We start from the raw sequence: 72,089 nt of genomic DNA, 5'->3' as shown, positions 1-72,089 counted from the left end.
TGCAGATTAGCAAATCAAGTTGGCTCACAAACTTCCAAGCACTGGATTGCACAAGTTTTCTGCTTTGCTTTTTATTTCCATATTTTATGATTCTTTTATTGGATTCCACGTGAGTGGACATGCCATCCAATGCAAGAGCAAGAACGGGGCCCTTGAAAGGCTCAGAAACAGGAAAGTTCTGGAAAAGTCAGACTAAATTGTCCTGCTGGCAGAAGAGAACATCTTCCTTCCTTCCTTCCTTCCTTCCTTCCTTCCTTCCTTCCTTCCTTCCTTCCTTCCTTCCTTCCTTCCTTCCTTCCTTCCTTCCTTCCTTCCTTCCTTCTTCCCTTTCTTCCTTTCTTCCTCCTCTCGTCCCCTTCCTTCCTCATTCCCTTCTTTCTTTCCTATCTTTCTTCCCTTCATCTTTTCTGCCCCCTCCTTTCCTGCTTGAATGGGTTTTAGATGCGGCACGCATGTGTGTGAGGAGTCCTCTCCTGTATGTGGGTTCTGGGAATCACACTCAGGTGGTTTGGCTTGCTCAGCAAGTGCCTACACCCTCTGAACCACCCTGGAAGTCCAAGGGAGCTCTTGGAGACCAGACTGTAGCGCGCCATGCCAGGTTCCTGTTTCTCTTTCATGTCCCTGAATCAGACACCACTATGGGCCTAAGCTCGAGCCAAGGCAAAGTGGATGCGGACGACAGCACACGGTACACCCCAACCTGAGCCACAAACACTGCCAGAACGCCCCCCTTCCAACTGCCGCCGCTGGCTGGGAACATTTGGGGATAACTTTGACACCCAGCAGCTGAAGATGCCAAAACCTCCATCATCCTGCCCCCCGAATGGCCCCGTGGAATTCCTGCCCCCTCCCCCTTCTCTCTGAAATTAAAGCGAAGAGTAAACTTTGTGATTATCTACTGAGATTTCAGGTTTTATTTTTGAAAACCTCTGGTGTCATGTACTTAATACAGTGGCATTTTCAAAAACGATTTATTTAAATTTATGTGTAGGTAAGTGTGAGTCTCTGTGTGGGTGTGTGCGGGCACATCCAAGTGTGTGTGTGTGGAGGCAGGCACAGGATTCCCTGAAACCGGAGGTCCAGGAAGTTGTGAGCCGCCTGTCATGTGTGCTAGAGACGGAGCAGGGGTCCTCTGAAAGGGTAGACTGTGCTCCTAACTGCTGAGACATCTTTCTAGCCCCTTCAGTGATATTTTTATTATATAGATTTCATGTTCAGAAACTCGATAGCTATTACTGAAAGTTTTATTTGACATGAGGACTGGACCCGTGCTTCCCCTCCGCTGCCTCTTCCTTGGCTGCCGTCCTGTGTGGAGCTCCACTTCACCTCCCTTCTATGAGTCACGTGCCGTAGGGAGCGTTATATAACTAAATAAACCCCGTTCTTCAATCTCTCATAGCAAATTAAGCATTCGGGAAAATGTTTTGGAGCATGTTGAAGCCACTAGTACTAGTGACCATTAACGTCTACCATTTTGTTAACTAGAAAACCAGAAAAGTCAACTTTGCTTAGCACACAACACATCTTAGAAGCCGAACACTGCGAATGTGAATAATTCCTACAGCTTATGTGGCTCTTTTGGCTTTTCTAGTTACTCTTGCCTGCACGAAAATGTGCGGCCTCATGGATGTCTTCTCAGTGCTTTGAAAGCTTTTGACAGATTTTTTTTTTTTTAAGATGAAGCTCACAGCTTAAAAGGGAAAAAAAAGCTGTATTGTATCACAGGAAAAAAAAAATCACTGTTAGCACATTGAAAAATTCATCTTCTCCTAACCTTAGAAGGCAGCTAAGGAAAGTCCCCCAAGGTGACCATCTCTTTAATGCTATACCGTTTTGATTTATATATTACATTCCTATGTACTTAAAAAAATGATGCTACCAAGCTTTGTGTTGGGGCCTGATGGGGGATGATGAGGCACACTGAAAAACTGTAATTGGGAATACAAATAGACACTATGTAAAAGTTGGTGTAGAAGCACAGAGGAAAGCTAAGTCTGGGACTTTCTAGCTTATTTGGAAGACTTGCCACAGGTGAGTGAGGATGAAGTTTAAATATTGTAAAGTTCCCTATCACCACTTCCCTCCAGTCAAGAAAGACCTCATTATATTTAGAGTTTAGAGCTATTCTAAGCAGGCCAGTCAAGTATGAGGTAGCTCATGTTTTTATACATTTGAATTATAAATGCTTCATTTAATTGTTCCATGGGAAGATTGGCATAGACACGCATTGTTCACATGATATAATGCAACGTAGCTGATTTGATTAGAGCTGATTTTCTTGGCTACCTATCTCTGTACACTGGAAGAAGATGGAAGAACACCCTCAGAAGCTTTTCACAATGTCATCGACAGCTGCAGAGTACACTCCCTTTGCTTTCTTTCGGGCCTCAGTCGATTGCTCGGTTTTAGTATGGAAATGCTGCTTGTCCAAGACTCCTTGACACATGAATTCTGTAACAAAATATCAGCACACCCACTGCTTGGATTCCCAGTTCCTTTCTTGTCCAATATGCAGCTAATCCAAACAGCATCTTCCAGGTTTGTTCAGTTCTGCTGGGCATCCACACAGTGGTTTTCTTTAAACCAGAGGGTCTGTTAAGGTTTTAATTCTCCTTTCTTGGGCAGAAAAAAGTAGATGAGTCCTATATTACTTGATAAAAATAATGTTATTGAAACCATGGCGCGGAAGAGTGGGGTTCACAGAGTCACAGCTACTGCTGTCTTTGAGATCAGCAAGGCAGCGACCTCAGAACACTCAAGGAATAATGTGGAGGGGTGTGATGTGAGAACTCAGGGTGTTTCATTAGTAAACATTCACATCCTCTTGGAGAAAGTTGCCTTAAAGGGGAAGGAATTCTTTTTGTTGACTGTTCCATCAGCAGTGAGCTGAATTAAAATGGAGAGGAAAGACATGTTTAGTTTTCATTTTTAAAATAGCATGGGAAATTATGGAAATATGATAAAAATAAAGGAGTCAATTTCTTCTTTTGCTTTTATCATTTTTTTATTTTGAGATTATCTGATGTTAATTATGAGTGATTTCATGTTACAATCACTGTAAAATGTTAGTATACCACCTAATAGACCCCTTTCTTGCATATTTAACACGTATTAAAAAATAAATATCTTGGATGTACTATTACTTATTGTAAATAACTACACTGTTCCAGACCTCCAAGCCATGAGTGTGTATAATGAGTAGGCACTGTAATAAGCCTCCAAGTTTTGGGAACTTTTGCTATACAGCATCAGAGCCCTAACACTGACTGAGATTCCAGTCTCTGAGAACGTAAGAGATATTTTCATGACAATGTGTCACTACAGGTGCCAATTTTCCTACCTTCAGATTCCTCATCTATATTAGCTTCAGGGAGACAAAAGTTTATGGTGGTATTTTATTTGTACTGAAATGTGATTTTAATTGCATGTTAATAAATAAAGTTGCCCAGGGGTCAGAGCTATTAGCAAGCCATAGGAAAGCAGGGCAGTGGTGGCGTACACTTATAATCCCAGCACTTGGTAGGCAGAGCTAGGTAAGTCTCTGTGTGTTCAGGGATACAGTCATCATTGGAGACACACGCCTTTAATCTCAGTACCATAGAAGACCTGGAGGTCTGTACAGACAGGCTGTGACAAGGCAGTCATGTGGTTGGGTTTACAACCAATGAGAAGGCAGAACAGAAAGACTATATAAAGACAAATACACAGGAAGTAGGTCTCTTTTGGAGAGGTAGGACCACCGCAGCTCTGAGCTCTGACCTCTTGGCTTTCTTCTTTGCATTGGTTCTGTGTTTCTTATTTAATAAGATGGTTGGTTACATCTACAAAAGTCCAAACAAATGAATTTCAAAATTGTAGACATATAATGTATTTCATTGTTTAAGTATACTTGCTGAGCACTGTCCTCTGTCACTCACTGTTCTCACAATGAAGGATATACCTGTGAACACAGAAAACAAAATTATAGGTGGTCAACTTCTTTAAAGGGGGGACAAGAGAATTATTAAGCATAATAATAATAAACAGAAGCACATAGTCACAAGTGTTACAAAGAATTTTCTGCATATACTCTAAAATTTTAATTAATACATTGATTTCACATATTAATGAAATTTAGAGTATATTTACATGCATGCACAGAGTTCTTATTCTGTTTCTCATTGAAACTAACTTTTGCTATGAGACATATATTTCTGTTGTTCTCTCTCTGTCTTTTAAAATGAGTATGCTGGGCAGTGGTGGCTCATGCCTTTAATCCCAGCAGTCAGGAGGCAGAGGAAGGTCTACAGAGTGAGTTCTAGGACAGCCAGGGCTACACAGAGAAGCCCTGTCTCTAAAAACCAAAACAACAAAAAAAAACAAACCAAAACAAAAAACTATACAAGCTCACACTTCTGCTCTGGAGATTAAGGATCCCACAAGCTCACAGAGATGCTATTGCAAAAGCTAGGAGTTTTTGCTTTTGTATCATGACCTCCAGCCCTAGAGAGCCAAGATTCAAATCCTGGGTGCATGACTCCAGGGCCCATATTCATAGTCACTGAGCTAGCTTATCCCCAAGTCAAGCTGAGAGCGATATGCACTAATACTACCTGTGTGGTCTTTTAGTGCTTATGTATACTTTGAATATTTTTTCTTTTCTTTTCTTTCTTTCTTTTCTTTCTTTCTTTTTTTTTTTTTTTGAGTCAGAATCTCACTGTGTATGTAGCCCTGATTGGCCAGGAACTTGCTTTGTGGACCGGGCTGGCCTTTAACTCATATAGATCTGTTTGCCTCTGTCTCCAACATTCTGAGATTAAAGATGTATGCTATTATGTCCTGCAAACATTTTTTAAAGTTAATTTAAAAAGTTTTTATGTGCTTGCATGTATGTATGTCTGGTACCTGCAGGTCTGAAGGGATAAAGATCTTCTCAAACTGATTTGCTGACTGACATGTGGTGCTGGGAACAGAACCAGGATCCTCTGTAAGAGCAGCCAGTATTCTTAACTGCAAAGCCATCTCTCCACCCCAGTACTTTTAATACCCATTTATTAGCATTTTTCTTCCTTCCCTCCCTCTTCTCTTTGCTTTCTGATGACCTAAAGGATTTCATTAGACCTGTCGACAATGTGTAAAATGTGTTTAGTCCAACTTCAAAAGTGCCCACGATCTTTCAAGGTCTCTTCCGAGACTCAAGGCCATCTCTTAATTGTAGTCCTCTGTAAAATGAAAAAAAGCAAATTACAGCCTCCCAACATATTACCATTCCGAATGGGAGGAATTGGTGCATAGTGAGGAAATACTGGACCAAAGCAAACCAAACCCAGTAGGGCAACCTAAACCTTGTAGCTCTACGTCCAGTGTCAAGGGGCTTAGATTGTTATAGCTTTGTTGACTGCGACACACTTCTTCTCTGGGGTTGTTCTCACTCCCTTGGCAGCCCACCACTCTGGGATCTCAACAACACAATCCAGGCTTCACTTTCACAGCTTCACACCATGGTTTCTCTGGGCCTCTACACACTGGGCTCTCCTTAACAGTAGAAGCATACTCCACAGCCCCTTGATGCCAATGTCCTTCAGGACTCTAAAACAGAAGCACATGGCCGAGGTGGCCAAGTCCTGCTTCCTGCTGCACTGGCACTTGTCCCCTCCTTGAATTACATTTGCATACGAATTGATTTGTTGTTGCTTTTTAGGAACAGATGATTCCTTAGGCCCTAGTTTTCACAGTTGGCAGGGTTAGCTGGGTGGGGTCTTGCCCTGAAGGCGTCGCTCCCTTTATTCCATTTCTCTTAGCTCTTTCTGCACAAACCACGGCTCCAACATTAAATGTCCTGTCTTCTCTTTCTTGCCAAATTGAACATTTTGTACTTCTTTGGCCCCACTTGCCCTTTTCCATTGTAGATTTGCATAAGAGTGATTACTAACAACCACGCAACAGTCAACATTTGGCTGTCTGGAAATCGTCTCTGCCAGGAAAATTAGTGCAAAGCTCTTCAATTTCACCTTCAGTTCTCAGGGTAAGGGCAAAAAGCAGCCATATTCTTTGCCACAATATCACAGGAATGGTCTCCAGCCCAGTTGCTAATATTGCTCCCCCTTGAAGCCCCTTGAGCTGGGCTTCCATAATCCTCATGCTTTTCAGCACTGCTGTCTTGCAGACTCCTACTAGCATGGCCCACTATGCCCCACTTACAGCATTCAACTGCTCTTCTAGACCCAAGTCCCAAAGTCTTCCATATTCTTCCAAAGCAGCAGCAAGGTCAGGCCTGTCAGCGCAATAACCCTGAGGATCAACCTCTCAGCTACTTTTCCTGTTGTGTGAAAAGACATCATGACCAAGGCAATTTATATAAGAAAACATTTAACTTGAGACTTGCTGACAGTTTAAGTCCATAATCATCATCATGGAGAACACAGCAGTAGGCAGGCAGGTATGGCTCTGGAGCAGCAGCTGAGCTTATGTCTTTATCCAAAGGTAGGAGGCAGAGAGTTAACTGGTAACATCTTGAGCTTTTGAAACCTCAAAGCCCACCCCCAGTGACACACCTCCTCCAACAAGGCCACACCTTCCTAATCCTTCCCAAATAGTTCTATCAACTACAGAACAAGTATTCAGATATATGAACCTATGGTAACCACTCTCATCCAGACTACCACAGAGCCAGTCCTCTGTACATCTTGTGCTGGTGACCACAGTTGCAGTGAGATCAGGAGGGCAAGAGTAATGTCCTGCTCTGGGGACAATACTCTACCTCACTCCACTCCTTGTTCCAGCTCTTACATCCTTTCTGACCTCTCTTCCGTGACATTCCCTGAATCTTTGGGTATGGTGGTGATGGTGCAGAAGTTCCAACAGTGGCTGATCAGTCAATCTTCCTGTTGTCTCAACACTTTGGCCAGTGATGAGTCTCTGCAGTTACCTTTACCTCACTGCCAAGACTGAGCTTCTCCAGGTAAGTCTGACAGTGACTTAGCATGTTAGGCAACACAACTCTCCTCTCCACAATTCTGCTCTCCTAACAGCTGACTTTGAATGGTTACTGGTGATTGGGTCTGTCTCTTACAAAGATTATATATCTTGAAGAGAGAAGCATTTCTCTCATATCTAGTAGTGTTCTAGACATAGCCTGGTATGTCTTCAATATGTTAAATCAATTTATCTCAACATGTATTAAAATTGAACAGAGAGAGGGAAATAGAGGGAAGGAGAGAGAGACAGAGAGAGACAGCGACAGAGAGACAGAGAGAAAGAGAGAGAGAGGAAGAGAGAGACAAAGAGGAAGGAGAGTGAGAGGGAGAGGTTTTTCTCCTTAGTCGGCTTATTCTTTGAAAGCAAGGATTTCCACATTAGCTGTCTTCTTTCTGTTGCTGTATAAAAAAACTCTTTCCAATTTCAATTGGTGCTCTGGTGTCCTAGGGTTTGATTAATGAGTCCACTCAAGCTGTCTATTCCATTTAAAATGATAATAAGTTTGATTGTGCTCTCTCCAACCTTTGTCACTAAAACTAAACAATCTCACCTAAAAAAGTTAACCACACGGCTACACTGGTAACTGCCTCTTCACTGTTTGTGAAATGGTCTTTCTTTAGGGGTGTGTGCGTGTGTGCGTGCGTGCATGCGTGCGTACTTGTGTGTGTGTGTGTGTGTGTGTGTATTGGGGGTATAATTTATGGAGTGATACATAGGTCACATAATCCTTCCTTATTTTATTTACCATGACCTTTGGGTTGACGTTTAATACTCTTATACTCTTGACTATTCGGGGCCCTGAGAAAGGTTTGCAATGATTTGATCTGTTTCCTGAGCAGTGACACTTTGCTTTTCTGATAGACTAACCATTTTAAAATTAAATGACTGCCCATATCCCTTTCAATACTTTTTTGGTTATTTATTAATCTTTTTTTTTTTTTTTTTTTTTTTTTTTTTTTTTTTTTTTTTTTTTTTTGGTTTTTCGAGACAGGGTTTCTCTGTGTAGCTTTGCGCCTTTCCTGGGACTCACTTGGTAGTCCAGGCTGGCCTCGAACTCACAGAGATCCACCTGGCTCTGCCTCCCAAGTGCTGGGATTAAAGGCGTGCGCCACCACCGCCCGGCTTATTAATCTTTAATGCAAGGTCTTGCATGTATCCCAGGATAACCAGGAATTCACAGTCCTCCCGACTCAGACCCTAGGAATGGCTGGGGTTACAAGCCTGTAACACAGCACTCAGCTTTATCGATTTTCAAAGTCTATCTAGTTTGTATTAACACTGCCCTCTAATCTTCTTATGCTTACTCCTTGTGGGGTAAATATCTTTCCATCTCTTTGCTTTCGATTTACATTATTATATTTAGCTTAAGACTTCCAGACAGCATATAATTTGGCCTTGTTTTTTTAAAATTCCATCCTGCCAAGATTTACTTTTAATTAGAATGTTTGGTGTATTCATTTCTAATGGCATCACTGCCATGACGGACTCTTGCCCACCGTGTATTATTTGATTCTCATTTATCATCTCGCTCACACTCTTCTCTCCTGTCCTTGTTCCATTCTTTTGAACTCATTACATATATATGTAATATACATAGTTGTATTTAAAATTGCCCATTGGGCTGGGCGGTGGCAGTGCATGCCTTTAATCCCAGCACTCGGGAGGCAAAGGCAGGCGGATCTCTGTGAGTTTGAGGCCAGCCTGGGCTACCAAGTGAGTTCCAGGAAAAGGCGCAAAGCTACACAGAGAAACCCTGTCTCGAAAAACCAAAAAAAAAAATTGCCCATTGGTTTTTCATATAGCTTTTTGATTAATTTTAGCATCTTCCTAGGAATTACATACCATACCCTTTACCTTTCAATACACTTGGAGTTAATGCACTACTTTTCTTAAAATATAGAAACTCTTTTGGCAGTAGACACACTACTTTTTCATCTTTATACTATGATTATAAAGTATCTTATATGTTATATCATAGAATCCAAGATATAATTCTTAATTTTTCCTTTGGACAGTCACATATAATACCATGGATCAGAGGGAAGGTGCAGCTCAGTGAGTATTTGTTAATGCTACTTAAGCTTCAGGGAACCTGTTCAGGCATCACTTGCTCAGTGATTTTTTTTTCTGTTCCCTCTTCTTTTTCTTCCTTTGCGGGATTCCAAACTCATATTTGGTAGACTTTTTGAGTACTGCAGACTCTGAGACACTGCTAATGTCTTCCATTGTTCCTCTTTCTGTTGTTCGGATTGTCTGATTTTCCTTCAAGTACTGATTATTCATCTTCATTTCGCTATACACACACCATGGGTTCCTTCTTACTTTAGATGTCCTCTCTTCTTCAGTTACAGAGTGTTCATTTTTTTTGTAGTTTCTGTTTCTGTGGTGGGATGGTCTACTTTTTAATTCATTGTAAGCATAGTTTTATGACTTAGTGTATAGTTACATAACTGCTTGAAACCTTAACCTGTTAATTTCAGTAGAAATAATAAATTGCCGGGACATTTTATGATTGTTTTAACTACTCTTTTTTTTCTCTTTCTCTGATTGTTCTAATTATTCTCTCTCTCTCTCTCTCTCTCTCTCTCTCTCTCTCTCTCTCTCTCTCTTTGGTTTTTCAATACAGGGTTTCTCTGTGTAGCCCTGGCTATCCTGGAACTCACTTTGTAGACTGGTGATAACAGAGTTTCTCTGTGTCCTAGAAGCCAATTCATAATAACCATACTGAGCCTTAACATTAATTATAAATGCTCGGCCAATAGCTCAGGCTTGTTACTAACTAGCTCGTACAACTTTACCCATTTCTATTAATCTATATGCTTTCCTGAGACTTCTGGCTTTTACCTTTATACCATTTTGTGTGTCCAGCTCATTTTCCATCTGGCTGGCAACTCTTCTGACTCTGCCCTTCCTCACCCCATCATTTTCAGTTTGGCTTTCCTGCCTAACTTTATCCTATTCAGCTATTGGCCATTCAGCTTGCTTATTATACAAGTCATAGTGACATATAATCACATAGTGTACAGGAGAATTATCTCACAACACAGGGGATTAAACCATAGCCTAAAACTCACAGAGATCCTTCTGTCTCTTCCTTCCAAGTGCTGGGATTAAAGGTGAGCACTACCACTGGTTGGCCTCTATTCTTTCTCTTGATGAGACATCACATCTTTTAAACATTTTTGTGAGTTGAGTAATTTTGTACTATATTCCAAATATTATAAATTACACATTGTAGGAACTCTAGATTCTGTTACATTTTTTTCTGGCGAACATTTAAATTTTTATTAAAGTCAGGCTTCAATTTCCATTTTTCCTGTCATAAGTAGCAACTTAGATTTATATTTCATGTTCTTAGCCTTACTTGGGTTACTGACACATACATTGTGTAGGTATCTGCCGGGAAGTTGTTGATATATTCATTAGAACTGGAGTCTTAGGAATCTTACCGACGCTCACTTGTGTGGGAATTTCCGTCATCAGTTGTATTGTTCTTTTGGTTCTCAATGGCTCAACTTTCCCACAATAGTTTTCCAAGGTAGATACTAGGTTTATTTTAAAGTTAATATAATAACAACAACAACAACAATAATAGTAATACTGACATCCTTTCTCTTTGTGCCTGTTAATGTCTCAATGCCTCCAGGTAGTTCTTAAAAAAATATTTTTGTCTATAACTTATAGACATTGTCTATAGCTGGTGTCCTTTTAGTAATTGTCTCATCAGGAGTAGAAAACATTGATAATTGAAGTTAAAAATAGTAAATATGTTTTGTAGAGCTTGTAACATTTCATTAAAATGTTAGCTATGGAATAATGATGGAATAGGGGAAATGAAAAGATTTAGTATGTTTGATGAATAACATTGTTTGGAAAGAGGCTTTGATACATTGAAGAGGCACAGCTTAAGTTATAAAGCAACAACAGGCATGGAAGCCATGAGGCTGACCTAGCAGGACAACAGGGAAGAAGAGATGAAATCCTAAATGTACTCCTCCCAAAGTGGAAGCAAAGTAATGATGGAGCAAAGAAGTGAGGATGAGCAGGATAAAAACACAAGAGGGTCCCTTTAAATTCAACTGTATTGATGATCTCCTTAAAAATAAATGTTCATATATTCCAATCAAAATGCCAGAGATTGTTAGATTGGAGGATAAAATAAGACCAACTTACAGGCTAGCTATATGAACTGCACCATATAAAACAAACAAACAGGGGCTGGAGAGATGGCTCAGCGGTTAAGAACACTGGCTGTTCTTGCAGAGGTTCTGAGTTCAATTCCCAGCAACCACATGGTGGCTCCCAACCATCTGTAATGAGATCTGGCGCCCTCTTCTGGCCTGCAGGGATATGTGCAGACAGAACACTGTATACATAATAAATAAACAGATCTTTAAACAAACAAACAAATAAACAAACAAATGAAAAGTCATGGTAAGAGTCGAAGGATGCAGTGCCAACCCCAGCCGCAAAGAAGATGAGGATGCTTCATTCTTATTTTTAATGAAGACACCAGAGCAAGGAGTGTTATCAGAGATAAAGGATGCTTCACAATGATAAGAAGTCGGTTTATAAAGAAGTCATAACAAATATGCACTAGAAGTGGAAACAGGCCATCAATAATCATAGCCGATAGAAGAAAGAGAATTTCCATAAATCACATAGAAAAGAACAAATTTGTTTGCTGAGGGCAGAGCACATGTGGACCAGGATGGCACATTTTGGAATCATGGATGTGTTAGATTATGGTAAGATGTGAGAATATGTGTTTGTGAAGTTGCATCAAAGGGGATACATAAATTGAGGGTATACATAAGTTGGGGGTATACATAAATTGGGAATATACATAAATTGGGGGTATACATAAATTGGGGGTGTACATAAATTGGGGGTGTACATAAATTGGGGGTGTACATAAACTGGGGGTGTACATAAATTGGGGGTATACATAAATTGGGTACATTTTGTAAATTGTTCAGTAAGTTCAGTGAAGATGATCCAAAACATTTTATATTTGGATGGGGATATGGCACAGTGGCAGTGTATTTATCTAGCATGAATCAAGAATTCAAGCAACAAACCATTGTAAGGACTAGAGTGAGTGAAGTCCCTAAGTGAGTGAAGTCCTGACTGAATGTGTGCTGTTGACGTGCGTGGCCATGCCAAGGACAGCCAGTGCCTCACCCCTACGGGAGTGGCTGAATAGAGAATTCTGAGAGTTATAGTTGATAAAACAGTGACCTCTTTTTTAGATTTCACTGGGTTTGTTAAATGTAGAAATTGATTGTTCAGAACAATCAAAGACCATTTCTAGATTATGAAGACTATTATTAAAATTACTTTATTTGTATAAGTTCAGATTCATGGATGCCAGTGGAGGTGCCCATGGAGGCCAGAGGTGATGGATCCCTTGGGAGCTGGAACGAGAGGCAGCTGTGGGACCTGTGACATGGGTGCTGGGAACCGAACCCAGGTCCTTTCCAAGAGCAGTATGGGCTCTGAACCACTGGGTCATTGCTTCAGCCCTGCAGACTGTTCTCACAGAGACTGTTAGAGGCTTGCTTGCCACAGAGACTGTAGATCAGAAGGTTTGCAATGAGTTCATTGTTGCCATGTCTTCGGCAAAAAGGGGACCAAATGACGTGGAGTCCAAGAAGGCTGACAGCCAGCCTTAAATTATTTTGCAATGTGCGATCTTTGCATCTATAGACTGGCGACAATTGCTCATTACTCATATTGATTTATACCAGGCTGTGCAGTGAACATACAATTAATAGTTGACTTCATTGGCAGCCAGCTGTTACCTCCATAATTTACTACGAGAATGGTTTGGTCTAGGATGAACAAGAATTATACTGGGAACTGTATTTTTTAGCATTTTAAAGGTCAAACTCAACTCTTATTAATTTAGTCAGAGGTTTAGTTTCATTTAAAAAAGGGGTTTTTTGCTGATGCAGAGTCTCTCATATGCTAATGTGAGGCTAAGCTTGGCAAAAATCTCTTTTATCTTTGACTTTAAAGATGCTTTTGATTTTAATGGCTAATGAAAGCCAGATTTGGAATGGGTGCACAATATGTCAGCATACTCTTGGAGAACTTTCGGAGTCTCAGAGAGTAAGAAAGGCAGTTGTCACTTTTGTTGGCATATTTTTAAAAAATTTAAGTATTTTTTTAAGCAATAAGTATTTTAAGAAAAATACCTAAAGCTACACCAAAGAGAGGATCATGTGATCACAGCATAGATGTAGGTAAATTAAACATTGTAAGGTTTTCTGCTTGCCACACCAGCACTCAGAAGTCTGAGGCAGGAGGATTAGAAGTCCAAGGCCAGCCTGGGTTACATAGGGAGATCTTACCTCAAGATAACAAAACAGAAAGCAGGAGTAAAAAGAAGGGGAAATGATGTAATTATAATTTCAAAACATTAATTTAAAAAGGAAAAAACAATGAAAAACAAACAAAATAAAACATCACCACCAACAAAATGTCTGAGATAAACAATTGGACACACACACACCACACACACATACACATACATCACACATACACTATACATAAAAACACACAGACGTGCATACACACATACACACACACACACCACACATACACTACACACACAAACACACACACACATACACACACCACACATACACCACACACACACACATACACCACACACACTATACACACAAACACACATACATGCATACACACACACACCACATACATTATACACACATACATACACCACATACACTACACACATACACACACATATACCACACATACACTACACACACACACACAAACACACACACATGCACACACACACCACACACATATGTGCACACACACACACACACACACACACACACACACACACGCGCGCGCACGCACACACATGCACACACTCATAAACAGAATGAATAGGTTTTCCCTGGGTGTACTGGCATTAACAAGAAAACATGGAGGGACTGGAGAGATGACTTAGTGGATGAAGCCTCTGCTTTGCTGACCTGAGTTTGAATCCCTGCACCCACACATAAAGCCAAGCATGGCTCAGAGGACAGCTTTGGGGAGTCTGCTCTTTTCTTTTGTGAGGGATTGATCCCAGGTCATCAAGCTTGGGGGCAAGCACCTTTACCTACTGAGCTCTCTCTGCATGCCACTGCCCCAGATTAAATTTACAATGGAGAAGCAAAATGTTTCAAGTTAGGATCACACGAAAAGGTGCAAACTGCAGGCTTTTGAGTCCTCTGTGCTTGAACAGACACAGCCTTCCTTCATGTCAATACTGTCAAAAGGCACAACCTGCTTCTAACTGTGAGCGAGCACCAGCAAAACCAAGATGAGGCGGCTTCAGGGTGATTAGTCAGTTCTCGCAAGGATGGCCGGAGTAATGAAAGGAATATAGACAGGTGAACTATTTTAGATCAATTGAGATTAAGAAGCCATTACAACTAACTGCAATGCATGATAGATAACGATTTATTTCCTGGAAGGGTTGTTTTTGAGATACTTGGTAAAATATGAATGGGTTCTACAGACCCGGTTTGCAGTGCATCTGTGTTGCTTTCTGGATTTTGGTCATTGATTATAACAGAGAATGCCTTTGATTGGGGAAATACACACCTAGGTATTTAGAAGTGGCAAGGCATCAGGTCTGCAAGTTGTTCTTGAAAGGCTCAGGAAAATCTCTCTCTTACACACTCGTGCACACCTGCATGCTCACACTCATGCACGGATGCCCCCATAGGCAGGGGAAAAGTAAATCAAGTATTGGAACATGTCCTAACTGGAGAATCTGGGTGAACTATGTATAGCAGTTATCTGTATTGTTATTTCTAAGCATTTTTCTGTAAGCTGGACGCTATTTCAAAATAAAAAAGTTAAAATCATTCACAGACAGTTTTAAGTTCACAGAGTCAATAAATTCTCTAGTATGGATTTGTCTGTATTTTTGCTACATTTTTATTTTTATGATTTTCTTCATTTGCTAGCTAAGCTTTCACAACTACTCACAAATTCAGTGTCTCCCAGTGTAATCAATTTGTCCTGAACATGTTTTCATGGAGGATGCTAGTATTTTTAACTCAGGCAAATCCACTTTGTGAAAGTCCGAGGCAGTTTCAGCGGTGTTAGAGATCACAGGAACTGTAGAGTGTGCTGGACAGCTCTGCTGTTCTATTCCCTCTCTTCTCTGTGATCACACCCATTTCCGCAGGGCTCCAGAGCTCCTCCAGTACAGGATAAGGTCTGACTTTCTCTCTACTTTAGTCTTGATCATGTGACTTGCTTTTGGCCAATGGGATGTTAGCAGATGGGCTGCGGTAGTCTGAAGACCGGGTATATCCAGAGGTCAAGGGATCCCAGAGCATTTGCCTAGTAGAAGTACATGCCTTCCCCATAAAGACACCGTTCCTTTAGAGAGGACTTGGATTCTGAAATAAAATGTCTTCTAAAGTGTCTCTTCTGCAATCATCTCAAGAAACTTTCAAGGAAGAGACATGAAGTTCCTAAGGCACAAAAGTTAATTTTCAAAATGAGCAGTATCAGTTTTGAAATTCTGAACACACATTTCCCTCTGGAAGAGCAGCTGCCTGCTGTGGATATTGTTCTATATAAATAAAACACTGATGGCCAGTGACCAGGCAGGAAGTAGGTTGCCAGGCAGGAAGTAGGTGGGACAAGGAGAGAGGAGAATTCTGGGAAGCGGAAGGCTGAGGAGAGAGACACTGCAGCCACTGCCAGGACAAGCAGCATGTGAAGACTCTGGTAAGCCACTAGCCATGTGGCAAGGTATAGATTTATAAAAATGGGTTAATTTAAGATAAAAGAACAGTTAGCAAGAAGCCTGCCACGGCCATACAGTTTATAAGTGATATAAGCGTCTGAGTGATTATTTTATAAGTGGATTGTGGGACTGCGGGGCTTGGGGAACCTGGAGAGAAGCCCTCCAGCAACAGCTGCCTTACTCCAATGTAAAGAATAAGCTTTTCATCTCACCCACCCCTTCATATATCAAACATTTCAGTGAGAGTCAAGCTCTGTGCTAGGGCAGACATAACAGTGACCACATTAGTGAGCCAGTGACAGGCCAGTGAATGCCTCTAAAGGACTCCAGACACAGGGCAGACACCAGGCAAGATGTACCCACCCACCTCTACTCAGAGATGGGAGAAGGGTCCTGGGTGATGTGTGTGTGTGGGGGGTGACCAGGCTTGAATAAAGCTGGAGCCATGGGTTGGCCCAGATTAGGAGTTCCCATCCCTCATTACCTCTGTTGCCTCCAGAGGACGCTCTGCTGTCTCTGCCCGCAGAGTTCATCCCTCCGACCTGTCCCTGCTTGGCTAACTGATTACCATACAGACCCCTGTCCAAAGAGCGCCTTTCCAGAGAACGCCCTGATTACTGACGTATTTCATTGATTTACTTTCGATGTATCTGAAACGTATGGGCACGTGTATTCACCACCTCCTTCTTTCTTTCTTCCCCTCCTCCTCCCCAACTTGTTTTTTCTGCATGCTGGAGACCGAACCAAGGCCGTGTGCATTCTACATGTGCACCCTACCACTCAGCTACACTGCTAGCCCCTGTTTTCTTCTCCTTTCATGCTTTTTATTACCACTCTAGAAAGCAAGTATTCAGAGGACAGGGTTAGATCTACCACCTGCCCTGGTATCCCTACACCTGGAAGAGTGCCCAGCAGAGACAAACAGAAGACACATGTCCACTGTGGTGAGGAATTTGGACTGTCCTATGGGCACATGCAACCATTTGGGAACTTTAAACAGGGACATGAGGGCCAAGAAGAATCACTCGGGCTGTCCTCTGGAAAACTGGGCTGGGTGGTTTGCAGAGCTGGTTGGAAGGAGACTGGCACCCAGAGGGCGACAAGGATGGCTTGAATTTGGGCGGTGGCAATGGAGATGAAAGGAAATTGGTGTTGCTGTGCCCAGATCTCGACCCCCCAGAGAGACCACCGAAGATGAGCGCACTGGAATACAAAAGCAAGGTTTAATTCAGGATATCCAAAAGCAATACAAGCCTGGGCAGGGACTTTGTCCAATACATCCAGTGCAGTGGAGGCTGGAGGAAGTGCCCACCTGTCTGCAAGCTCAGTTTTTAAAGGCAAAAACCACAAGGTTACATCAGTTAGGGGTGCTAGTATGGGTACAATTCTGATTGGCTCGCTTCTAGGGACGTTCTACAAATCATGACTTAATCTTGCTTCTAAGGGGATGGTCGCCAGTCACCATTTCTCACTGGCTGCCCTCAGGTGGGGACATTTCTGTGGTCAGTTGCCCTGGAAACCAGGCTTGGAACATTCCTTGGTTTAACAGTCATCACCTAATGAATACCTTGTGACTCTGTACTTTGCACTTTCTAATTTCTGGAATCTGGGTTGACTGGTTCCAGTAACTCCAGGTCTGTTCCAGTAACTCCAGGCCTAAACCTAAAATGGGGAAAGCTTAGGCCTTATTTCTAAGATGGAGGCATTTTGTTCTCATTTTGGTCTCACAGTGTGACCTACAGCTATTTTGGAGTGAATACTTGGTTTGGGTTCTGAGGAAGCTGGCAAGGGGGTCCTGGCAAACGTCCACTAAGTCGCCACTCCAGGAAGAAGAAGAAGCCCCTGTTTGCATCATGTATTAGTTTTCATGGAACAGAGACTCCCATTGGGGCCGAACTCAGGCTGCCAATATGACGCCATATGACGCCATAGAATGTGGAGCTGATGAGTTTTGGGAGAAATCCACCCAATTTCCTTTTTTTTTCTCTTTCTGTTTTTTTTTTTTTTTTTTTGTTGTTTTTGTTTTTTTTGTTTTTTTCGAGACAGGGTTTCTCTGTGTAGCTTTGCGCCTTTCCTGGAACTCACTTGGTAGCCCAGGCTGGTCTCGAACTCACAGAGATCTGCCTGCCTCTGCCTCCCGAGTGCTGGGATTAAAGGCGTGCGCCACCACCGCCCGGCTTTTTTTTTAATTTTTAAAAAAATTTTTGAAGACAAGGTTTCCCTATGTAGCTTTGTGCCTTTCCTGGAACTCACTCTGTAGCCCAGGCTGGTCTCAAACTCACAGAGATCCACCTGGCTCTGCCTCCTGAGTGCTGGGATTAAAGACGTGCACCACCACCTCCCGGTCTCTCTTTCTGTTTTTGAACCAGGGTCTTGCTATGTAGCCCAGGCTAGCCTTGACCTCTTATTGTCTCAGCTTCCCACATCTCCCAGCTGCTGGGATCACAGATGAGCATTACCGTACCCGTCTTTCCTCAAACATGTGTTTGTGTGTGTGTGTGTGTGTGAGCATGTGTGAGGAATACATTCAAAGAGTGGATGATAAGATTTACTTGTGTCATGCTGCACTTAAGCTTCAAGATTTTGTGGAAATTGTTCTTGACTTAAGGACAATGGCAGTAAGGGATCTGGGGCTAGAGATGTAGCTCAGTCATGGCACACTTGCTTGGCTTGGGTGAGGCCCCTGTGGATCTGCAGTATAGCAAAAGCCTTTGTGTTAATCTTCAAAATCTTTAGGGGCAGCAAGAGAAGGGATTGTTGGGAGCAGAAGCTGGAGTTGGCTGGAGACAACAACAGAGGACAGAACTCAGCAGCATGCTGTGCTGAGCTTTGCCAAAGTCCATGGGGGGCCTGCCTCTGAGTGCATACAATAGAGGGGTGGATTGAGGAGCTGGGGGTGCAGAGGGTAAGGTGGAGGGAAGGAGGAGAAGGAGAGGAGAGAGGGGAGGCTGGGGTTGGGATGTAAAATAATAAATTAATTAAAAAGAAAGAAAATGGAATGGAGAGCTGGTGGCCTTTGTGGATTTGAGGTTAGCCTGGGCTACATAGTGATACAGGAGAGAGGGAAAGGATGATTTTGATGAGGGGAATGCTTGGCTAATGGAAGCTGACCTGGGAATCATCGGCTTGAGTTTACCGAGACAAAGGTTGCAGAACATTCCAGGTAGCTCAGTTCTTTCTAGCAGCCTCCATGCCTTGGGATGCTCCTCACCCTACTGTAGCAGCACATTTTGTGTTAGGAAGGGGCCAGGCAAGAAAGATGGAAATGCCCAGTCGTCAGAAGATACAGATTCTAAGTGGGGCGTTTGGTTCTCAGTCGCGTCTTACTGAAGCAACAGTTCCCTCCACCTCTGTGCTTTGATGGTGAGCTCACCACACCCGTTTCTTTCCCTTCCGATGGGAACACAGAGGAACGGTATTTCTCGGGGTTCCGGTGTCACACAGACCCACACTAGGCCCCTGTGGCTGAAGCAGCGTGCTTATGCATCCCCATTGATTGGATCATGACTTGGCATATGTCACACATCTTGCCTGCCGCTCTGTTGGTTTCAGGTTAAATAAATGGCACGGAGACAACTGTCAGCAAACAGATTAGCATTTTCTGGATATGCTCTCAATAAAATATGTACTTTTTGTTTAAAAAAATGGTCATATTTTGGTGTTATATTAGGTGGTGTTAGTCCTACAGTTTTTGTATTTTAGTTTGTTACGTACCATTGTTTTCATTACGTTTTGTAACTATATTGTTAGTATGTGGGCAGTACATACGTGTGTGTCTGTGTGTTTTTATCTAGCTAGTTGACTGTCATACAGATGTATCTTTTTAACCTTTAGTGTGTGTGTATGTGAGTGTGTGTGCATACGCGTGTGCAGGCACACCATAGTGAGCCTGTGTAGGTAAAGGACAACTTTCAGGAGTCGATTCTTTCCGCCCATGTGGTTCCTGGGATATAACTCAGGTCCTCAGACTTGTTGACAAGAGCCTTAACATAGAGTCATCTCACTGGTCCCAAATGTATCTCCTCTCCAGTTAATTTGATTAGGTTTTGTATTTCCATTGTTATTTATAAAGGATATAAATTACTTTGTTTCCCCTCTCTCCACTTTCAAATGGTTATGCCACTTACTTCCAGTTTACAGACTACTCAGTTATTTGTGGCAACAGGGGCAGAATTTTTTTGGTTAAATAAAACAGCCAATTAAGACGTTAAACTCACTTTAGCCTGATTATTTTAAATTCGTCTGTCAGCGTCTTTGTAACATAAGGTTTCTTACTTGTGTGTGAGCTCAGTCTTTTCTTCTGAGCAGGTTGGGACTGGGTTCGGACAGGAGGGAGGGAGGGAGGTGTAAGCAGCTCACTGGAAAGGAGCAGAGCCAGCACGGCCCTCACAGGTTTCCATCACCGTCTTGCGGCTCACGTTTTCTTCATGCTGTTGGGGTTCTTGAGGAGCGTCCTTCCTTCCACAAAGGCTACTCCATACCTCGTGCTCATTTTGTTTTTCCTGCTTTGTCTAGGGAAATGTTGTGCTCCCATAATGCTGTTTTTTCTTCAGCCTCTATTCTATCATGGTTCTCCTCGGCCACTTCATGTCTTGGGTACATCCCATGGCTTACCCCGCCCCTCCTCTCCTTGCTTAAATAGCTTTCTGTGTTAAAAAACAATATCATTTTTGTGGTTAGGATACTTTGGGGATATTAAAAAGTTCCATTTGAAAAAAGCTAAAGTTTCCAGGGCAGCCATTTCTCTTTTTAGTGCATATTAATTAACTGTACAAAGATTTATTTATGACGATCCCACGGGTGCAAACACCGTCCTGAGACCACACCCACCCTCTATTATCATTTCTTATCTCCCTTTTCTTTTTTACTTCCACTTGCTTATCAGCGGCACACTCACTTTTAATCTGCTGTCCACTGGGTCTGGCTCAGCCCTGAACGAGGCGCTGGAGACCGAGTAGGAAGGGGGTTTGCTCAGGGTCCTCCCCCTCCTCCATGTTGGGTCAATGTTGCTTTCCGCTGCTTTCAGGCTTCGCCCTTCCAGTTTCCAGGCACCCACATGCTTGATCTCCCGAGGGTGCTCTGTGGGGTATGAAGAACCTCTCCATGGGGACCTGCCCATTTCTCAGAGGGGAGCCACCCACTTTCAAGCATGTTTCTGGTGACCTTTCTTCAACTTTGTCTCCCCACCAGTTGAAGCCTCTGACTTCCCGGATCCGCTTATCCCAAGGCGTCTGCTGAACTCAGCCACCAGTCAGGGCCTCTACTTGGTTCATGGCCAACTTAGCATCCCGGTCACGTAGAACCCCAAGAGTGTGGTTTGCCCCCAAGAGTGTGGTTTGCCCGTTTGTTGCCTCCCTGCTCTCATCCTTTGATGTGGGTGACAACTGTAGGGAGGTGTCTGCAACTTAAAGTCACCAAGAAAGACGCACGCGTCGATGTCTAGCTTCATAATCTGGACCCTGGGAGACATGTTGATCGATCGGTCTTCAGGCCTTCCACACTGGGCTTTCCCTTTGGTCCTCTGGCCGCACTGAGCTTGGACATTTTGTAGCCTTGTAAACAACTCTCTGGAAGTGGAACCAGTCAGTTAGACTCAACAGGTCAGAGGGTTAGGCGTATTTCACATTTTATTTATCTTTGTTTTTGCAGCTCTGGGATTGCATTTAGGGCCATCTGTGTGGTGAGCAAGTGGTTTACCACTAACAACACCCAAGCCCCACTTCTGTTTGTGTGCTTATTATTTATTCATTTGTTCTTTATTTATTTTACACCCCGACGGCATTTCCTCTCCTTTTTCTCCTCCCTCCCCTCCCCCACCTCCCCATTCACCCCCGAGTCCGCCCCTCCTCTGTTTCTGTTCAGAAAAAGCCCCACATTTAAAATTTAAACAATTTTGTTAAATTTTGGTAGAGAAGAAAAATCTTAGGGATCAAAAAGGTGGTTCAGTGGTTATAGGGGCTGCTACTATTCCAGAAGACCTGAGTTTGGTTTCTAGCACCCACATAAGGTGGTTTACAACAACTCCAGCTCCAGGGGCTCAAACACCTTCTTTTGGCCTCTGTGGGCAGACAAGAGCCAGAGCATCCAGAGCCCTCAAGGCTTGGTTCTATCTGGAAAACAGTGAGAAATCAATTTTAAGGGTAGGGGAGAGGGCAGAGGGATGGGGGTGATGAGATCACTTTGCGTTCTTAAAAGATGACTAGCAAGAACAGCTAAGTACCAAAGAGATCATAATGGGATGAATATGTAATTTGGAAGACAAATGAAGGTTAAGCCAATATCTGGTGAGACATGAGGGTGTTTTGGACTTGAATTATTGCAGTGTATAGAAATAAGTAGATAGGCACATGTATATATTGGCACATGTCTATAAGCCCCTTCTGCCCTCTGTAGGTAAAGGCAGGGAGACTGAAAGTCTTGCCTGAGCTACATAGAAAGAATCCATCTCAAAAAAATTTTTTAAGTAACAAAGAAAAATGCAGATCACTGCCAGAATGTTTTAGAAGTCAGTAACGCAGGCTGTAGAGTTGGCTCAATAGTTAAGAGCACTGACTGATCTTTCAGCAGACCTGAGTTTAATTCCCAGCACCCACATGGAGTACCAGGGGATCTGGCACCCTCTCACACAAATAAATACACACAGACAAAACAATACACATAAAATAAAAGTAAATGAATCTTTTTAAAAAAGAGTCAGTGATGTATGAGATAAGTGTAGGAAAATGGAGAAATGGTGTGGTAGCTCGTAGTTACAGTTGTGGGTACTATTACCTCACTCTGTCAACTCATGGTAAACCCCACATGCACATATTGCTTTGTACTAGAAATGTCTATGACATCTCCAAGAGAACCGAATAAGAGGTTCATCCATCTCTCCATGTCCTAAGCATGATCCCGCATCAATACAGAAAGATGGAGGAACATGACCCTGCATTAATGACAAAGTATTGATCGCCATCAGCTTCCTTTGGTGAATCCACACCCCTTTCTTCCAGAGCTCTCCACAAATCTACAAAAATAGCTAGTGATTTCCTCGCTAAGACCTCTGGGAGCCAGCAGTCTTGTGTGGAAACACCAGAGTGAAAGGGAGAAAGACTTCTGGACAAGTAGTCACCTCTGAGCAGCATCCTCTGATTCCCGGTCCGTTTTTAACACTGAACAAAACATTCACACACTGTCAGCCTTCACTTGTACACCTAAGTCCACCTCGTTTTCTCCTCCACATAATCCAAACATGCCGAGTCTCTGCTCAGTAACCTGTGCTACTTTCAAGAGCCACAGAGGCTTGAGCACGAAAAGCATTCAAGAGCTACTTTGAGGGAAGTTTGGGAAAAATAAAAATTATAGAAACATAAAAACCCTCATCAAATCACAGAAAAGAGGTTTTATTAATTTTTTTTTTAGGTTTTTGGACAGGTATATGTTGCGTGCTGAACACATTCCCACTTACCCCTTTCCCTCTTTCTCTCCTTCCTTTCCCATCAGCCCCTTTATTTCCCGTGACAGGTTTACCTCTACCATCATGTCATATGCACATAAATGATTTTATGTATCTATTTAAATTTGGGGGCCACAAAAGAGAAAAAAACATTTTTATCTTCCTGAAAAATGACATAATTTTGTTCTTTTGGATGAAAAAGATCCATTGTGGGTATAGACCACGTTTTTTTTTTTGTTTTTTTTTTTTCATCCACTCCTCTATTAGTAACGGGTTTTCGTTTTGTTTCATTTTATGACTGGAAAATGAGCAAAGCCAGAGAAAACAGGGGGGCACTCAGAGCTACCCTCTCTCTTCAGGACAGCTTCTGAGTGTGTCGGTGGGCCGCCACATCCTTCTGCAGTTTTGGTGTAGATGGACCAGGAGACAGAATTAGCAGCTACACGTTGACTTCTATGTCTGGGTCATATCCTCAGTCCTAAAATCAGTTTGGATGCCACAATGCCCGTCTCCAACTCTTCCTAGGGAAACTGCTACTCTACCTTGCTCTCTTTGACTCACAAATGTGCCCAGATGGCTGACAGGGAGTTCCAAAGAGGGGCAGAGCCTAATTTCCCCCTTAGAAGTGACCCTTGCCCAGATAAAAGTATCAAAATGGGAGCTATCAACTTCAGTTCTTGGTTACACCAATGACATTCAAGGAAGGAGCAAAGTGCTTGGAAACAGGGATGGCAACCTTGGTCTCAAACCCGTGATGTGTCCTCACCGTTTGCACGGTTCTTAAGAAACTCCCCACAAGGAGGGTTATGTGCTGCAATCAGGAAAGCTGCTGTAAGACATCAGAGCTGTTTGCAACCCCCGATCAGCAAAGCTAAGGTAATGCTTAGGTTAGCCCTCCCAAATGCCAGCAGTGTTCCCGTCTTCCCAACTTCCACATCTGGTCGTTTGGCTATACAACTTTCTTTTTTCTTGAAGAAATAGGAAGGCGTAACTTCCCTAACCCTTTCACATTTCCACAGTCCATTTTCCAAAAGCCAGTTTACTGTTTTTCTAACAAACTGGTTTGTGCATTCCTTAACAGTTAGGAACTAGAGGTACAGAGAGAAATAAAAGAAACCGTCAACAACAGAAATGTGAACATGAAGTCTTAAAAATTACTTGAAGAAAATGGAATCAAACTCTTCTGCTAATATCAAGATGAGCAAAGCTTTGGTTATATAACCGATGATAGCTAGAAATAAAAGACTGACGTCATAATCATAAAGATGACAAGGACCGACGGCTCTGAGAAAGAAGTGAATTCTAAAAATGGATACAAAGTAGCAATGACAGTAACAAAATAAATGAGGTGAAAGGTGAATGACAGATAGGAAAAACTATATTTTGAATTCCTATGCCAGACAATGAGTCTGTGGCATAACACAAGGTGTGAGTACAGGTGGCCAGGGCAATGGCTCTCACATCAGGGGGCCCCCACATGCCTGAAACTGCAGCTCTGGGGGGTCTGACAGCATCTTCTGGCTTCTGCAGGCACTGCACAAACATACGCACATGTATACAGAGACACACACATATACACAATTTAAAGTGATACAAAATAAACCTCTTAAAAAAGAACGAATGCAGAGCAGTAAAATGAAAAGGGGAAATGGGCAAAGGACGTGATCAGGAATCTTGAACTACAAAAAAAAAAAAAAAATCAGCGTTGAAATGATTCAGCCTCTGGACATGGTGGTGCATTCCTGTAACCCTAACACTCAGAGGGGAGGCTGAGACAGAAGTGTCTCAAACTGAGGCTACCTTGAGCTACACAGAGTTTAAGGCCAGCCTACATGGGCTACAGAGTAGAACCCTGTTTCCAGTAAACAAACAAACAACGATAAATAAATAAAATGGCTCCACACGATTTAAAATACAGCTTAGTGCAAAAATTCAATTTTTTTTTGTTAAATATTGGGAAATGAAGGGTTGAGAACGTCTAAGAATCAAACAGCGTCGGGAAGGGTGGACCAGACTGGAAGAGCAGCGGGGAGGAGGGCGAAGAAATGGTGGTGTTCTGCTTCAGGGAGCCATGGTGAATCTTAGAGACAGGAGCTCCACAGAGAGCAGGTGAAGAAGAAGCAAAGGAAGACGAAGTCAGGCTTGAGGTCTGAGGTTTGAGGTTAGAGCGAAAGAGGCTTCACTCGATTGTATCAATCTAGTGCGCGCGCGCGCACACACACACACACACATACACACACACCTGTTAGACCCGGCCGGTGGCCTCTTTGCCAGTTCTTTACTCATTCCAGCAGGTGTGCCTCTTTAGTGAGCAAGCGTGTGTTCGATTGGGTCTAGACTCAACATAATACAGATAGCAAACACTTGCTGAATTACAGGCAACAGCAGAGTCCCCGAGCAGGTCCAAGGCGAAAAGAACTCTTACTGGGTCCTTTGGAGATGGTATGGTAAGATTAGACAAACTTAATCTATGTAAGGAAAACTGCTTCTCAACCGCCAGGATGGCCACATGTGATTTTATGTATGTATCGTGTCTAGCTAGCTACATTCAGGTGTGATCAGGAGAATAAGGGTCAGTGAGGAGGTGGAGAAACTGGATGGGTCGCCAGTGTACTGCTGACGGGAGAGCGGTGCAGGGTCTACGGAAAAAGTACAGCAATTCCTTAAAAAAATAAAAAAGGGGTTTCCATACTTTCCCATGGTTTCCCTCCTGGCACCACCTAAAAGAACCAAGGGAGGGTTTTAAAAAGGTTAAAACCATCTCTTTCCATAGAAACATTAGTCACAGTGACCAAAAGATGGAATCAGCTCCACTGTCCCCTGGCAGGTAAATAATGGCTAAATAATGAAAGAGTGTATAATGAAATATTATTTGGTCTTAAAAACAATGTTCTGGCACCTGCTATGGCATGAATGGGCCACGAAGACATTCTGCTAAGTGAAATCAGCCAGTCACAAAAGGATGGGTGTTCTGATTCCATTCGTCTGAGTACCCTACAGGAGTCGAATCCCACGGACAGAAAATACAACAATGACTGCCAGGGGTTGGACACCAAGAACAGGGACCTTTCAGTGATGCAGTCAGTCTCAGAAGGAGGTCTCTTGGAGGTGCCAAAGACACCACATGACAATGTGGATATATATAATATCTTGGAAAAGGGGATAAAATGGTAATTTAATATTTTACAATATTAATATACTATACCATATTGTTAAAAATACAAAAAAAATGAAGAGAATAAAAATAAATGGCATAAAAGGGATTGCTTACACGTCCCTTGTAGGCTTTATATGTTATGATCTCCAGAGTGGCAAGGGACGGTTTGTTTTCTAGAGGGGTCTTGATAAGGTTCAGGAAGAAGAGCTGTGCTCTGAGAATGGGTATGATTCAGCTTTGTGTCTACAGGGTGGCCTTACTCTAGACATGTAATTGTCACACACAGCATGGCAAAACCCCTCCCTTACAGACTTAAAATTGATCACAGCATCCCAGCCCACGATGACGATGCCCATTAGCTAGGCTCTGACAAAAATCTCCCTTTCCCTCATCACCAGAGACGGTGGGGGTTCTAACACCCTTTGTTTCTTTGTTTCTTCCCCCCTCTTTCATTTGCCAACAAAAGAGTTGTCAAAAGTAATGTTTATAATAATTTAACGGATTATTTGCTTATTAGATATTAATCATTCTACTGTGCCCAGGGCCCATGCTAGTGCTCTGCAGCGAGAACAGCGATTCTGATCTCAATTAGATTATGTCTCTCTCCTTTACCTCCCCATAAATCATTCCGGCAAACTGAAATTAACAGCTACTGGAGCGCATTAATAATCTGCCTCACACATTGGAAAATGCATTAGCCGGAACCTCCCATCGCTCTGACTGCTAAGCACATCATTTTGTTTATGAAATATAAACATTTCATGGAAGAGCTCTCCCACATTTCTCTGGGCCTGTGACAGCTAAAATGATTGCACACAATTGCCAGTCAGTCATGCGCCCAAATAAAGTTTGTTTAAAGTCATGGTTCTGTGACCGCCCCATTTTCTCAGGCATTTAAAAACCTACATTTAAAATAAAAAAAAATCCTCTGTGGTCATGAAAATAATAATAATCCCTTAAAAATGATACCTCGTGTGAGTACACTTCTTTGCATAGTTTACAAAGTGCTCTCCCTTTTGTACCTGCCCCCGAGATGTTGGGATGTTAGGGTTATTCACACTTTATTTTCCCCCGTAGGGAAACTAAGGCTGAGGGATGGAATTGATTGAGGTCACAGAGCAAGTTGTGGAAGGCAGGCTGAGTGCCGGATTCGGCTGTGTGCATTTCATACTTCTCCCAGTGCTCTGCATTCTGTCTCAGAGACCAGACTTTCTCAGTGTCTGTCTGTGTTCCCCATCTTCCTGTGTGTTAAATGCATGCACATCGCAGCCAAGGTGTCCTTCATAGATGGATAAGTTGACCCGCCTTTATGCTAACAGGGTAGAGAACAAAGCTAAGGAAAGTCGGAGGGGAACGGTCATTTTCATTATTCTAATTTACGGTGCCTACTCCCCACACTCATTATGTTGTGCTGTGTAGTTTAGCCGTGATGTGCACCGAGGAAGTCAAGCGACACTTCCTACAGCCGGAGCATCTTCTCATCCCTGTGTGGCCAGGCTTGCTGCACGATGCAAGCACTCCAGCATCCTTTTACCCAACAGCAAACGCCTCAGTCTTGATGGCAGAAAAAGCCAGCTGGCAGCGAAGTGGACTTGTCCTTGGTTCTGGTGGTAATGCCCACACAGCCTTAACCATGGAGCTACGAGCATTGCTGCTCTGTCTGTAGCAAGAGCATCAGAAGTGTGGATGGTAGCATGAACAGCAGCCCCAGCTACGGAATGGAATAATAATAATAATAATAATAATAATAATAATAATAATAAAACCTGCATTTGTCAGAATGTTTTAAAAAAGATTTATTGACAATCACAACTTCAGAAAAATGTTACTAAAGTGCCACTGATACCATTTCTTATTGTTCCTGTGTTCCGTTCTGGCTCTGGAATTGTGCCATCCTCTCCAAATTTCAGCTGATACGGAAATAAGGATAAAACTCATACCATTCCTACTTCAGAATTTCTAGGCAAATCAAGTGGGGAAATGTGAAAAGACATATCAAACAATTCTTCAGACTTACACACAATTTTAATCAGCTGTGGTATGTATGGTCAAACCAATGTGTTCTTTTAAGGGGCGTCTTCCCAAGTCTAGCAACCCCAGGCCTTTCTTGATTGATCATAAATGGATGTTACAAACACATCTCTTATGCTTCCCATCTACAGACTCACCCTCTCATTGAGTTGTCTGTGACAACAACTGACAGGTCTTTTGTTTGGCTCTTGACATCAGTTTCCTGAGCATCTGTTACTAGTGAGAGAGACACCTGATGAAGCCTGAATATCAGCTTAGATGATACAATCTGCCCATCTGAAACTAGTGGTACCTCGGTGCCATGGGCTGGGTGTCCACATGATCACACCTGGTGTGAGCGTCCGGCCTGCCTCGGTGAGTATTCACTTCACACTTCAGGACCTGCCCCTGGACCAGTCAGGTTTCCATTGCCCAAGGCCTCTGTCTAGGCTCCTGTTTTCTTAATGTTGCTCTCAGCTGAGGCTCACAGAAAACAACCACTTCTGACTTTTTTCCAATGGGTCTAGTTAGCTGACAGCAATCTGTGCATTCGGAAGTGCGTTTTAGAGCATGTGGGATGTTCTTGTGGTGTTGGGGGAAACTACAGGGGCAGTTTCTGTGAACGCTTCTTAAACATTATTCTGTTTTTCATTATGTTCTTTTATGTCTCTGGGCCTCGCTAAAAATCGTAATTGTCGTTTTCCAAGGTCTTCGGTGGAGAGGTTCCCGGAGCCTTTCGGCCAATATTCATTTGGAGGTAAATAATTACTTTTTGAATGATGCATGAAATTAAGTAATTTTTGTACAATCTATGCTACTCTTCAAGAAATTTTTAATGAGTGCAATATAATAAAGCAGTAATTGAATTGGTAATATATTTGTCATTTCTGTTAAAAGCTATTTCCTCAGCCCAGCAATAGAAAAGGGTCATTTGGCAAGTGGGCATTAAGTATGCGTGGTACATACCATATTGCACAGTGTAGCCAAGTATCTTTTGGAGCAGCAGCTCCTATGCATGTGTAATAACCAATTTTTAAATGTCAAAGTTGCAGCCGTTTTAAGAAAGAAATCCATATTTTGGACTAAATGTCATTTCAGATAACCTAGCTATTTGAAAGCTTTACGAAGGTTTAAGATAAAATAAGAAAGGAGAGGAGCCAGAGCCCGGTAAGATCTGGCTTGTTTATTTTTGCATTTCCATAACTTGATAACGACAAAACCAAACTTCCCAGAAAACTCAGCGCCAAATTGTGCTTTCAGCCGAGACCCGGTGATCCTTGCTTCACTCTGCAAGAAATCTTCAGTTTAGTTATAAATCCCCGAGAATCAGGTTTTATAATGGAAATGCTGAGGGCCTTTCTGCCAGCCTAACAGGCAGAGCCGGGCTGCTTTGAAGGATGTATGTGCATATAATATGCATATATTAAGAAGCGGTGTTTATCTTCACCGTAATGAAACATGATGGCACTCATAAAAATTAGCCTCGGAGTCCGCACAGACTTTCCTTCCTCTCTGGATTTCTCTTCAGACCTGTGCGTCACTGGAGAGGAGCAAACACCACACTCTTCTTCTGCTCAGGAGTAAACTCAGCACTGTCCTGTTCCTGATGAACTTCTGCCTGTTTTGGGGGGATGCTTCATGTGGCAAGAACCTCATTAGACACCCAGGAATCTGAGACTCAGCCCTGTTTTTCTTTGTTTCAATAGGCAATACTCACTTGGATTTAATGAGTGTGATCTTACATAATTTTTTTGTGTCCATCAGTACAGTCATACACAACACACCTCAAATGCGTGGCAGATTTATGCACATCATGTTGAGAGCAGGACAGTCAATGACAGGGCTTATTGACTCAGTCTCAAAGGAAACTTCACTTGGGGACAGGATTTGACTTTTAAGTGGCTCTTTTCTCCTTGCCTGCCCCTCCCATGACTGCCGCTTGCAATGGCCTTCTCATTTTATTTAATGGGAGATACATTCATTTCATTCTGGAACCAAGGGGAAATGAGAACTATTTAACAAAGACTGTTGCCTTCCTCCTCCTCCTCCTCCTCTTCCTCCTCCTTTTCTTCTCCTAAAGATGGGTAATGGGAAAAAAACTATTAATTTTTATTTCCAGTGCACCCCTGTCCTTCTTAAGAGAGGTACTAAATATTTGCTCCCCAAATCAACAGCAGAGGGGAAAAATAATGTTGGTGCCTACAACGTTATTGGATTGTGTCTGAAGAAAATGGTTTAAAGCATGGTTTTCTTTTCCTTTTCCTCTTTCTTCTACCCTTCTTGTTACAGGGAACGACAGTCATCTTTGTCACGTTGTTCATGAACATGGTGTTTCTCACCTTCCCCTTTTCCAACATAGACAGACATTGCTTAGGGATTAGTTATGACTTCTTGGAGGAATTAGGGACAGACACAGCGACCAGAATGCCATTCTATATTGGCTGTGTCCCATATACCTTTATGACATCTTTAAAACCTATTTGCAGCCAGGATTATATGCTTTCTGGGGGAGAAAACAAAGCTATATTGGCAATAGGTTTTTTTTATAATACAATTTTTAATTAAAATACAGTTGCGTTACTTCCCTCTTCCCCGTTCCTCTTCCCTCCACACTCTTCTGTTTTTTCTTACTCCTTCTCAAATTGATGGCCTCTTCTTCTTTGATTACACACACACACACACACACACACACACACACACACAAACACACACACACACACACATACTTTGAGAGAGAGAAAAGAGAGAGAGGCACAAATATACAATAAACACAGCCTGCTGAGTCCATTTCTGTTGAGTATGTACATATGATTTCAGAGCTGACTACTTTGTATTGGAGAACCAGTTAGGAGCCTTGTCCCTAAGAGAGGTTAATTCTCCCGCTCTCAGCAGTCACCAGCTCCTTGCTGTTCTTTGTGCAGGGTGGAGATCTTGACATTTCCTCTCTTCTGCTCTAGCATGTCTATTGGCATTGCCATCATTCAGGTCTTCTTGAGGCAACCGTTTCTAGAAGGCATAAGCCCGAGAGCAGACTTCCCAGTCCCAACCATCTTCTGGCCCCTCTCCTGCGATGTCCCCTGATCCTGATGTACAGGAGTTGTGTTGTAGAAGGATCCACTGAGGCTGGGCTCCCCACGACTGGTTATCTCCGCATTGTGCCCAGCTGTGCTCTCTGCAATGGTTTCTATTTGCTATAAAGAGAGGCTTCTTTGATGAGGGGTAAGAGTTGGACTTACCTGTGGGTATAAGAATACACTTTAGCACGCAGCCAGGAATTAGGCTTTTCTACTAAAGTGACAGTCGTAGGTCGTCCTCTGTGATCTGTGGCCTCATGAGCCCCAGGTAGTTGGCCTGGGTTCTAGCACCAGGTTTCAGCAGCCTTTCAGTTCAATTCGGCAGCTGCTGGTTCCTGTCCAGACGTGAATGCCACTGTTGAACCTGAGGGGTAGCTTGCCATGCTGGCGGTTGTTGTGGTTCATAGGCATCGTAGCTGGAGAGACCTGCAATTGCTTCCCTTCTTTGGAAGCACTTTCTGGTGCTGTGGAAGCTAGACCAGAGGAAGGAGGATTTCATGTTCAGTCCCGCTCAAATCATCCAATTCCGGCAGCCTGATGTGTGGTGTCTTCAGCAATGGGAGTTTACCTTCAACCTCCAAGGGCAGCAGCAATAGCCTCTGTTGTTTGGGGTGTAATTGATGGTTTTGTCTCTCCCGAATTCCTTCATACGCATCATCTTCATCAGCTAAATAACAGAACTCATTACTTTAAATGGCCAAAGTATGCGGCCTTGTATGCCTTGAAATTCAATCTCCTCATTCTCTTGCTGCGCAGACAGTCCGTTTTACTTTTTGATAAAGAAAGGGATGCCGGCAGGTGAATGATGGATGAATCTGAAATGGTTGGTGTCCAGTTTGAAAAAGCACCTGGAAGTTGGGCTGCTCACTGCAGTCGTCCAGATCTTTGCTATTACTTAACATTCATACAGCATTTGGTATTTGCAAAGGGCTCTGTACTCACTTTTATAAGCCATTTCTCATACCAGTCCTGAGAGGCAGGTTCATTTTCCTCACTAGGAGGCCGAGAAGACCGGGGAGAGGGATATTTAGCATCTTGCCTTCAGGGTCTTGCAGCCCTGAAACACTGCATGGAATTTAGCTAAGTGGAGCCATGTGTTCGAGGGCACGTCTACCAGTGCTTGTTTTCATAGCTGAACTGGCTTCTAAAGACAATTTTAACTGTCCTAAGGGGTATCTTTCGGTGAAGAGAAGCTGATATGGTGGCTATTACTCTATGACAAATGAAGAGGTATTCATGCCTTGGAATATTCAAGGATCTCAAATATTTGATACTGAACAGGCTGTTTAGAGAACAAAAACCAGAAAACAGGCCAGCAAACGGGTTTTGAAGGGTATCATCCCCTCTCTCTGCCACCCCATTTTCCCTTTTTCATTCCCTTCCTCTCACCACCTCCATTTCTTCCGAGGGGCTCCGAGCCAAACCGTCCAGTTTGTATTCCTGCAATGTCCTTAGGACACTCTGCCAGAGGCGTGCCGGCAAATGTCTGGCATGTTTGTCGGCATACAGCAAATTGGCATATCTGCTTACATTGGTGATACTGTAGGTCTTGGAATCAAGGTTTTATTTTTGACAGCTCTGTTTCAAAATAATAAGGTTTTAAGTAACTCCGTGCATTCATGATTTACACAGAATAATAGGTGTGTAATAACTGCTTTCATAGCTTAGGCGTAATGCTTTTATTTTTAATTGTTTGGGTGACAGATAAAATCACTCCTGCAAAGTTTACATTCAATAATAGAGTGTTCAGGCGGGGCCTGATTTGCCAGGCAGAGAAAGGCTGAATTACCGTCGGGATTGTGAACTGGAGAATGAAGCGCAAGTGTGGGTTGAGTATCTTATAATGCAGCTTCAGGTGCGTGCATTGCTTTCCTGTCTATACATTCAGCATAAATTTGATCAAGAGGCCATTGATCAGTACTTACTTCTCCTTCCCCATCCTCACTGTAACAGGAAGCATTTGAGAAATGACCTACAATTTATGATGCTTTATCAATGTTTTTACTCACTATGGAGGAAAGTGTAAGGAACATATTTCATGATGAAGTGGGTTTCTAGTTAACAGGACAAAATGAAAGCAAAGTCATAGATCAGTGTAATATGTCAAGCATGGAAAGGATTCAATTTATTGTAAATAATACCCAAGTTGCAAAGGAAATACAGCAGCAGAAATCAGTTTATTTTATATGTGAGAAAAGAAAATTACAAGTAAGAGGTAATAGGCTCCATTTATCCCTTGACAGAAATTCGTATTGCTTGTCCTTATTCCTGCTCGGTGATCAAGGACTCTGTCTTTGGAATCTTAGGAGTCTGGGCAAACATATCAGACCTCCCATAGCAAAGTTACAATTACTGACATCGTTATAACATTCACAACCATTCACAGCTCTGAAATATGAGAGCATAACAAGGGACATCCTACCGCTTAAGACATGATTCTCAAAGTTGGTCTACACTGCAAAATCCAAGCCACTTACTTAAAAAGTAAAATTGCCTGATGCCCCTGATGGAGTGATGAAATCCAAGTCCTCCTTTCGCAGGCTGAGAGAGTCTGTGTTGTAATGTCAATACCTTTGGTGATTCTTGTTCTTGGGTGGCCACATTTAGCAGACAAGCTAGCAAGGACACACAGATTGGTGAGGGTATGGCGACAATAACCAAAACAGCTAAGTTTACCCAGCAGTAGGGAAGCTGAGCTAGGAGCATTGCTGTCCATTTGAGGCCAGCTGGGCCTACCAAGTGAGACTCTGTTCCAAACGTATAAAAATCCAACCAAAAAGTGAATTTGGATTTCTGATGAATAACATTTGAGCATACCCGTGTGATCTTTGAGCTTTCTCATGCTAGAACAAATTGTTATTTCCATGAAACTTAAATTATTTGGATGTTTTATCTGGCATGCCTATGTGATAGGTGCAGAATTTGAGAAACACTGCCTTGGGCAGCCATTCTGAGCTCAGCCAAAGCTCAGGTCCGGTGAAACCTTTTTGGGCAATGTTTTGCTGATCAGTCTTTGAACAACTGAAAAGAGCTTTGTAAATTACCGAAGAGTGCAAACACAGGTCAGCAAAGTCTTGCTCCACACTGTTTTACAAGGTAAGTGTTTTCCCACAGGAAAAACGACACCTTTAGGAACTGTGTATCGTCAGCATACACACACCATTAGCAGATGCCTGCCTGCCGAGGTGGCGGGGAGGGTGGGGGATGGACAGGCACTTTTTCTATGGATGCTTTCATTGCCTTTTTTGTGGAGTAGGTAATGAGTTTCTGAACATTGGGCCATGCAGTTTGCTGTCTCTGTGTTTGGTTCTGGTTAAGAGTTACTGTGTAAGTCCAGGCTGTGCTTTCGGAAGGAGAGTTTTCAGAAATTCTTTGTGCCAGTACCGATTTTGCTGGCAGGAGGATTACTCATTCAATGACTTTGTATTTATCAAGTCCAAAGAATCATTCAGGCCAAAAGATGAGCAGAGATAGAAGGAGGTCATAGCCTGGGTTGTCTGTGTCAGAGTCATGTACTCCTTTTCGTGGCCCTCTGACATCTGCTCCTGAACAGAGACCATCTTCCCACTGTGCCCATGTACCTGCTTAAAAACACACACTTCATAAAACCATTGAAGAGCCTGGCAAAGTATGCATCATCATTGGTTCAAAAACATTGTTCCACTTCATTTTGCTATAGTTTCTTCCCAGCTGAAGGCAAGAGCTTTCATTGATTTTGACTGGCTGGGAGCAATTTCTCATTTACATCTTCTGAGTTTACAATTCATTGCAAAGACCCCCAGATAAAGTGGAAGCAAACAGAGCCTTCTGGAGAGACCCTCAGCATTAATAATATACTGTTTACCTTAATGAAAGCATTATCTGAATGGAAAGGCCCTGGCTGTTGGTTGTTTCCGGACACAGCCGTCTGGAACCTGGAGGAAGAATTGCTGCACCATTTTCTGTCTGAATTTTTTCTAAAACAAATTCAGTCCTATTGACTTAAAAAAATTATTTTATCTTTTAACCAAGCCATCAACCTTTTAGACAACTTTGCTACCATTTCTAGAAATACATGGCTGGTGAAGAGTGAGCGGCATGGGATACTTACATACCTCACTTTGTCTGTGTTACACTCATCCAGGTAATATGCCTTAATGTCTCCAGTTTTCATGTATGAAGCACAAGACACAGAAAGGTTATACATGTAGCAAGTCTTTGTAGCTGATCAAAATGTAGAGAACACTTGGCTGTGTGTTACCCCACATGATCCATCTACCACACACTCCTGCACCTCAGGCTCAGAGATCATGACAGAAGAGGGAGCAGGAAGACCAAGAGCCAGAGGAACTGGAATTTGCTGTAGGACTGTGCCTCCAAGACATGTCAGAGAAGCGACACTCACGAAGTCTCATTAACATGGCTGTGTAAACATCGACTGGAACAAGGATGATATCCATAGACATGCTAACACATATGGGGGGAAACTAATGAGGTCTCAACCCTAGACAGAAAAACCACAGGCAAGTAAGGAGAAATAGTCTTCCCAGAGAAGAGCACACGAACTGGTTATCAATACCATATGGCCAGCCATGGAAACATATACATACAAGTAAAATTATATAGACAGAGCAGGTTGTATTTATATATTTAGGAATATATATATATATATATATATATGTATATCAATCAAAAATTAAAGAAATAGATGCCATGAATTTGAGAGAGAACAAGGTGGGGTGTCCATGAGAAGAGTTGGAAGGAAAAAAGGGAAAGAGGAAATCATATAATTATTTATTTTTAAATGTTTTAATTAAGAAAGAATTATATACTTTAATTTCAGAAAATAAAACATTTAAAAAGCAGTGAACCTTTGCAAAGCTAACATTCTTCACATGTTGGTCTGTTTGTTAATGATAATCATTGTGTGGCACCGGTACCAGGTAACCAATGAGCAAAATGAGCTGGCACTTGCCTTGCAGATTTCTGCTGTATTCTGACATTTCATTTAAAGTCTGCATCCTTATCATGTTAGATTGATGTCAGCAACCAGGATTTCTTGTCCACATTGACCAAGTGCTCCAATTTTTTTTTAGACAGAGATGCTCCATCATTAGATATGGGTACAGGAATTTCTGTACAATGAATGCTTGTGGACGCTCCTGTGTTTCCCAAGCCTTTCTGAGTCTGGCCCAAGGGATCTTAGCAACTAATTAACTAATTATATAATATTGTTATCATATAGATCATTCATCCATTGGAAGCGTGACAAAGGCCTGGGCTAGAGTAGATATCATCTTTTTATCATGCTAATTATAATATTATAACATCAGGCACCTCTCGTACACGGCCCACACCTCTCGATCTGGAGGTTTTGGAGAAGATAACAGAGGGGTCGTTGGTGACGGAGAGACCAGGCCTGGAGAGAAGTGGTGAAAGGATTGGAAGCACAGGGCGGCGTGAGTCCACTTGAGTAGGAGGGCACCTGGGCTGTGGACCTCTGCACGGTCCTGTAATGGGACAGCCAGCCAGGGATAGTTTGCGGGAAGACAGATGTGTTAGCAGCAGAGGACTTTTACAGCTTGTTGGGGAAGCAGGAAGGGTTAATCGCCGAGTTGCAGAGAAGGTCAGCAACTATAAGCTGAGTCTTCTGAACTCTCCAGTGTTTACTGTCTCAGGAAGAGACCTGGGTCTATTAGACACCTCTCGGAGGAAAGGTGACAGGCAAGATTAGACAGGCTTGAGAGACGGAAAGGACTAGATACGGAGGAATAGAGAAGGCAGGCTCGGTGTCGCCCAGCTAGATTTATTTTAGCTCTTATAAATAAAAACATGAGTAGAGCCTCTCTGCAGAATTATTTACAGAAGAATTTTAAGCTATGAGCCCTTCCCAGGTTAAACACTGAATGCTAAAGTTTATGATGTAGAATGACTTTGGCTACCATGGCCCCAATTTGGACAAATCTGCCATTAACACCAGCATGGCAGTTATTTTACTGGGGGTGACAGATTGTGAGGTAGGGAGAGTAATTCAGACTATTACCCAGGTGAAGGCATGAAAGCTCGTGATATATGGAGACCACTTAAATTCATTGTATCTTGTACATCACATCTTTGATAGATTATAGCTGTGGCATTAAAATGGAAATGGTTTCTCTGAGGCCTGACAGGGGCTGGGGTGACCTGTGACCTCCCTCTGAGGAATGTGACTGACCGAATTATCAGTTAAGAGAAAAATCTATGGGGAATAGACTCACAGCCAGCAGCGAATCCCCCATGCATGCATATATATATATATATATATATATATATATATATATATATATATATATATATGAAACCTTTAGTCTGACAGAAGGCTTTGGACCTGAAGGCTGGTTTCTACCTTCTCTCCTTCACCCTGCCCTGGCATGCTCTCCCTCACCTGGCATAACTTCCTCAGCTCCGGTTTCACATTGGCAGGGCCCCTAATATTGATTGAAAAATTGTTATTAGAGATAGTGGGGCCTCCTGCACACTGGCTGCTGATTTAATTTGGAAAACATTTAATTTTATGAAGCGGTAAATGATGGTGCCACGCTCCCCTGTGTTAGGGAGCAGCTGGCTCTTTACCTACTCACCCGCCCAAGTCCCAGGAGTCCTCTTGGCAATCATGCGCTCCCTTCCCCTTTGCTTAACAAGTTATTTCAATTTCTAAACGAAGGCTGAACAAGAGAAAGACAACATGCAAATTGAGATCCCAGCCGCCATTCACACGCGGAAAAGTTACCCTGGAATTCCCTCAACTCAGCCCACCCCCTTCTCTGCATCTGTCATGAAAAAAACAGGGCCCTTGTTCTCTTCAGATTGTTTTCAGCAATGACCTGACACCACCATCTATAATTAATTACATCATTTACATTAGACTATTGACTAAACAAATACATAAATCATAGGCAGAGTCAATAGGTGCAGACATATTTAATCATGTTCTAAATAATGATTACTGCTCCCATAATGCAATAATTATTTTCAGCAGCTGACTTGAATTAATCTTCTGTCAGTGTGCCATCTGAAAGCGAGGGGGACGAAGATGGAGAAGGCCGCGCTGAGGAGGAACTGTTTTCTGTTTCCTTTCATTCCTCCAGCAGGCTCCTGCTGCCCTCCTTTCTCTCTCCCTCCCGACCTTTCCCCCACTTCCCTCTTCCTCTCCACTTTTCAGGCTCTCCTTTGCCTCGGCCTCCTATTCAGGACTGTGTCTCATGTTTGTGCTTCTGGCCACCTGTCCTGGTTTCTTTTCATCTTTATTTCTCAACATGGAACTTCCTGTCTTCTTCAGGCCACAGGGACCACAGCTACCTTCTCTCTGGAGTTTCTGTCCTCTCTCTGCACCCATCACCTTCTGTTCTAACAGTCTGGGCAGCCTAAATGTTGCAGAATCAAAGAAGGAGATGTTTTAGGAACTAGCCCAGGTTAGATTTCGTTCTCTTCTTTTGGACACCTTTCTCTCATTCTTTTCCGTTTTGGAACTGTAAATTGGATAAACAGAGAGGGCCATCATAATACAGGGTGCTCTATAAACCTGATGTGCGATCTTGAGGCTAACTTAAAGTTTGTTATCAGAAGAGAATGAACCAGTTTTCATATGTATATTTGTACATTAAGAACTTAACCTTCTTTCTGAAATGTTTTGTTTGTGATCAAATATACGGAGTGCCATGCCAATGAAACAGCACCCCCATGCCACCCCACATAAGGCTATCCTGTGAGAAGAGAGCGTAAAGGACAGGCAGCAACCCACTCTGCTTAAATACTGCCGGCTTGAAGTAGTCACAGTGAGAGACGAGTTAGCAATAAATGCAAACCAACTTCATATACTGTCGTGTCCTTAGCACAATTCTGGGTTTCTCTGTAAATTTACAGCACTGTTGCATTGAGTAGATTATACCGAAGGCTGGAGACGTTTGCTCCTCGAAGCTAATTTTAATGTCATCTCCTGAAAGCTTTTTTTGCAATGACCTTTTTAATTAATGTTTGTCCTCAGGGATTTGGGGGGGGGGTGCGGAATCTAGATCACATATCCATGAAATGGCCAAAGCATTTCCTAACCCCTTTTCTACAGTTTCACTCAGAAGCTTAAACCATCCTATACATATGTACGCCAAGATGGGTCACGGTCTGAACCCAGGCAGCCTTTCTGTGCATGTGCGTGTGCGTGTGCGTGTGCGTGTGCGTGTGCGTGTGCGTGTGCGTGTGTGTGTGTGTCCGGCTCTAGGGCATTTGATAGCTTTGTCTGGCCTCTGGTGGCACCAGTGGCACCTCCCCTCTCTGTCTCTCTCTCAAACACACACACACACACACACATACACACACACACACACACACACACACAAATGAAATAATAATATAAATATTAAAAATAAGTCAGTTATGTTGTAAACAGTTGGTCAAGAGTTTGAGTTTGCTATGGAACTCAGTGAAAAGTACCTGAAAAGGACGGTGTGGCTCCCTCCTTCTGCCCTGAAGGAAAAGTCCAAGAAGGCCAAGGTTTGGCAAGGAGCTAGTTAAGTAAAGGACCGATGAGGTGGGGGGAAGACTAGGGGAGGTTTTGGGGTGCTATGTATGGAACCCGGGGCTTTACCTGGGGCTAGATAAGCAGTGCACCACTGAGCCCCACAAAGCCCGAGGAAAGGAGCTTGTGAACAGTTACCCTCTGTCTGTGCCTGAAATACATAATGCAGCACACAAGTCTTACCAAAGAACTCTAGGCCCCGGCCCCACCCCCAAAGGAAAGCAATTTCCCCAGGAACAAGGGGAAGGGCATATCTGACAATGAAATCTCTTTGTTTGTTTGTCTTGTTTTGTTTTTCTTGAGACAGGGTTTCTCTGTGTAGCCCTGGCTGTCCTGGATCTCGCTCTGTAGACCAGGTTGGCCTCGAACTCAAAGATCCACCTGCCTCTACCTCCTGAGTGCTGGGATCAAAAGTGTACAACACCATGCCTGGCTTAACGTAATGTAATTTTGAAGCCTCCTTTATATTGTTTACTTATCTATCAAGGTCAAAAAATACCTTAGCAAAAACCAGCAGTTGCAAAGTGAGGTGTGGCCTCCTTGTGTGAAACAGTAAGGTCTTTGGTTATTGATCCGATTCACTTATTAGAACTAAGCTAAGCGACCTGTACTATTCTTCATGTTAAAGAGCTTCACGTTTTAGGAGGGCCAAACAGGTCACTTTTGTGAAATTATGTGGTGTAATATATAGTTCACTGATCTTTTGTTCCTCAAGTATCTGTCATCTCTCCAACTGCACCATAAAGTACTTGGATTGAATGTGTACACACACACACACACACACACACACACACACACACACACACACACACACTGTCAAACCTGACAGAGTCAACACTGAGAAATACAAACCCAAACTCCTCCTTTGTTTGGCCTGTGACTCAGTGGGTCACAGAAGCCATGGAGCGCTCTGCCTTCTTTAGGTCTGGGCTTAACTGCAGTGATGTATCTCTTTCATGTGTGACATCTCCTAAATACAGAGATATTTGGGGGCAGTGTTAAGAGTACTCACTTGGGGACCCACAGCAAAGAATTTGGAGTACTTCATAACTCAGCGCATCAAGGACTCATATAGAAATGGAGAAATTACACATTTCGGCTACTATTTTGAAATATTTATAAAAGTAAATGAGAAAAGATTCCCCCTTTCCATCAGGGCCCTGGGTTATGGGCTGGTTAATATTACATGGTGAATAAGTTATAAATAAACAATAAACAGAAATAAAAATAGCAAATATAAAAATATTGATATAAATAATAAATAAATAAAGCACAGGTTTAGGGCTGAGGTGGAATGGAACTAGATATGAAACTTAATTGAGCTTGGCTTTGAGTTTAAGAAGTCTTTTGGAACCAGTAGTTCAGTAAGGATTTCAGGGTTTTATTTCCTTTTAATTTTAAATGAGTGTGTTCACAGTTCCCATCTCCTCTGGTCAGCCAACCAAAGATAACCATTACTGTAATTCCAGTTCACTGCCTGGGGAAAGTATTGGTCCCAAGGATGGGTTTAGACTAAAGGGACCATATGTTTCCAGTTTGAAAAGGACCGTTCCTTACTCAAATATATATTAATTTGTCTTTTAAGTCTTCTTGGCATCACACATCACATCCTTTTCTCAGGAACAATCCAGGAAGAGAAAATGTTTTTCTTCACTTTGATCTAATCAGAAGTCACTCCGATCATGAGCCACACATGATAGCTGCAAGGTTTCTAGAAGGCAAGGTGAGGAATGCTCTGTCTGCACTGACTCCTTGACTGGATTCTGGCAGTTGATGAGGAGTGCTGTAGGAGCTTACATCCCTTTTCAAAGTGAAAGGCAGAGGTAGCTCACAGATGTTCATTCCAGGCTGTAAGTGCTGGAGTCAGTCTTGAGCTGAACAAACAGAACCTGTAGTCACAGGCTGTATTTTTTTTTTTTTTTTGATAGTGCTTGGGGGGGGCGGGTGTGGAAACCAGGGCTTTGCACATCCTAGATAAGTGAGTTTGATACTGCTGAGCTACGCCCCAGCCTCGGAAGCTGCTTTGAGAGCGTGACAGATGGTGGAAGTGAAAGCCTGGTTTCATGGGGGAGTTATACTTCATCACCAGTAAACCTATGAGAAAATTCAGGCATAGAATTCTGTCCCCCCTGTCAGTTACTCTGCCTCACGTCAGCCATCTCTCCTTTCTTCTTCCTCACTCTGTTCAGGACACACTCTGCCTCCCGTGGAAATGTTCAATGCAATTACGTTTGTTCCCCAGGTGTAGACTTTAGTACATGGAAGATGCTCAATATGTATTTATGTATTTATTTATTTAATGAATGAGTAGTTGGTGTGATGCCTCTGAGCGTGGGCCTCTAGGGGGATGGCAGAATGGTTCAACTGTTAACTTCTTCATTTGCCTACTGGGACAATGTTTCCCATTTTGTCCCATTTTCTTCATCGACAGTGGGAATAGGAATCCTGAGCTGACAGCTATAAATGCAACAACCATATCACACTCCTCTCCTGAAGGCTCTGGGAACATTGTGGAAGGAGAGGAAGAACAACTTGAAGAACCCGAGGTCAGGGAGAGCTGGGGTGAAGCAGTGACTTCTGGACACGAGGGGACCACCGAACTCATGAACTCCTGCTCTGTAACTGATTCTCTGCACAATGCTTGCACAAGATCAAGCCAGTCAACATCCCAGCACGGATGGCCAATGGCACATGAGCTCCACCACTTAGGTGAGGAGCTGCTGGCAGCTGATGGCCACTAAGGACAGTCAGTTCTCTTCAGAGATAGGATCCTGGTAGGTTAACATGCTCCTGTGGATGGTCCCACACCTGTGGACATACGGGGAGCACCGATCAGATTCAGTGGGTTATAAAAAAAGACACAAAGTTGGGGAGAGGAAGTTGGGTGTGGGTGAGATCCTGGAGGAGTCTGAGTGGGGAACAAAAGGTGAGTATGCCCAAAATAAATTATATGTTATTCTGTCCTATATATGTGTATAATAACAATCACACACACACACACACACACACACACACACACACACACACAGAATCCTGGCCAAGAGGATGGTTTTCAGGATCAGTTGACACAGTAGAACAATAATAAGACAAATTCTGATTACTGATGGTTACCATAGCAATACCACATCATTTCTAATAGCTAGAAACAACCTAATTGTTAAAATTCCTTATTATAAATACTTTTTTATACTGAAACTTTAGAAGGTATGTGACATTTCATGGGCAGTTTCCTACAGAGATTCTCCAGCCCACCAATGGGACTTTCCTACTCTTGTCTGAAGCTGTAGCATATGCACTATGGCTGAAAAATTGTCATTCATTATTTCATACATGTCTGTTGAATCACTTTTTTAAATGTAGTACTGGGTACTGAGCTTGTTTCCTGAATTCTGGGTAAGCACTCTTTACTGACCTGGATCTTCATCCCTGAGTGACTATTACACTAGCTGACACTCACTGGATGCTTACTGTGTATGAGACAGCATTCTTTTTTAAAGTTAATTTTCCTTTGTTTTTGTTACTATTATTATTATTATTATTATTATTATTATTATTATTATTATTATTGTGTGTGTGTGTTGCTGGAGGGCTTCTCTCCAGGTTCCCCAAGCCCCGCAGTCCCACAATCCATGTATAAAATAATTACTCAGACGCTTATAATATTTATCAACTGTATGGCCGTGGCAGGCTTTTTGCTAACTGTTCTTTTATCTTAAATTAACCCATTTTTATAAATCTATACCTTGCCATGTGGCTGGTGGCTTACTAGAGTCTTTACATGCTGCTTGTCCTGGCGGTGGCTGCAATGTCTCTCCCCTCAGCCTTCCGCTTCCCAGAATTCTCCTCTCTTTGTCCCACCTACTTCCTGCCTGGCAACCTACTTCCTGCCTGGTCACTGGCCATCAGTGTTTTATTTATATAGAGCAATATCCACAGCATGTGTGTGTGTGTGTGTGTGTGTGTAATATACATATAGCCATATGTATCACCTATAGATAAATCAACTTAAACAGCAATTTGAAAAAAATGAAACAGTTCCTCAATGTTTCCTAAGCCAAAGATGTACAGGCTGTATTGTAGATGTATCAGTTGGGGCTGAGTACCCCATGGTCAGTTGTTCTCTGTATTTTGACCAGTTGTGACTTTCTGCAATGGATGCCATATGCTGTTAAAAAAAAAAGCCTCTGTGATGAGGGGTGAGAGCTACTTAACTGTAGGTATAAGGAGTTTTAAGTGTTTACAATATAGTTAGATACTATCTTGACTTGGGAAAATCTTGGAAGAGGGGGCTAGACAAAATTGCAGGATGCTTGCTATGAGACCATGTCTTCCAAGTATGGCAGGGAGGCTGTACTCATGAAGTATCAATCATACGGTTGCTTGCACAGAACTTGTACAATTGACTACACTAATCTTGACATTCCTTGAATGAAAAACTACAGTCAATGGCTGCTGAAGGAGGGAGAATAAATTTCTCTGATAGGTTATCCAGTCTCAAGTAGTCATCACTAAGCACATATGTAGGCAGAAGTTTCTCTCCCACCTGCCTGTTCCCAAGTACCCGGTGGCCACTTCTTAAATAATTGACTCAGAGGCTTAATATTACTTATAAATGCTCGGCTGGTAGCTCAGGCTTATTACTGAGTAGTTCTTACACTTAAATTAACCCATACTTCTTATGTGTATTTAGTCATGTGGCTTGGTACCTTTTCTCAAAGTGACATTCTCATCTTGCTTCCCTGTGTCTGGCTGGTGACTCCCTGACTCCACCCCTTCTTCTTCCCAGCATTCTCAGTTTGGCTTTCCTGCCTAACTTCCTGCCCAGCTACCAGCTGATCAGTGTTTTATTAAACCAATTCAAGTGACAAATCTTTACATTGTACAAAAGGATTATTCCACAGCACACATATGCATATGAACAATATAAAAGGATCCAGTAGGTGATATATATGGTTTTTATACATGTTACACACACACACACACACACACACACACACACACACACACACACACACCAATAATAATTAAAGAAGAAGAGGTCATGAATCTGAGAGGGAGTTGGGGAAAGAAGGGAGGGGATGGAAGGGTGAGAGTGGAAATGATGTAAACACGATGTACTCCTGAATGAAATTCTCAAAGAAAGTAAAACCTTATATAAATAAGAAACCTCAACAGTACACAATTTAAAGATCCAGTGTGGGGCGTTTACCCACCACCCCCACAGCTTCCCAGAGTTTTCTTGAGTGCGAGCAGCAGGAAATATTAGATAGAAGGATTTATAGCGGAGAATCTTTCGGAGATAAACAGATAGAAAATAAAGGATAGCCTCGAGAGGGCCTGGAACCTATTCCAACGGGCCTCGACTGTCTCTGGCCCAGGGTTTTTATAGAGACACCAAGGGGTGGAGCAAAAGACCTCCTCCCCCAGCACAGCCAAGTGCAGACCATCTCAGACACCTGCACTCAGGCCCGTGGTCCTGATCATCCTCTATTCGGACCTGCTGGGTAAAGCCACGAGGAACCCAAGAACGGGCTCCCACAGGTCCCCCCTTCTTAATATATAAAAAAATAACTATTAATGGCTTACAGCAATCTCCATAGCTGATACACCTCCCAGTATGGGAGCAGAGGATGATACAGATGGCATTTCTCTTTTGAATTAGGTACAAGGTGACTACAGCAGTCTTAGCTGCCTCAAGCCCTTTCTAAACCAAAAACTCTTAAGGCAACTACAAACTTAAAGAATCCCTTAGCTTCATCATTACCATTAACAGGTTAACATAAATATTGCTATACATAGTCACAATTCTCTCGATCTTACAACTCAAAGCAAACTCTTAACAGAACCATTTGAATTAGCATATATGGTGCTATATATAGTTAACAATTTTCTCCGTCTTACAACTTTAACTCATTTTTCTTGTTAACAAAACATAGGAAAAACTTCGATGTATTCACATCAAACTTAAACATTTCCTCAACTCCACAAAACCAGGGTGCATTAATATCAATAGGTTTCTGCGAACATAATTCAATCTCATAGCTCCTCCTTTTCTTTATAATTTTTAAAGAAAAACTCAAGCCTAGTTAGAGGAACTCAAACTTATACAATTCCTACAAACCCATATTGAAAAGCAATATTTTCGATCTAACCATTAACACTTTGAAAACTTTTAGCAAAACATCCAAAAGCAGTTTCTTAATAAAACTCTTTTCACACTTTAAAAGTAGTCTCTTAGTATACCCCATTTGCATTTCTTACTAACAAAACATGACATTAATCCACTCAAACAACAATTTAAATTAAATAGACTAAGGAATATTAACTCTCCCCTGTCTTCATAATTTTAAGCAAAAATCTCAAGCCTAGTTAGAAAACCCAAACTTTTCTGTTTAAACAGTTCCATTTGTAACACAAAACCAGTTACATAGGTAATTCCATTTTTACATAAACAGTGCCACAATTCATAAATCACCAGTTAATAAAACATACATGCATACACAAAATTGCATCTTGATTCTAAGTAGAAATACATTTCTTCATTTAAACAGTTCCATTTTTAACCCAATTCCCGAAAACTGTTCCTAGGTCATTACTCAAAACTGTCCCATTGCAATGAAATCTCTACTGTTTATTTCATTTAAGTCTTAAAATTCAAATGATAAATTCTGGTACTAGCCTTCCAAATATGAGAAATCCATAACCAAAATCTTTGTGATTTTATCTCATTTTAAGTTCAAAAAGTTCAAACAAGAAATAAATTCTGGTATCAGGCTTTCACTTCCAAATATGAAGAGACGTTTTTCAACCAAAACTTTTTGCAGTTAATAATTTTTGTTCAAACAAGCGTCTCTGCAACTTTTGCTCTCACAGACAGACCTGTTTAGTTATAGTAATATTTTAAACCGCACCGTTTTTGCTGTTAGCTCAGGTTTTTCTGTGCTGCGTTGATATTCCATAGATCTCAGCTGCAGATGCCTTGTGCTGGTTCTGGCATCCGCCATTCTTAGCTTCTTAGCGGCTTCTGGAGCTTTTGAAACCATTCAGACTGCCTACTTTGCAGTCTACTAGGACACTATCTCATGTGTCTCAGGTGTTTTCACCATATACATTAATAGACTCACACTTAACATTTACACTTTTTCACAAACTCACATAACATTTTTTTGCCTTGCAAAGCATTTAGACTCATATTCAACATTTACACGTTTTTACAAACTCACATACAACATATTAACATCTACTTATTTATACTTTATAGAACTACTTTAGCAAATATATTTCCTATTAATTCTTATATACTTATATTCATTCCATCTTATTTCTTATTTAAACTTACATTTACAACTAGCATCTTACAAGCTTATTACTACATGTCTTAAGACTACCTTGGATACTTCTTACACGCTTATATTCTTAAAGGAACTCTATAGATCTATTTTACAAACTTATATAGGCTACCATTAGCATATATCTAACTTAGCAAACATCTAAAGATTTCTTAACACAGATCTAACAAGACAGAATTTTACAAACTCACATATCTTATATTCGTCTCTCTACTTCTTACTCTTAATTATTATCACCATCTCTATCAGAAAAATTCTCTTAACTAGACAGGAAGTACATACATCATTTCTCAAGTTTAGAGTTTATAGTCAGCTTTGTTATAAAGCACTGGGATTTAGTGAGTTGTCATTATAGAGTTGTGATACTTGTTGCTAGGGGATTGTAACATTCTCAGGACGAAGCCACACCCCAAAGTTGCGAGTTCTCTCAGCAGTTCCGGACAGGCAGAGATGCACTGTCAGCGGTAAACGGTTTTTTAACTAGAGGCTGTCCCTTCACCCAAATTCATAGTAGCTCCCCTAAATGCCTCAATTCAGACAAACGTTTCTATTACAGCAGCACTTTTGGTTTGCTCTACTGAAAAACTTCACTTTATTAGCTTTAACTACTAATGTTATTAGCAGCGGTGATATTTAGCATTGATTTCTTATAAGGAACTTTCAGGTAAAGCAACTCTTTTGTAAGACAGCTAGATTTTTCTGAAGTTTGTTTCCCATCTATAAAGCAGTCTTTTCTTTTTTGAATGCCTGTTTCCTTGTCTCCTTATTAGATTTGCAAAGGAATTACTCATTGCAGGCAGTTTGTTCAAAAGGCAAAGAACTTTAATTTCAACATAAGTTTCTTCATATCTAAGACAACGTTCAGTGTATAAGCTGCTTTCCCTTGTTTTAAGGATTTTAAAGTGGCTTGTTTGCTCTTATAGGTAGCTTTTTGTCATCCAACTACCATAAAAACTTTTCACAGCTATTAGGGTAAAGGCATTTTACCAATGGAGCCCCAAACCGCGAAGCGCCTAGTTCCGTATCCTTTCAATTTTTCATTGGAACTGACACTTAAACTCTTAGATGATTTTCCTCCTTATTCTTTTTAAAGGCTGTATTTTAAGTTTACCATGAACGTATTTTTGAGCTGACAAAAGTGTTTCAGGGCAATGTCGCCATCTTTAGCGGAAAAACTACCATTCCCAGAATGCATTTCCCTTATATCAGTCCATAATAGTATCAGTCCCATATCAGTCCCTTATATCAGTCCCTTATATCAGTCCCTTATATCAGTCCCTTATATCAGTCCCTTATATCAGTCCCTTATATCAGTCCCTTATATCAGTCCATAATAATATCAGTCCCATATCAGTCCTTTATATCATTTCCCTTATATCAGTCATTTCTCATAGTTCTTTTTGGGTCTGAGAGTCAACTGGTTCTCTTTTACCAGACTTGCCTGGGAGGTTTGAACAAAGTCTCTTGCCTTTGCAATGGGAGATTTGAACAAGCATTTTACATTTTCAGCTATGGGACATTGGGAGGTTTCTGGTCTCTCAACTGGCTTCAACAGGTGTCTCTCCTTCATTTGACACTGGCCCCCGAATCAGAACCACACCTGCCTCGTTAGCGTGCATTGAGGCTGGCATTTCTGATAGCAACTTTCCTCGGGGCTTGTGTTTGTTTTAGCCAGTCAGTGAAAAACAAGATCATTTACAACAGCTTTTCCATAGCTCTTTCAGAGATTTTCTCCCACTGATCTTATTTTCATTTTGCTTGTTCCTTCCCCCCGAGATGCAGAGCTTCAGGTATCTGTCTGCTGCTCTGTACCTCTGCTAGCTGCCTTTGGAGGTAGGGGCTTCTTTTTCTCCCCCCAAATCTGCCTCAAATTCTAGCAGCTTTTTCAGGTCACATATTTTCTGGGGAGGATTATGTCCCTTCTCTGTTTCTTCAGAGTCTTTCTCCCAGACAGTTCCCAGTTTGGTCTCAGTTTATCCCCTCTACCCCAGAAACAGTTTCCGACACTCCAGTGGCGGCTTTTCCTGCTACTGAAGGTAGGGGCTTTTTGTCCGTTTCTGTTTTCAGGGTCTATGGTTTGCGTACAGACTGAAAAATTTAACAAGGGAGGTTTTTTCCACTTCTAAACTCCCATTAGGACAGGTGTTTTGCCTCATCAGGCCTTCACCTGGCCCAGTCCCCCTGTGGGTTGCATTTGCTTGTCTGGGTGCTCAAGGACAGAGCTTTTGCCAGAGGCAATCACCCCTCAGGGCTACACTCCCTCATCTCACAGGAGTCAGTTGAAACAAAGCTTTTCTCAAAGAGATGCTTTCTCTGACAGAAAAGAAAGCTTTACTCCTGGATAGTTCTGTTCTGCCCTGGCTGGGCTCTTTCCCCAGACAGCGTTCTGACTCAGCAGCACGACTGCTTTAGACCCAGTTCAGCTTTACTGTTTTCCCAGAAAGGTCCTTTCTCTGATAGGAAAGCTTTTCTCAGATTTCTTTTTGCAGCTGTGGACCTATAAACCCGGGACTTGTAGGAAAGTGGACAACTGTGCCGTTCCCACCAGCTTTAGTTTTGTTTGTTCATTAGCAATCTTCCCCTGGGTCCTGCACCTTTCTGCCTCAGCTCTGTGCTCCAGGAAGTTTACGACTGCAGGAACCCTAGTATCCCCGAAATGCACTCCAACTCAGAGACGCTGGCCAGTCACCTCTGGGTTTTTGCTCAGAAGCGAGGATACAATGGTAACAGTTTCAGGGAATCTTTGCATAGGACATTAGGAGCACCTTTTCATTCTGAAATGCTCACTCAAAACCTTTGCTGCCTCAGCTCGGCTGTAACTGAAAAGCTTGGCTTTTTTGCTTTTCTCTGGTAAAGTTTCCGGCCCTTTTGGGCTCTCTGTAGCTCTTCACCCACACTCTCCCAAGCGTTTCCCTCAGGGTACTCTGACCCACTGTCTTTTACTAGCTTGAAGAGACAGAGCTTAGAAGAGGTTTTTAGAAACTTGTCCTTGCCTCCTGCATTGCAGGGATGATTGTTAAAGCTTGAAAGAGAACTTAGGTTTTGCTGTCTTAAGTTTGTTTTCCCTTAGAGCTAATCACAGGTGGTCCCCATACTAACATCTTCAGGTGATTCTGATTTTTGTCCTCTCTCAGAAGGACAAATTTAGTTTTTAAGTTTAAGAGAGCTTTTGAGAAAGATTAAGGCTTTTTAGAGAGATTTTTTTCCCCCAAATTTTCCAAGAAAAGCTTTATAGTTTAAGAGAAAGGTGTTTTTTCCCCAGGAGAAAGACCAACTTTTCCCAAAACTTCCCAACTTTAAACTTTGACTTCTTACACCCCCATTTTTGCCTCAGGGAGAAATTACTTTCTCCTGCCGCTTGGACTTAGCATTTCAGCTGTCCCCAGGTCAAAAGCTTCCATAGGAAACTTTTTCTTCCCCATAAGCTCAAAGAGCTTTTTTACTACCCGTAAAGCCCAAAGAAAGATTTTCTCCCCAGTTTGCTTTCAAAGCCCCCAAAGTTAGAAAATTGAACAGTTTTTCTGTCTAGTTGCCTTACTTATTTTTTCCTACACAATCTTACACTTCTAAGTATTTCCTAACTATATTACTACCCTATATCTTATACTTATCACAGATAGAAACTGAGAAAGGGATAGAAGATAGAAAATTTTGACAGAAGAGAATTTCGCTGCAGCATCGGACATCCTTCCAGTCCGCTTTCCTTTTCTCTCGAGGATAAAACGCCTGCCTTCCCAAAAAATATATATAAAAATATATATATTCCATAACACCGGCATGCCTTTCCACTGGCAGGGCTAACTCAGCACTTTCACCAAAAACTCTGTAATAAAACTATTATTTTCCTTTATCTTTAGTCCCTATTACTTTGTCTTAAGTCCCTGTTCATTTGTCTTTAGTCCCCCCTTTTTTTGTCCCTTTTTTCTTTAGTCCCTTTTTTTTCTTTAGTCCCTTTTTTTCTTTAGTCCCTTTTTTCCCCTTTCTTTAGTCCCTTTTTTCCCCTTTCTTTAGTCCCTTTTTTCCCTTTTCTTTAGTCCCTTTTTTTCTTTAGTCCTTTTTTTTCTTTAGTCCCTGTTCACGGCGCCATTCTGTGGGGCGTTTACCCACCACCCCCACAGCTTCCCAGAGTTTTCTTGAGTGCGAGCAGCAGGAAATATTAGATAGAAGGATTTATAGCGGAGAATCTTTCGGAGATAAACAGATAGAAAATAAAGGATAGCCTCGAGAGGGCCTGGAACCTATTCCAACGGGCCTCGACTGTCTCTGGCCCAGGGTTTTTATAGAGACACCAAGGGGTGGAGCAAAAGACCTCCTCCCCCAGCACAGCCAAGTGCAGACCATCTCAGACACCTGCACTCAGGCCCGTGGTCCTGATCATCCTCTATTCGGACCTGCTGGGTAAAGCCACGAGGAACCCAAGAACGGGCTCCCACAATCCAGTCATTTGATATTTACAAGCTGAGAACTCATGGTAGGAAAATAGTTTTCATTTTCCTTAATTAAACCGTTATATTTCTGTAAAAGCAGAAAATTATATATATATATATATATATGTGTGTGTGTGTGTGTGTGTGTGTGTGTGTGTGTGTGTGTGTGTGTAAAAACACTTCAGTTCATAACATTTGTTAAATCTCCATTTAAAGCAAGATGTCTCAGGCAGCAGGTACTGGTGTTGCATGTGGTATGCACAGGTCTCAGAACCAAGACTGCAGGAAGTCACAAGATGCAACACAGAAGAGCATTGCCAGAAAGCCTGGGATTCATTACACATTTGATTTTGAATTCACTTTTTTGTTACATGTTGCCATTTTTTAAAAAATCCTCCTCCTCATTTAGTTTTTCGATTATCAAACTGAAGTTCTGATGCCGGAGAATGTAAGTTCTGTCTTGGGAGGTCATCCAGAAATTGTTCTTGGTAGAAGCAATGTGGCAGTGCCTTCTGATCAGTTAAGAAACGATCCTCCTGCCTCTACTTCCTGAGTGTTAGGATTAAAGGCATGTGCCACGACCCAACAACTTTTAACTTTTGGGACAGGGTCTCACTATGTTACCTAGGCTGGCATTGTACTTGCAATCTTCCTGCTTCTGCTTCTCAAGCAGCTATGATTACAGATGTGTCACTGGGTCCTGGGACATTATTACATATATTTTTGAACAGTTATCCTTTGTTCTTGTAATAAGAAATAAAGTCATGAAGCATATTTCTTTCCTCTGCCTCTCCTTTCCCATTTCCTTTTTCTTTCTTCTTACCTTTTTTTTTTTTTTTTTGTGGAAGGGTTTCATTATATAGTGCAGGCTAGCCTGGAAATTACTTTGTAGCCCAATCTGATTTTGGAATTGTGCACTACCACATCCTTCAGGGCAAGATACACCTGAGTATTGTTCCCAATGCCCAGAAGTTTCCAGATTTTCCTGGTCTGGCTGGTAGGAGCAATTGCTACTCCTGATCCTACAAGGGCACTGGGGCACTGTTCCCTCTAACAGTGAACTACATAGGAACAATGCTTTTCCTCATAGTTGCAGTAATTAACACTGAGTGGTGACAGAGCTGTGATACATTAGAGGCAAACAGCTCTACAGAGAGTGAATCAGCTACATGACTATCTAAGGCAAGATAGAGCAGATCCAGTTTGGTTTGAAGAACTGAGACAAAGTTTCATGGCTACAGTGAAGCAGATGGAGATTGATGGTGGGGGACTGTCATTTAAATTGCTGTTAAAAACAATGTGGTATTCAAAATGGAGGCTCCAGCGTCAGGCAACTTGGCTTTTTATCTCAGCTCTACATTTACTAACCTTGCTTTCTAACCTCTATAATGGGGGTTATAAAAGGGTTAACTAACTGTCATACAAGGGTTAGGTTGGTTGCATATACTAGAAGATTGAGATCAGTGACTTGAGAACAACCAAACGCTGTTTCTGCTCATATAAGAGACATCACCAGATCAAGCCAGCTCCTTGTGTCCCCTCGTTAGCTTCATGGGAGATCCGAAGTGATGGCTTGAGTCACACCTGTGTTAGGGGACGGGGAAGCAAGATGTGGAGAAGGGCAAAAGCATCAGTTGCTCTCTTTAGGAACTGTCTCTGAAAGGCCATATACCACCTCTGCTTGAAGTCTTAGTGACTCAAAACTGTTTCCCGGACCATACGTTGCTACAGTGAAAGCTGAGAGGTGTGACCTTTTACCCAGTTAAAGCCATGAAAAAAGCAAAATCAAGGTTCCATTGCTGAGAAAAGAAGGGAGAACTGAGTCAGAAGAAATGAGTTTCTGCCATACCTCTGTCATAAGCTTAATGTGAGAATTAAACCACAAACACTTGTAAAGCCCTTGGCACCTGCCTGGCCCATACTACTCACTCATGAGATGCTGTCTTCCCAGAGGCCATTCAAAACAAGCCTGCTGTGGACACTGTGCTGGGCCAGTCAGATCTATACTAAGGCATCTCCTACATCCACCCCAGTGAGCTGGCTTCTCTTCTGCCTGCGGCAGTGTTGAGGGGGGGCCTATGACTCTGTGTGTGTGACCAACAGTACAAAACAAATCTATCCTTCTCTTCCTCCAAGTATCGCTCTAATACACCTCATATCTAATTGCTCTTCATTGAGCTGAAGAGTTATTAATCTCTGTTAGGAAGACATGCTAATTGTACCTGATCAACCTGACAAAAGAAGCAAATCATAAAGCCAACCAAGTAGAAATCAAACAAAGTGAATATTGAAGAGAGGACAAAAGGTCATAAGGCCACCTGGCTTACTCATGGCGTGAAGTCAACAATCAGTTGTTGACTCAAGTTCCTTCATTTATATCTTATCTCTGGCTATTTGCTTTAAGAGTTTAGCACTCATCAGTAAGTAGAGAAAGCTGCCCACATCTGTCCTCCTGTGCTTGCATCAGCACCATCATCGCACCACCCACAGCCTTTACCTTCCGGTCATCAGCATGAGCACCCCCCACCCTCCCCAATGCAGGGACTGTGGCTCACCTGGAATTAGCTGAGCCAGAGACAGTAAACAAAGCAGGCTTCCAGGCAAATGCTTGCCCTTGGCCAGCCTGGGGGCTGCATCTGGCTGGGGTTAACTGAGCACTAGCAGATAAGGTCATCATCAGCTGGAGAAAGGAGGTGAGGAGTCCATTAAAAACACCACCGGCTTGACTTATCGCTTCACGTGACTGTATCTTTTTAATGTCCACAGTGCCTATAAAAATTCCATCTTCCTCCCATGTGGTCAGCTAGTTGACTTTGGTGAACATGGGCAAGGTTCTGACCCTGTGCATTTATCTCAGCTAAGACAGATGACCTTGTCCTGTAGTCTAAAAATACCCAGCTCTTCCAAGGGTTCGTTTTATCTCTGGACATAACGACAAAAACTAAGCCAGGACTGAAAGGCAATGTGGACTTGGAGACCTGAGTGTGCCACCCTGGCTGCCCGAACACATTGGACTTTTGTCTTCATGGAGAGTTCAGCTCAGAACACACTGGAAAGGGACCAGGATGCTTGTAGCAACCCAGGTTCCAGGGCAGCAGATTATGGCTGATTTTGGGTCTCTGCTCCCTGTGTTTTTTTTCCCTTCCTGAAACAGAGTTTGTTGAAGCAGCAGAGTGAGGCTCCAGGGTCCTTTCGCTAACCCTAGCTTGTCACCACAATTTGAGGGCCTTAGGAAACCCATTCAGGGAGCTGGTGAGATGGTTCAGTGGTTAGGAGCACATGCAGCTTTGGCAGAGGACATGAGTTCAGCTCCCGTCACCCACATCAGGCAGCTCATAACTGTTTGTAACTCTAGCTCTGAGGGATCTGCCGCCCTCTTCTGGCCTCCACTGGTACCTTCACTCACGTGCACAACCCCCTTTAAATACATAATTTAAAATAAAAATAAGCCTTAGAAAAAAACAAGTCAGGGTTTTGAACATTCACTTTCATGTCTATAAAATGAGAATTTAAGGCTGTTTCTCCTCTCCCTCCTCTCTCCACCTCTCCCTCCCTCCCTTTATTCCTTTCTTCTTTGCTGGCAATGGACCCTGGGGCTTTGAACATACTAAATAAGCTCTTTACCACGGGGCTGCAGCTTCAGCAACAGACTGTTCTCTGAAACCACTAACTGGCTGAAACAGTAATTCTTATGTTGCATGTTCCATTGTTTTTCTGTGCAATCAAATTTTCACATATCTGCCTTACTTAAAATTCCACTGATGGTGTTTATACTTTTTAATCTCTTATATTTTCTCCCATTCTTCTAGCTGGAGTGCCAAGTGCACTCTTTCTAAAATAGCAATCCAGTGTGGTCAGCAAAATAGTTTTCTTCAGATCTGAAAGCTACCTGGAGTTTCAGTAGCTCCTATGGTTGATCTGGGATAAACAAGAACATGTTGTGGCCTAAAGTTGTTCAGAGCTACCAGTGTGTTCCCAGAGGCTGACAAAACAGTAGGAGCAGAGACCCTTACCCTGTGATCACAGGAAATAAGCATCCCTGAAGGCACAGGGAAAGCAGGAAGAAACTGTGGTCCTGTTTTTAATGAGGCTTTAGACTTCACCTTGTCTCTCAGTCATACTGAAAAATGTATTCTACACAATGCTGAGTATCAAAGGAGATGCTGGCTTGGGAAGCCATGGGTGCTTGACCAATACAAATTCAACTCTAATTTGGTTCTCTAAAGTGTGGCATTGACCTCCATGGTTTTAAATGTCTGTAGTCAGAAGTTTCCTTGGGTCCCACCTGGCCCCCTGCAGACCTGCAGCTGCCTATAAAATAATCATTCAGAGGTTTAATATTATTTACAACTACTCGGCCATTAGCTTAGGCTTATTACTGACTAGCTCTTACACTTAAATTAACCCATAATTCTTATCTATGTTTAGCCATGTGTCTTGGTACCTTTTCTCAGTTCTGCCTTGACATCTTGCCTTCTCTGTGTCTAGCTGGTGACTCCTGACTCTGCCCTTCCTCTTCCCAGCATTCTCATCTGCTTGCCCTGCCTATACATCCAGCCTGGCTACTGGCCAATTAGTGTTTTATTAAACCATTATACAACAACTTTATCCCACAGAATTTCCCCTTTTCTGTCTAATAAAAAAGGAAGATTTTAACTTTAACATAGTAAAATTATATATAATAGAACAGTTATTAAGCAAGAATTACAGTTATGATATCTAGTCTATTTGGATTTTACAAATTCAAAGTAAATATTCTATTTATCTTATATTTGTGAGCCTAAAGTTTCATATCTAATTTATCTTTTATCATAACCAAGGAAAATTGTAATTATAACTATTTAGTCTTCAGCTACACCAAAGACCTCAGAAGGATATAATATTACCTAAGTAAACAGGAAATGCATTGTAAGCAACTTCCAAAAATCTAGAATGACAGAGACAGCTATCTGCCTGCACAGTCATCCAAAGTTCCTCTGCAACATTGGGGCATCCATCTTCAGCCAATAGGGCTAGGTTTTTAGTTGCTTCTCCCTGTGTCCTGTAGAATATTTGGCAGTCTCCTCTGTGAAGCAGGAACCTGAAGAACTATTTAGCCTTGCAAAGTTCAGTGGTCACTTTCCTATGTGTCCTGCTTGTCCAGTTTATATAACATATCATCAGCAATCCAGGCAAGAGCAGTTTCTTGCCCAAATGGCTATTTTTGCTAAGAAGAAGATAAACTCCATTTAGAGTGTCTTCGATGCCTATCTTTCCCTTTGAAGTAAATCAGTGCTACCAGAAGCAGACATGTCTCACTGTCCAGAAAGTCTAAGTTTTAAAACATTTTAAATGCCATATTCTGTAAGTCTTTGAAGTGTTTGAAGATTATGTACCTAATTGAAAGATATCTATGTATACCTAGAAAGTTTAACTAACATGTCTATACGTTTGATTATCATGGATGACTAATTATTAATCTATATTTCTTTGGTGTCAGAAGTGGGATTTGCAAAATACAAATAGACTAGATATTGTAACTGCAATTCTTGCTTGATAACTGTTCTATTATATGTAATTTTACTATGTTAAAGTTAAAACGTTCCTTTTTGATTAGAAAGAAAAAGGCAAGTGCTGTGGGATGTCATTCTGTATGCTGTGAATATGTGTTGTTATGATTGGTTAATTAAAGAAGCTGCTCTGGCCTATGGTGAGAGAGGATATAGCCACGCAAGAAATCCAAGGGAGAGACAGGAAGAAGAAAGGCAGAGAAAGAGGAGATGCCAGCTCACCATCCAGGGAGCAGCATGTAATGGCACACAGATAAAGCCACAGAACATGTGGCAACATATAGATTAATAGAAATGGACTGAGTTTAGTTATAAGAGCTAGCCAGCAAGAAAATTGACGCCTAGGCCATGGCCATGCGATTCGTAACTGATGGAAGCCTCTGTGTGTTTACTTGGGTTTGAGTGGCTGCAGGACGGCGGGGGGGCGGGGGGCACAGGAGACCTTCCAGCTACAAATGTCTTTTCAGTTTGCTACTCTCCTAGATGACTCATGCTGCAAGTCAGCTGAATTTGGCTTGAGACTGATCTAGATACACCCTGTATGTGTTAAACTGCCCATAAGCAGATGGTTTTTAATGAAGTCTGTTTATTCTCACCATTAATGATAGTTAAAAACAACCATTTAAAGTGATGTTTCAGAATGTGATCTATAGCAATGTGAACAAGCCTCTTCCTTGATTCAGTCCCAATATCTTTACCTCTATGAAATCACAACCTGTTTGCCAACGAGAGGGGGCTATGAATGCAAGTTTTTTTATTTAAAAAAATTTTAAATTCATTTTACACACCAACCACAGATCCCCCTTCCATCCCTCTTCCTACCCCCGCCACCCCTTCCCTCCCGACCTATCCCCATCCCCTCCACTAATAGGGTAAGGCCTCCCATGTGGAGTCAGCAAAGCCTGGTACATTCAGCTGAGGCAGGACCAAGCCCCTCTCCCCGACACCAAGGGTGAGCAAGGTGTCTGACCATAGGTAATGGGCTCCAGAAATTACCAGGGACAGATCTCAATCCTACTTGCTGGGACCCTCCAAACAGACCAAGCTGTACAACTGTCTCCTGTATGCAGAGGGCCCAGTCCAGTCCCATGCAGGTTCCACAGCTGTCAATCTAAAGTTCATTTAGATAACTGTTCTATTATATGTAATTTTACTATGTTAAAGTTAAAACCTTCCGTTTTGATTAGAAGGAAAAAGGCAAATGCTGTGGGATGTCATTCTGTCTGCTGTGAATATGTGTTGTTATGATTGGTTAATAAAGAAGCTGCTCTGGCCTATGGTGAGATCCCATGAGCTTGGTTCAGTTGTCTCTGTAGATTTCCCCATCATGATCTTGGCCCCCCTTGCTCATAGAATCCCTCTTCCCTCTCTGACTGGGCTTCTGGAGCTCAGCGTGGTGCCCAGCTGTGGATCTCCACATCTGTTTCCATGAGTCACTGGATAAAGGCTCCATGACAATTAGAGTATTCACCAATCTGCTTACTGGAGTAGGCCAGTTTAGGTACCCTCACCACTATTGCTAGTAGTCTAATCTGGGATCATCCTATCGATCCCTGGGAATTTCCCTAGCACCATAATGTCTCCCTCTATCCAGACATCTCTTTCATTGTTCTCCAACTCCGTCCCTCCCCTATCCCGACCAACCCGTTCCCTCATGTTACTCCCCTTTCTTGCCCCCCCCTACTTTGCCCCCAGTTTACTTATGGAGATCTCATGTGTTTCCCCTTCCCAAGATGATCCATGTGTCCCTCTTAGGGTATCCCTTGTTTCCTAGCTTCTCTGGAGCTGTGGTTTGTAGTCTGGTTATCCTTTGCTTTACATCAATTATCCACTTATGAGTGAGTACATATCATGTGTGTCCTTCTGAGTCTGGGTTACCTCACTCAGGATGATATTTTCTAGTTCTAACCATTTGTCTGCAAACTTCATGATGTTCATAGCAGCATTATTCATAATAGCCAGAACCTGGAACCAACCTAGATGCCCTTCAACTGAAGAATGGATAAAGAAAATGTGGTACACATATACAATGGAGTATTACTCAGCTGCAGGTGGGTTTTTGATAAGTCACTTTTGAGGAAATGTCAAACTTCTTGCACATCACTCCCCCTTGAGGTTAGTGACAGAGCTCAGGGAAACTGAGCAGATTACTTGGTGAGGGATGGAGGGGATTTTGGAGCAAGGGAAGGACCAGGCAATGGACCAGTCTCCAGTTTAACCTCACTTGGCTATTCACAAGTCAGTCCCTTGGAGCAGCCCTGCTCCTATTCTGGTTCCTGTGGAAGGTGAAATGAGGAACCAGGGCTCTGCTTTTAGACAAGAAACAAGAGGGGACCAAAGGTGCTGGCCTGAGAAGTCTGTGACTTGTAAGGAAAAAAGCATAATTGGGTAGGTAGATCCTCCTAATTAAATATGAATAGCCACTGATTAAGAATTTCACTGTAGAAAGAATGCGTTCGCTGTTAATAATGGAATTTATTTACACCTTAAACACCATGTTTCCTTACTGATCTAAAGTGGTAAAATCGCCTTCTTCCTGGTGAATTTTTTTTTATTGCCATTTAAACATGCCAAAAGGCCTTTCTGGCAGCCATTACAATAATCTATCATTTCTGCAACTGCCAGTATCCTATTCTGTGGTCAAACTCAATCCGAGAAGGGTCAACAGAATTCTGCACCACATGCTTCCCTCTTGATTATCGTCAATTTACTTTTGTCAACAAAAAGGGCATCGCTGCGGAATGAAATGGAAGATCCCCTGAAGACCTCTGGCAAACACAGTTCCTGGCTCAGGCTGCAGCGTGCGTCAGCCCCTGGTTCTGCTTCTCTGCCCGTGACTGTGTGCTCAGATGGGCCAGCTCTTGAGCAAGCTTAGGTACAGGGGGGAATGAGGTACTGCCACCTGTCGGTTTTTCTCTCCGGTGACTAAAAGAAGCCTACGGATGAGAACCTAGACAGCTGTTCCTGGTGTCACTGGGCCTTCCCTGGAGGAGGCACACTGGCTTAGTTAGGTGGTTTCTCTCTCACTTCTGCACCCCTTGCGCCCCTCACATCTCCTGGCATACCGCTACTGCCCAACACTTCTTATCTGGCTTTGCAGATGGAGCAGTTTGCAGTCAGTGTCCACAGCAGGAGATGTTTACCTCGAGGAACTGGAAGAAAACTCAAAGCCTGTGGGCTGAGCAGTGAACCTTCACATTTTGTCTATGAGGAGAAAATGGGGACTGGAAAACAAGAGGAAAAAAGGTAGCGAGCCGGGGACTCACAGCATTTTCTCAGACAAACTGAGATACTTTGTGTTTCTCTTGATGGGAGTGAGGAGAGGGGGCCGTTTTTGTTTTTGTCTCTCCTGGTTCATATTTGGGGACACAGTTTATGCTGTAGGCTTTCCCTCTTGCAGTCAGTTGTTGCCTTTTGTATGGGTGGGAGGCAGGACAAGAGACTGCCTCCTCTACCTCACCTTGCAGTGATGGGGTGGCCATCACCACAGCCAAGTTCATGGAGAATTTTTTGGTTTTTCGAGACAGGGTTTCTCTGTGTAGCTTTGCGCCTTTCCTGGATTTCACTCTGTAGACCAGGCTGGCCTTGAACTCACAGAGGTTCGCCTGGCTCTGCCTCCCAAGTGCTGGGACTAAAGGCCTGCGCCACCACTGCCCGGCTCACAACCAAAAATATGAGAGTTCTGATTTGGTTCAGAATCAGTTGGTGTCATGGTATGAATGGATTAGTGAGATGTTGCAAAATGTCTTTTGTCCTTAATTATGGGTAAGGACCTCATAAGGAGGACAGATCTTCTGCTTTTTGTACTTGCCTGACCAATTATTTGAGGGGTCTTAGTTTGTGGTGTCCCGCCACATTCCTCTGCCTTCATGTGCTGCACAGGTCAGTCTGTTTACCTCTTTACATGTTCCCACTCCTTTTGGCTAAATTATAGTTTTTAGGCTTCCCCAAGGTGACAGCGTCCTTTCAAGAACATGTCTCAGACGGAGAATCTCCTTCATCCTTCTCCAGAGGAGGCGACGAGGGAAAAGAAGAAAGAGACTCTGGTGCAGAGTCTTGGTGTTTTGTGGCCATGAAATGTGCAGGGTGCTGTCAAGTCCCCACGGTCTTCAGCTGGGCCCGGCTGCTGTACTGTGCTCCTAGCTCTTAGGTAAGCAAAACAACAAACTGGTGAATGGCCTGTTGCTTGGGGGCAAGGTAGCTTAATTGGGGTAATTCACAATTCACAATATGTTGGTTTTCCTGATATCTGCCACATAAAGAAATTCTTCATTTGTCATGCCAATCTCCCAGGATTAGAGAAAACAGTTTTTCCTTATTGTAAAAGATACATAGTCATTGCAGAACAAAATTTAAAAATACCAAAGAATGAAATTATTAATAATCCCATAGCACGAAACTAATAGCAATTAATATCTGGATATATGTAATTCCTTAATTTTACATATTACATATTATATATTTTGTGTTTATATATACACATGAAAAAACACACATATACTTTGAGTTTTAGACATGATTTTTATAGGCGTTCCATTCGTGATTTCAGATACCTGTAGGCAATCTGGATGCCTATCAAAGTTCATGTACACAACGGAATTTTGTATGGTAGTTAAAAAGAGTGAACCAAAATGACACCCAGGTATTTCAGCAATATACTTTGGATTAAAAACTGTAAGATGCAAAAATGACGCAACCATCCTACCTTTTTCATTGTTTTCCAAAACAAACCTGCCCAGCTATTTGTGCTTTAGAAATACAAATAGGTGCAACAGACTTCAACTGCAGAGTTGTCAGGGGTAGGGACATCAGAGCTACCTGGTACCAGATTTGGGGAAGAAACCTTGAGATCCAAACCCTGAAGAAATGATTTTCAAACAAGTCCCTTATCTGTCCCAGATGTCTTTTCTGCTTCCAAGCTTTTAATATATGACCCTTGGCATGACTGCCAAAATGGCCCTGACAGTTCTCTGTTGTAGGCACTGTGCCCTACACTAGAATGTCAGCAGCAGTCCCCGCCCGACTGCGGCTTCAGGAACATCCCTTCATGCGTCCAGCTGTGACAGTCACAGTTCCTGCCCATCTCCTGCTAGGTAAACTTGCTGGGGATTGAGAACCACCATGCGAGGAGAATTCATATTGATGGCAATTAGCCCAGGAGAGGATTTAGGTGATTGGAGATACAGCTCAGCTGCTAACGGCCTCTGCTGTCAACTCATGTGGCCTGAGTTCAAGCCCTAAAAACCCAGTGGTGGAAGTCAGAAAACCGACTTCCGCAAGCTGTCCTCTGGCCCCCATGCATGAGCTGTAGCATAGGTGAGCACTCAGCCCTCTTCCGTCACACACACACACACACACACACACACACACACACACACACACTCACACACACACACACACACACACACACTTGCGCGTGTGCAAAATGTAAACCAACAACAAATGGCCAATGGTTTTGTTTTTAAAATTGGATGACTTTAAAATGTGAACTCTACTTGTGATTATGTATCCTACCAAATATTACCATATTTAATTCCACATATGGCTGCTGATTTGGGAGTGAGCCCATAATAAAGAGCCTGGCCCCACCGAAGAGTCCCGAGACGGACTTGGAGTTTGCTCTTTCATTAAAAACTCCTTTGTAAAATCCACCGACATATTTTCATTGGCAATGCAGGGCTCTGCTTTGCAACATCCTTGATTCTCTAGGCAGTGTGGAACCTTCTGGTAGGGAACCTGTCCCGCTGGGCGACCTCAGGGAAGCCACCAGGCTTCATCAATCTCCTGCGAGAGAGGCACAGAGCAGTCATAACAACTCAACTGGCCAGCTAGAAAGCCTTCTGAACAAAGGTCTGTGTGAGGACAAACTCAGGATATTTATTGTGATTATCAGGCTCCCGGGGCCCTTTGAAGAATTCTGTCTGATTTATCAGGCAGCTGCGCCGTGGATACGCATGGAGTGAGCTGGGAAGGACTGGGGGTAGGGTAGGTGGGGAGCACAGCCAGGTGGACTGCAGTGCTCCAGGGGTGACCTCATAGTTACCCCCAGATGTTCAGACCATTTCTGAATGTCACTAAGGGTGTCGATGTGGTGCCATTTTCTGTTCTTGCTAAACTTCGGAAGCAAGCAAAGCTTCAGGATTTTAACGCCCACTTTATCCCGTGATGGACGTGGTGATGGCTGAAAGCAGCCTGACCTTTCCCCTGTTCCTTGCTGACTGGTTGGCTGGCCATTCGCGTTCGCTGTGGCATCAGCTTCAGCAGCTCCCTCGTCTCTTTCCTTTTCAGGACCAGCTTCATCATTGACGGAGAGCCTGGCCTTTTGCAGTTTAGCTGCCATCTTGCTCACTTTGCTCTAACCCATGAGGATGTTTTGTCTTGTCTTGTCTTTCCTTTTCTTTTTTTCCTCCAGGTAAGGACAAAATGGGGAATTGAAAACTTAGCATAAAAATAAGAAGTGATGGGTCCCAGAGTCCAGAATTACTCATCGTAGCTTGTGTTAGAGACTGAGCATTGTCCTTATCTTCAGAGAGAAAGGTAATGAACTTGACTTTAAGGGACACATTCCAATTCTGACTAATTTCAAATAGTGGGGTGTACAGGATAAAAGGAACATCTACTTTAAACATTTTCCAAGAAGGACCTCTGCTATTATTAACAGTACCTCTGGTCATATCTACTTATCATTCATTGAATTCTTTTAGGCTCAATTCACCCAAATAACTTCCTTAATGTCTAGATTTCTTATCTCTCCCGGCCAGAAATTCCACCCAGTTGATCCACTCTTGCCCATTAAGGTAGTAATATTTCTCTCAATGCCACTGCTGCTGTCAGGAAGGGGCCGAGGAACTGAGAAAAGCCACAACGTCCTTCCGAAAACATACTTCCAGAGTCAGCATTTTATAACTGACCAGGCTGTTTCGATATTGAAAGCAGAGATCAAGGTCTGGGAATGTAGATGGGAGGAGAGAGACATTTTAAATAAGCCCTCCTGAGTTTCATAAACCTAAGCATGTGTTGGTGAGCTCCTTGTATACCGCTGGCTGAGTCCACTCTCAAGCTGTCTATATTTCTGTGACACAGAATGAGACATATTCTGGAAAAGATGCTGGGTGTTGGATTCATCACGGAAGCAGTGACAGCCCTGTCAGTTTTAACTAGACAGAGGGAGCAATCATTTCGTATGGTCGTCACCACGCACAGATAAAATCATCACTAAACATGTGTTAGGTGACACAGAGACATCTTTTCAATGACACTCTTCTGAAAATGAAGAGCCGAGGCTTGCCAGGCAGCGTGGAACGTAGCAACCATGCGGACCGCCTGCCCACCCCCAGCGCATGTTAGATGTTCCCTCCCGACCACTTAACCAGCCGCTGTCTCTAATAGGATTAACGAAGATGTAATTGCACACGGCTTGCACCCTGCTGAGCTTTCTTCCATGAGTGTCATCAAGTATCATTTAGAAGTGGCCGGAGATCTATCGGGTGCCATGTAAGCAATTAGTGCCACCAACTATAGACGTCGTAAAAACAAAGACCATTTGGAGTGATACTAAACAAATAAGACAGAGGTAGTCAATTTTGTTTTTCATTTTAGACAGAATAAAAACTGCTGTGGATTCTGAGTTGTGAGAAAGAAGTTCTTCCTATTGCTTCCTCAGCACCTAGCTGGTGCATATTCACATTTAAATATCAATGCATTCATGAAGGAACATCCACATCACATCAATTTTTATGTATAATTTCATTGATGAAGGAAAAGGTAGTTAAGTTGTGATTTTTTTCCTCCCTAATAATTGTGAATGTTACTTTCTACATTTCAAGCATTGTTTTAAATTACACATCTAGTCCTGTGTGATGGGGACTATGTAATACCATGGACCTATGAAGAAATTGAGACTTAGTGAGATGAAGTGACTTGTCCAAATTCATGCAAAGGGAACTTAAATTTGGACACAGATTTCTGACTGTTTTAGTGAGATAGCAATTAAAATTGGACTTGTGGGTTTTCCCCCTTCAGTTAGGTGCATAGCATTCTTGACATCCATCATGTCCAGCCCTCTTTATCGGGTCACCTTGTTCCTCTCTCACCAACTCATTTCCTTCTGTTGCAGAATGACAGACCTGGCTGCAGAGGATGAGAAAGGCATGCCGTTCTCCCCGGTTTCTCTTTTAACATCAAGTGCTGGGCTCGTGGCAATAGCGGATGTGCCATAAGCAAATACATCTGACTAACCTAACCTTTGCTTGTGGACTCAGCCTCTGAGCTCACTGTGTTCTTCTGTGTCCCCTTGCCTCTGTTGCTTCATCTGGGAAGTGCAGTACATCACAGGGATGTGCAGTGATGAGATGCAGTAATACTTCCTTCCAAGAGGGAGAAGTTAGCCAACATCCAGACCTGTCTCCCTCTCCCCGCTTGAAAGGTTATGATGAGCTGTGACGTCATGAGAAGAGGAAGAGGAAGGAATAAGGAATGCAACGGGAGGTTCTGGTTCGCCTGGACTAGCTGTGTACATCCATGGCCTCAATAGCGCTTGAGTTGTGCCAAGCCACTTTGTAGTCAGGAAGGGGCATCTGTCTTGGTGTGGTGTCACATGATGGCTCATCTTAGCGTTTGATAGACATGATCAATTGAGCTGGTTGTGCTTTTTCAGTTTCTTTGGGTGGACTTTGAAATTTGTCATTCTTCAGGCATTGCTTGAGTCACCTCATCTCAAGATGATCTCCTGGATCTGTGACCAGTCTACGTGTCTTAAGAGTTTTGGAAGAAGCCATGTAGGTTCTGGCATAGAGCAGTTAGCTTGGCCATTTTCCTTCAGTTCAAGGGCCCACCTGGGGTTAGGAGACTTGAAAACAGAAATCAAATGATGAAGACATCATTCTAGAACTCTATCAGCTGCAGTTCTGCATGATTCTCAATGAGTCCAACCACAAAGAGTTCAACCACAGAGGGGAACTCAAGTTTTGGAGAGCCTTGAATCTTATGTACCGAATGAAGTATGTGATCTCTAAGAGAGACTATCAAAGTACTCCCTAGACTCATTGGGAGAGCTTTGGCAAGACTTTGGAAGGCATAGACCATGGAGGACACTGTAATAAATGGCATTAGTTTTATGTTAAGTCCACACATGTTCCATGACTCATTAAATGGAATAAAGCCTTATATTCCCCATCAGAACCTAAGCTAGGCCCACTTACTAGAGATGCACATTAAGCTTCTACATGAAAAGTCCATTTCTTCTCTTATATCCTTTTTATCTGTTTATCTTGGAATTACCAGGAGCTTAGAAAAGTCACTACAAAGAGACTCTGTGCACACCCCAATTGTAGATTTGCTGTAATAGATGGTATTTTTAAATATTTACCTGGTGCTAGACTTGGTCCCTGTACTACCTCAATGAGATGGCTGCTCCCCATTCTTCTTTCTCTTGTTTTTACATTTATTTATGTCGTGTGTGTGTGTGTGTGTGTGTGTGTGTGTGTGTGTGTGTGTGTGTGTTTAAGTCAGAGGACAGCTTATGAGAGGAGCTGCTTCTCTCCTCCCACCATGTGGATCCAGGGATTGAACTCTGGCTGTCAGGATTGGCAGCAGGTGCCTTTACCTCCTGGCCAACTCACTGGCTCCGTTTTTCTTTCTGTAAAGAAATTTGTTCATTCTCATATATAGTAAATGAAAGAAATGAGGTTCAAACTTAGGCCTGTATGATTAGCTTGGGATCCAAGCTGTTGATCATTTTGCAGTGAACCTGGCATTGTGTGCATCCAAGGCACACAGTACAGCTTTGGTAGGGAGGTGACTTAGGTCCAAACTAAATCACTCTGCATCCATTAATACTTATTATTATATGGCTCTCCCATGCCTCAGGTGCCAAAACTGTAAAATGGAACAATACAGATCATCCCAATCTGCTTGGAAACTGCTGACTGAATGATCTGCCTAAATGTCAGTCTAGGCTTAAGTCTCATAAGTATCAACAAGTGCTCACGTTCCTAAGCACCTGTCTCGGCATCTGCCTGAATTCAGATCTTAAATAAATAACTGACATCCAAATATTGTCCCAGAGTTTAGGATGGAGCCAGTCATCAAACAGAAGTCTCTAGTGGAAAGAGGCAGTGCTGAGACTTGGAAAAACAAAGATCAGTCTGATGAAGTTCAAAGAGACGAAGGAAAAGGTGCACTCCTGGTTAAATGCACCCGGGTTGAACTGAAGACTCAGAAAAGTTCTTTTCATTTGATTTTATGTTGGACTGACTTTTAAGAAAACAATCTTGGAAGTGTTTATTTTATAACTCTAACAGCTTCCAAGAAAATGTGAACAGCCGGGCTCTGAAGAAGCACAGTTGTGAATAGAACTCATTTTCGGTAAGCAGAAAGACTTTCCTGTCCTGGACCTACACAGCCATAGTGATCCACCCCACAAACTAGGACAAAAGACATTGTCAGCTGGGTGGGGAAGCTCTCCCCTTCGATGCCTCTCCTAAAGCGGGACCATTTTAAATGAAAGCACCCTGACAAACGGGAAACAGAGGAGGATTTCCTAACTTCTGAGCAGGGTGCAGCTCGGAGTGTGAGCTGATGATGCCGGGCAGAGGATACCGAGATGGACGAAGACACACTGTGATCTGCATTTCCCGACATGGTGTGCCTGCGGACAGCGCCTTTGCTCTTTCCGGGAGCCCTGTGGTTTCTAAGCAGCTTTAACTAAACATACTCTCCTTAGGCCTTTGCTTCTGCCATTTGGGTTTTTCCAAGCCCGTTGTTCATGGAATCGTGCCTACTGTGTGCGCACGCGTGTCCTGAGCAGGGTGGAGAACAAAGCTGGAAATGAGTGGAGTGGTTCTCAATGCAAGTGTGCTCCCGTCCTTTTTTTTTTTTTTTTTTAAATGAACTTTAATTCCTTTTAAAAACGTTAGGTTGAGGGATACATGCCATTGCTGCTTCTCATTTTTAATGAAGATTAGATGGGTATTTGTGGTGATATTTTAATTGTACTGAAATGTGGTTTTATTTGTATGTTAATAAATAAAGTTTGCCTGGAGATCAGAGCCAAATAGCCGTTAAGCAGAAATCTGGCGGTGGTAACACACCCTTAATCCCAATCACATGGCAGGCAGGGTCTCTGTGTGGTCAAGGACACAGCCAGCATGGTGACACACACCTTTAATCCCAGTACCAACCATAGAGACCTGGAGGTCCGTATAGACAGGCAGTGACGAGGAAGTCACGTGGCTGGGCTTAGAGCCAATGAGAAGGCAGAACAGAAAGGCAATAAAAACACAAGTCAGGCAGGAAGAAAGTCTCTCTGTGGAAGCGACAGTGACGAGGTGGTAAGATAAGGTAGTCATGGCTCTTCGCTAGTTCTCTGATCTCTTTGGCTATTACCTCAGTATTTGGCTCTGTGTTTCTTATTTATTAAGACTGTTTAGAAATTCGTCTACAGGTATTTAGCAATATTCATCCTCATTAAGATTTGCATCTAACTCTGACCGTGTCCAGTTTACCCAGAAATGGCAAAGCCCGTGCATCGGGAAAGTCAAGACCCACGGTCCTTGCTTTATAGTTGTAGGTTAAGGCCATCACTGCGTAGTGTAGCGAGGTGAGTGGTTTTAGTGGTTCTGCTTGCATTTTGCTGATGATGTCACCACTGTGTGAGCCTTTGTTAGCCTAGAGTTCACTCCGTCATGTTTCCTTCAGCTGTGGGTGCTGCCTTGTCAACCTTCTTTCTCCCTCCGCTGCTGCTTCAGACAGGGTTCTTGACATTGCCTTGAGCAGTCTACTCAAAAGTGAGGCTGCCACAGCTCTGCCAAGCAGCAGTGTCTCCTCCACGCAGCCTCCATGACTCCTTCGTAGACAGGGCAGAAAAGAAATACAGGTGTCCGCCACATCAACTCTTGAGTTTACAGATGGGACTTGTACGAAAACAATACTTTTGGGAAGATTAAGATGGCAGTGAGGTTTTGAGAGAGGAAAGTGCAATCAATGTTCTTAGCTGGAATTTTATTTCTTTGGTTAAGAGGGATGATGGGAGAATGATGTAATTCCCCATCAGGTTGACATGGATGGTAATGGGAGTGAAGACTGTGGGGATGTACTGTTTTGGAGGGGACAAAAGGTTTGGTTTTAGTCATCCAATGAATCCAGTGATAACAATAAATTATTAAAAATAATGGTCCATGAGTGTGAATTTAACCTGTCCGCAGTATAAGAGAAAGAGCCTGAAGCAGTGGAAAGAATGATCCGGGGTCTTGATTCCCATCTTCTCTAGCTCCATGAGCTTGGGTTGCTCACATGTGCCTTTCCTGATACTCTCTTCCATTGAGAATAACACCCGCTGTATCTACCACACACGTGAGGAAAACATGCAACAAGTTTTCCTGGTGTGATAACATGTTTGGATAGATTCAAGGACATCTCTGAATGTGACCCAGGGAACAGGGCCCTCATGTAATCACCACACTTTACTCAACTTCCACCTTTGGGATCGGCTTGCCGCTCTTGGATTTTCAGGGTTCAGTCCTGGCAGTCAAATTGCTGACTTGATAATAAATGATGTCCAGGGAGCAGCAGTGACTTCAGGATTGCCTATTCAGCCTGGGTTTCTCAGAGCTGCACACTGCCCTCAACAGAGAACTGTGTTTATCACTTTGCAGATGCAATAAAAATAACAAATGTCCAGAGTAAACCTAATTCACTATGCTACTTAGTATTTGAAATACATAAATATGTCAAGCAAAAGACCTCTAATAGACCCCTTTATCCTGGTAATAGTGTACATATAATTTTCCTCTCATTAGTACAAAAACTACCCAGGGAACTCTCTGCCCATCCTTCATCCATTTAATCTGCATTAGCTTCCTTTTACCTTGTGTTTAATCTGCTTTCCCTCAAGGTATTTTGAATAAATCAATAGGAATACATGATTGTTTAATGATTTTTAGAAGAGCCCCCTTCGACCACAGCTGCATGATTTAGAATGACTAATTCCACTTTTTACAATTGATCCTTCCCTGTGTGGACCATCCATTTCTGCCAGGCCATTGTGAGAGAATTCTCTAGCAGACTGCTCTCTATTCCCGGGGCTCCTGGAGGCTCTGGCTGCTATGCCGGCTGGGGTGCTCTTCCCTCCTCACCATCTGATTAAGCATCACATAACGGCCCCCTCTCCGGCCCTTGCTCAGCTGCTGCTCCTGGGCAATTTTCTTGCAGCTCTGGTGTGTCTGACTTCGAATTTTCTTTTCTCCTTTTTTTCCCTTTGGCCATTCACGCTTGAGAACACCTAGATTTTCCTGAGCATTTTGATGGAAGAATGGGTCAAAATGTGCCCAGATGGTGGCAGCCCATCTGGGCAGGAACTGTAGGGTATTCTCTGTCTGTGGAGTGGGGGGCATGTATGTGTGCATGTGTGCTTATAGTCTGTACCTGTGTGAGTACGTGAATGCCTAGAGTCCTGGCATCCCTATTTTGCTTGGTTACTTTTGAGAATTTTGGATTGGGACTCAGAGATGTGTGTCTCAGTTGTCATCGGCTCCTTGGACGTTCTGAGTCAGGAACTGTGGGTGAGCTCGGGCCTGGAGAAGAGGACGGTGCACATCGAGGGGTAAAAGGTAGAGAAGCAGGAGCTGTGGAGGCCAAGGACAGGTTCTGCCCTCCTGCCTGAGGTCCTGCCCCGCTGGAGTGTTCTAGTCCTGCCGGACCTGACCGCGTCCCCTTTCTTGATGTCTCCACTCCTGTTTTGGTTACAAATCCCTTGTTCCTGCTCAAGCAAGTGCGATGTCTCCACTACTATAACCCAAGGAAGTGTTATTATAAGAGGGTGATGTTGATTGGCCTCTGCAGTGATGTGAGATTTCATTAAAGGCATCATAGAGCTTAATTCTGATTCCTTGCAGATTCATGAGGATATTTTTGTAGTATTTCAAGTTCACAGAAAAATAGGCAAACAGATTCTCCTCAGGCTCCCTGAACCAATGTTCAGTGGTAAAGTAAATGGATTGCTTCTCTATTATACATAAAATAACACTGAATATGCATTGCCATTGTTGGAAAACTGCATTTTAAAATGGATTTTGTCATGAATGTCAGTGGTCTGCCCCTATCACCACATTCCCTGAACTTCTTTTCTCATTTATTGTCTAAAATGGAGGAGGAAATTTCTTATTCTTGTGGTTGTGGTGAGAATTAAACAGACGCCATAAGTTGATTCCTTGGACTTAGCTGAAGTCCATTTGATTAGCACAGTTGACGCTGAGTGCCTCCGATGCTCCCCTACAGTAACAGCTAAAACCCAAGGAGTTCTCACCCTCTGCCAGGCACTTGCGACTTAGCCCCACTTTGTGCTAGTTTAGTGATTTCATGCCAGCCTGTGAGGGATGGGGCACAGGTTGTGAGGGATGGGGCACAGCCCGTGGGGGATGGGGCACAGGCTGTGGGGGATGTGGCACAGCCTGTGGGGGATGGGGCACAGGTTGTGAGGGATGGGGCACAGCCCGTGGGGGATGGGGCACAGCCGTAGATGCTGTGTTCCTCAGCCTCTGTACTCCCCTCTCATCCTCACCCGACTACCCAGCCTCTCCGCTAGCCGGAGCGTGCTGAACCTGTGGTGGGGGAAGCAGGATGACTGACGAGTAGTAACATTCAACCAGCTTCCGCTCGGGGGGAATTTTAAGTTAAAATCAATTCTGTACTACTGAAAAGATTTCCAGCTAAGAAAATGTAACCATAGATAAACTGATTCTGCATGTTTCGAGAGAACTTCTAAAGTGACAAAAACGTGTTTGTTTCGTTTTGCATGACTCAGATAA

Source organism: Peromyscus maniculatus, chromosome 10 (assembly GCF_049852395.1).
Source record: "Peromyscus maniculatus bairdii isolate BWxNUB_F1_BW_parent chromosome 10, HU_Pman_BW_mat_3.1, whole genome shotgun sequence".
NCBI lineage: Eukaryota > Metazoa > Chordata > Mammalia > Rodentia > Cricetidae > Peromyscus > Peromyscus maniculatus.
The sequence above is the reverse complement of the archived record's forward strand: the minus strand, read 5'-3'. Positions refer to the sequence as shown.